The sequence below is a fragment of the Beta vulgaris genome, chromosome 1 (assembly GCF_026745355.1).
Source record: "Beta vulgaris subsp. vulgaris cultivar EL10 chromosome 1, EL10.2, whole genome shotgun sequence".
NCBI classification, from domain to species: Eukaryota; Viridiplantae; Streptophyta; class Magnoliopsida; order Caryophyllales; family Amaranthaceae; genus Beta; species Beta vulgaris.
The window spans coordinates 20,391,660-20,463,748 of NC_079202.1; the positions used below are offsets into that span (position 1 = coordinate 20,391,660).

Consider the following 72,089-nt stretch of genomic DNA (forward strand, 5'->3'; position numbering starts at 1 on the left):
TCAAGACTAGCTGGGTCCTCTTTCCTTGTAGTAAGGGGTTTTGAAGCAGACACCCTCTTAAATACTTCTCCAAATGCATCTAATTCATTGGACTTCGGGGGTGGGGCTTTGCAGCTTGGGATAAGGCAGCTGCTATTTCAGTCAACTTTTTCAAAGCAGAATTCAATTTGGCACTATTTCCACCCCTATGCCTTTGAGACATCTTCCTGAGTGGAAAACAATAGTCTTAACTAAACGAACATATAATGAACATATACAGGTAAACCATCTCATTAATAATAATCAAATTGCATACATGGTTTCTTTACTGAAAGCAACACAAAAATGATAATAGTAATAATAACCCCATAAAGTTACTACATTAACTTGTCAACTACTGACAATTATTTAAGCCTAACATGAAGATCCTATTCATAATAAATCATAGGTAAGACTCCCTCCCTCCAAATTCTCTTTCATAGGCGGCCGACGACATGGGTGAGTATTCAGGACTCGGTGGCACTTCTTTAAGAGGGTTGGATCGTGCCTTTGAAGTGTTATCTTTAGGAGTTGTAGGTGTATATTATGGACTTGTAGAGCAAACGATGATGGTATAATATGATGAGATGATGAGGCTTCAGACATAAGCGAATCAGCTATCAGAATTTTATGGTAGCATTAGATGTAGACTCTAAGTTCCTTTCCCATGTCTTCTCTGCATAGTATAAGTCTCCCACAAATGTCAACATATCAGCTATCCATACCCCTTCATGCACGTGTTCATGCTTATTCCACTCATTTTCATTCAATAGTACATCCTCATATTTCCTAAAAAGATTTTCATACTTTGGAATTCTAGGTAAGTGAATAAGAGTTAGAAGAATTTTCCAAGGGTCAGTCCTCATTTCTCTTCTTCCTTGTGAAACTAAGAACTTAGCATAAAGATGAATTCCTTGAATAAAGAATGCTATAGTGTGATAATGCCTCTTAAAATAGGCGGCATCATAGTAAGTATCCCTTACAAACTCAAGCATCTGAAATTTAAAATTTAACAAGTAAGCATTTAATTTGCAAATAGTTAACCAAATAAAGTTGCATAACGCAATTTCTTTCTCCTTTTTCCACAAAAGAATAGTCCTAAAAATAATAATGCAACTTGATAAAAATCGGCCTACTATTTAGGTACTCAAAAAAAAAATCAAAGTCTATCATCTTATTCTACTTATGCACATAAAATGCTAAAACTTTTCTTGCCAAAATTATTTTTACAACCTTTTGTTTTTCCAAATATATTTTATAATGAGTACTTGATTCATGACAAAGAATAGTCGGGCCAATGAATTTCCCAGGAAAGGGTTGGTTACACGCAACGTTGGTGAGAGCCCAAGCCTTTCCTTGCCAGAAGCATTGACAACCCAACTTATCCAAATCAATCGTTTTTCCTCAAATAATAAAATAGATTTTTATGCATAAATAATATAAATATGAAAAGAATGCGAAACTCTCTAACCTATATGCCATCCTTAAGTCTACCCATTAATTTTAGATTCCAGTTTCATATCCCAGCTTTTAAACTGATACCACTTTGTAACACCCCCAAATTTCTCCACTTTAAAAACTTATACTTTCGTAAAATACTTGGAGAAACTTAAGGGTATTACCACCAAATATAAATATATTTTGGCAATACTATAACTTGATACACAAAATATGCAGCGGAAACTTCTAACTTTATTTATAAAAATAATATTTATCCAAAAACCACAATACTAATATGAAAAGTCTAAAGACTACTAAAATAGTGATCTAATTCTAATGATCCCAAAAGGTTCCTCCCATGCATCATGAATCATCAATAACCTGCAAACTACTCTCATAAGGAAAGTAGGGCAAAGCCAAAACAAATAGGAAATACGAGTCAGTTGAAATACTGAGTACAATTACGTGCAAGACTTGTAAACTTGTAAATATATAATTCACATACTTTCATAAACATGCTTTATTTCACAATTCTAGTGATAACAAAAGATAAGATCAATCCATTATTAAATTCACGTTAACACCAAAGAATATATCTCCTTTAATAATTCCATTAAAAGTGGAAAATAATAATATAAGAACTTTCCTTGATCCGCGGATCCTAAGTGTGCACACCCCCAAGCTAGTATACCTTTATGAATACAAAGACATTGGAGTAACCTTAATGCCAACTAGTGGACTTGGAAGAACCCTTCTTGAACAAAGCCAAGGGTAATTGTAATAAGAATAATGTAGGGGTAAACCTTTCCTTTAATTCAAATAAAGAATTTGATAAACAAACTTAATTATAGGGAATTAAAAAAGATAATTTAAACTTTTAAAACTAAAACTCATGCTAATATTTTTGAGTTACTCAAAGCCACTGATTTGCAAAAGTGGATTCCTTCATAAAAAAAATGGATTATACATGCAAACTATTTTTTTTTTTTATTTACTTTTCTAAAACAAATAAAACAATATTTGGTTGGTTTAGCATATCTACGAGCCAGCAAAATAAGACAAAATACAAGCTTTAATTTTATCTAGCCTAAATATAAAAAGTTTGATTAAACCAATTGCATATACCAATTCATATAATTTATACTAAAACACACATAACTAATGTATACATAATAATTAAAGATCAAGCCACGTAAACGTACCTTGATAATTCACGAAATAAGAAAATCAACTAGTAAGGGAATGTTCACGAACGAAATCCTCCTATTAATTATAAACTAGTTCTAATCAAAACGATGAACAATATATGAACTCTAAAAGAAAATTATGCTAACTAACTAATTATAGACATGATTCATGCTCAAAGATTAAAACATGTTTTTATAAAACTCAAAAAGATCAATAACTAGGAATTAAAACAACTTTAAAAAATAGAGTACTTACAAAACCTCCCGCTAAAACTCCTCGGTGAAAACTAAAACTACTCAAAGAGACCACCACTTTAGGGAAAACTTTATAAGGAACTCTCAATATTTTTTTGTGAAGAGAAAGTGAAGGATTAGAGGGGTATTTATAGTGTAAACTAGGGTAGAAAAGTGGTAAAACTTTCCTAAATTATTAAAATTAGGGCAAAAGAACATTAAAATTTTGCAACATCCTACAAAGCTGCCGTGCAGCAGCTTTAGAATGCAGCAAAAATATTTTTTTTTTTTTTTTTATAAAAACTCTTCCCTTTAAAAATTCTTTCCTAAAATCAATTTTGTTTGATTTTAAATAGATTGTTAAATCTTACCAAATCAATTAAAATCCCATACTTTCTAACTCAATATAAATCTCATAAAAATCTGATTTTATAAGATTTAACAAAATATTTTAAATAATTAAAGTTTTCGATTTTATTTAAAAGAAATCTATTTTTTTCAAAGCAACACTTAAAAAAAATCCGAAAATTACATACTAAAATGTATAATCTAATTTTATTACCCAAAAATGAATTTTGGATTTTATAAAATTATTTATCAAATATTTGTTTAAATAACTAATTAAATAAATAAGATAATGACAAGAACAACTACTGTTAAAAATTACTAAAATAACCTTTCAAATTCAAACTATATTTCCCTCCAAATGATTCCCTCCAATGTGATTTTAAAATAGTTTGAAATGAGTTTTGAAGATAAATTTTTTTAAAAAAATAATCTCAATAAATGCCTAAAAATACGGGGTATTACAGTATGTCTCCATTTGGACTTCACTCTATGATTGAAAATATGAGTTCTGGACAAAGACAAGTTGTAAAATATATTAGGTTTGGTATTTTTCTTGATCTGGGCTTTGGGGCTCTAAACAACAATGTACGAGATGGAAAGATCACGATTGATCGGGAAGATGTCCAAGTGACTCTTGGCCTTCCTATGGGTCCTAAGGATGTAAAGGAAGCAATGAAGGATTATGACAATGAAGAATTTAGTATTTTTTTGGAACAATGGAGGTGTATATGGGGTTTGGAGAAAGGATACCCTAAAACTACAAAAATGCCGAAGAGAATTCTTACTTGTGGGCCGGAGACGATTTCAAGAGAAGTTTGTGGTTTATGTTGTTTCCTCGTGTTCGCATGGGCATAAGAATCAATTTTGCAACTACAAGATTTTGTTTTCACTAATGCACACAAGTGAAATAAGTCAGATGGATTGGTGTCAATATACAATTGATTGTTTAATAGATGCAATCCTGATTTGGAAGAAAAATCCATGTGGTTTTTTCACGGGATCTATATTATTTTTCACGGTAATGACACTTTGATATTACCCTATTGTATAATTTATAAAATACGCTTTTAGATCATGCTTTTCAAGGGATCATGTTAATATATGCTTGCTTCAATCTTTTTTCTAAGAAGGTGTATATAGAAGGTGCATATGTATTTGAAATAAGCGGTACTGGTGATGTATATGTAGTAGAAATATGATGTACATATTGAAGATTGATGTACATGATATGCATATATATTATTTCTCTATTTTTATCATTATTAATTCATATTTATTGTTCAGTAATTATTCTACTTGGATAGGGTGGAATTTAAAGTGAAAGGAAGGCTCCGATTCTATGTTGTTGGAAGGCTAAGGCTATAGAAGAAAGATGTAAGGCAGAGATAAAGGCCGGAAATTTTGGGTTTGGAAGGATTTTGCCTTCTATACAATCAAAAGTGATGCCGATACAATTATTAACGAGGTTGTATCAGTCCATTCTACAACAAATGATCAAGGAGATTCATCACAAAAATCTACAGAGGTATTTTTAACTAGTGCACCTATACTTAGCTTGAGATATCTTAGTCTAACATGTACTTATGAAAAAAGAACATCATGCTCCTTGGTCGTTGTTCGTAGCCTCTGCTGACAAGACATCCTAGCGACAAGAAAATTTTATGGTCCTCAACTTTTCATCTCGGTATGTATCAGATGGTGAGACTAGTTTTCTTAAGGATTGACTATTATTATTCACTGTCCACTCTATTATGCTGATATCCAGATTTGTGCATGCACTTAAGCTTAAAAATCTGAGTGTCTTACACGATTTCACTACCTCCTTTACCCCTGCTTAGGTCACATTTATGCAATTCTCCAGGTTCAAATGTACTAATCCAGTTATCCATCCAAGACACTTCTTCCCTATACATTACCAACATTTCGCCGTTTATCCCTGAATCATTTGCGATTAACATATCTAAGTTTGAGATTTGCCCTTGACACTGTTATATTTGTGACTGCAATTCAATTAACACTTCATACGAAAGTAAAGAATCTTAGAAAACTTCACTTTTTATATCTAAATAAAATTTATCATCTTATCATGGATCAAGTATAGAAAGAAAAATAAGTTTAAATAGGTTATTGATTGATCACAAATATGGACTTCTATTACCAGTTTGTTATGCTCCTGAGCAAGATGAGAACTTTGTTCAGTTTATTACATAAGTCATGAACTAAGATCCTTGTTGAATTGTCTTTATTACAGGATTTTATTGATACTCTTTCATGTGTTATAAAGAATTTAGCTATAAACTTTGTTTAATTCAGGCAAGTTCTCTCCATGATCCGGAAACAATACCCGGGTAGTGAATTTATAAAGAAAATACAAAAACACCGATGTTGACATGTTCACTAAATAATCAGAGAAGCAACAACCTCAACCGGAAGTAGAGCTTTTCGTTTCCAATCTTAATGGTAAGTCCAATTCAGAAGAGTTTGATGCTTTCTCTGGAAGCAATTGATGCCCTTGTGAATGCTTATCAAGAGACTTGTGGAGCACATAATCAACAAGAAACTAAGAAGGAAACGAACATTCCAAATGATATTTATGCTACTCCACCACAACCGAATGTTCCTAGTTTTGACCTTGGACTTGAACTTTTACCGTTCATTCGGGCTCCTCAAAGTAAAGATATTAATATAATTTCATCCCCTGATGCACTTGAGATTGATGCACCTGAGATCGAGACCGAGAGACCCATAATTGTTGCTTTACAAGGTCGATTAACCCAAAAAAAAAAGGGAAGAGCAAAGTTGTGCATTTTGATACTAAGTTAGAGGGAAAACTGGAAAATAAGAGATAACATCCTCTAAGAAAGCAAAAGAACCTGCCTTTGCAATATAGGTTTCCATACTAAGATCGATATGTTGACGTGTTGAATAAGTTGACTATAATTGAGAAGCAAATCTGCAAATATGTTATGACATTTGGAGATAGAAAGTAAGATGATTATGTTAGTTCTTTTGTCTAATTTATTGTTTGATCTATACATTACAAATTTCAATTCATTGTCATTCTTTATTTCTTTTTTTTAAATCATGTGTCTTCAGTGAAGTACTGTATCATTACAAAGGATTCCAAGGTGAACGCCATCTTTTCTCATCACTTTTGAAAGAGTATGTGGACACTAGTATCATTTATATATGGTCATTTCTTTTTAATCGGAAGGAATTAGGACGTGGGTTGGGGTCCCCAAGAGATTACTACAGCTTGTGTAAGTTTCTAATTGATGCAAAAATTGGAAATTTTGTTATGGTCTAAGCAGAGATCAATGTTGTAGAAATTGCTTCATTACTAGTTAATTATGCCTACTATGTAATCACAAAGCAGAAGAACATCAGCACCAATAGTAAGTAGATTAACTGCATCTGCCTTATTGTTATATGTTAGGTTTTAGGGGACTATTGGAATTCCAAAATTGAAAACTTAAAATTGGTTAACGTTCCCTCTCTTCTTAAAAGTGACGTTTATTGTCTAATACTTGGAGAAATTGTCAATGAAGCACTTTAGGGAGGCAGATCACAATGTAGAGCATATTATGGGCCTTAGAGGAGTGTTAGACAGATGTGGGCTACAACAATGCGATGTAAAGTTGTCGTGTGAGGGAGGGTGGTGCGGCTATTGACTTATTGAGTGATTGGTGGACTCTTTAAGGTTTCAAGGGGGTTTCTTGCTTGGTGATTTTGAGGCTTCTACGAAATGGGGTTTGTTGGATGTACACCCAAAAATAGTATAAGGTTCTTTGTGATAAACCCACATTTGACATGGGGAGAATGGTTATACATGAATTCAAGGTCATATAAATGATACTTGTAGTGTTATTGCCATAATATAAAGTTATGAACTAGTTTCATTTGTTAAAGCAATTGCATTTGTTGGTTGATGATTATGAAAAAGGATAAACTAGCAAGTCACATACTGTTAGGTGGTGAATTAGCACAATTCTTATGATTTATGAGGTGGTGAATGTTTATCTTGTTAAATAATTTAGGTGTTGAGTGCTAAATCACATATTGTCTTATTGCAGGTCTTCTGTCCTCTTCTTCAAGGTGGCTCTATGTAGTGTTATGTTTCAACTTCTAGCACTTCAAGATTGATATTATTGACCAAAGGATGCTTACTGGAATATTGACTGAAACTTATGGCAACTATGCAACAATATTGGTCCATTCATCTCAAATACTTTGTTCTTTTTATGAACATAGTTTATAATAGTATTAATAATGTGTGTTTGTAGTCTAGGGCATTTTTTAACTTTTTGGAGTCAAGTGGTGATCCAAGAGCTGCAAAGGTATTGAATTTCGATCTAAAGCTAATCAAGATTCAATGGAGATCAAATGAGCATGATGATGTTGATAGTGGTGTGTATGTATGTAATGAGGTGCTTAGAAATGTATACGGCGCAAGGAAGTTCTTCATGGGATACTTGCTTAAGAAACAATGTAAGAAATTTTCTTTTAAGTTCTTTTTCCTACTTATATTTGATGCTAAAGCTAATAAAATATATGTTCATTTTAGGCTCATTTTATGAGAACTTTGAGAGCCAAGTATTATTGTGAGATCTTGAAGGATGACTCCAACGTGGTCAAACAACTTATGTTGAAGAATGCTAAGGCGATGAAATGATGAGCAACTTGGAAGAATTTGTATTACGAGGAAATTTTCCATATCTTCTGTAAGGAAATAAAGAGATGCATACTTTTATAAGATTTATTCAGAATTTCATTTGTATAAGCCTTTTTTGAGAATTTTGGTTGTGCATAAATTGTCATAACACAGTTTGGTCTATCTAAGACATATTATGGTTTGCATGCTTATAGTGTGGAGTATGATTCTTGACTAAAACTTCCTTGTGTGCCGGTAGTTATGCTTTCAATCAATGATGTACATTCAAGTCATCAGTGATGTACATTCAAGCCATCAGTGATGCACATTCAAGCTATAAGTGATGTTCTTCCGGTCTTCGATTTTCCTTGTTTTATTTTGTTGTTGCTAATGATCATTTATTAAAAAACAATAGGTTAGCCGAGAAAAAAATAGTGAGAAAAAATTGAGATAGTCCAGTAATTAATATAGAGCATCAACTAAAAATTTTCGAGCCATTACTGATGTATATTGATAGTTGAATACAAGTTACCATTCCCAAGTGGCTTGGCAACTGTTGTCCTCATAAATGTGTTTCATTCAAGGGTCTCCCGTCCAGGTATTCGGCATCTTTATTATCTAAGAAGTAAAGACTTCTTAATAAGCCATCACTTCTTCTAACAAGGCTGCTTCTTCTTTGATAGCCATGTATTTCCTTTTCTTGCTTGGCAAGAGGCTGTACGGTTTGCTTGCTAGAGGAGCCTGCGCCTGAGGTCTTTCAACCAACGACCTCATAGCATCCACTTGGTCTTAACAAACTCGGCCGCCTTGCCTTCAGCAGTTACCTTCGGTTGTTCCGACTCTTCTCCTTTCCATGATGAGGGTCTCAAAGTGGTGAGATAACATCCTCTTGCCGCCTATTGGCCTCCATATAGAGATCCAAATTTTCCCCCATCACACTCAAACTTCATCAACATAAGGTGGGTAACAATTATCACCTTGATGTGGTCCCACGTTGGTCGTCCTAAAATGACATTGTAGGCCATCAAATATCTTACGTCCAGGAACTTAACAAACAATATTCTGGACGCCTCTTTGTCCCTTACCTGGACGGGCAAGGTAACTGTTCCCATTGGGTGGATGATTCCTCCCCCAAACCCAATTATGGGATGATGAATTGGGACTAAGTTGGCTTCGCGAATTTTAATCTTGACAAATAATCAGCGCTTATGATATCTGTAGAACTTTCGGTGTCGATTAGAATCCTTCTTACTCTCAAGTTTGCTATCTTCATCTCTACTACTAAGGGATCATCATGAGGAGTTCTCACTTTCCCCCAATCCAACTCACTAACGACTACTTTTGGGAATGGGTCAGTCTTTGCCTGATTGATGAGCAGGACCTGGCCGAGTTCCCTAAGGTAGTTCTTATGCCCCCGATTGGTCGGTCCTACTGCTGCAAATCCTCCTGATATGACCAGAACCACATCCGCATCGGGACTCTCACTTTCCTTCTTTCTGCTTTGACGATCATCTTTTTTCTGAAATTTTCTCCCTCCTTGGGGAAAGTACAAACTCATCTCCCTTTCCGAGCTAAATCCTCCAAAGCTCTCTTAAGGTGTTTACATTCATTTATTTCATGTCCACTGTCCTTGTGGAAGTGACAATACTTACTTTTATCCCTATTTCTACTGGGAGTTTTCATCTCGGCAGGAGCCTTCAATTCATGCTGATCTTTTATCTCCATAAGAATGGAGTATTGATCTTTGCTGAACTCCATGTGTTTCGCCGGAGTTTTGGATTCTCTTCTTTTACTTCGCCTAGACGAAGTTGTCATAGAAGTCAGTGCCCAAGTTTCTGCCTTCTTAGGATTGTTCTTCTTCGGCTGAATTATTTCTTGAACCTTTTTCACTTTCGGATGTTTTGCCTCCGCACATACTTCAGTTGCATGGATGAATGCTTCAGCCTCTCGGAGAGCTTCAGCTAGAGTAGTGATCTTCTTCTTTACGAGATCAAACTTAAAACTTCCTTGTTGTATAATATGAGCACTCTAAGAGGGGGGGGGTGAATTATAGTGAGAGAATAAGCTATACTTTTTGCGGAATTAAAAGTTAACTTGGGAACAAACAATGGGAACACGAGAGATTTTAGCGAGGAAAAACTTCCTAGGCCCAATAGGAAGAAACAACCTCGACCACAAGGAATTTTAACTCAAACTCTCCACCATAATAGGCCAAAACAACTCTATTTACAATCCTATTACTTTTCTCTTGAGCCACAACTTAAGTTACTAAACTCAAGTTCCCAACGACAGTTCCCACAACTGTCGTTCCTCTCAAACTTCACTTGGAGTTACTTTCTCTTTCTCTTGCTTCACTCAAAGCCTCTCACACTTACAAGAGTTCACTCAAACCCTTAACTCAAAAATACAATTTGTAAGACAATGGATGAGTAATAACTCGAATAAAGTAAGTATGAATTCTCTTAGGAACGACACTGACTCTCTTTAGCTAAGCCAGACACACATTTGGTGTGACTAATAAAAGTCAGACACAATTTGTTCTAAGGTTTAGGCGCCTATTTATAGACAAATTAGACAAGACATAAACTTATCCATTACTTAATCCATTATCCATGTCCATGACTCTAATTAATTAATTAGTTTATTTTAGATATTCCTTGAGAAGTAATTAATCCACTTCCTCCACTACTTAACTTAAAACTAAGACGCGGTAAGTGTTACGTGGTTTTAGATACTTGGGGAATAATTAAACTATTTAAATTAATTAAGACTTGGGAAATAATTATACTATTTAAATTAATTAAGACTTGGGAAATAATTAACTAAGCCCACTAACCACTAACTACAAACGTGTAGCAGTAGTTTTAGGCGTTACAACTGATTTCTTGGGGAGTAAATAAAATATTTACTTTAAATAGTTTTTATGAAAATATCTTCAAAAATAATTTGATTTAAAACGAAAATGATTTTTATATTTAAAAACAAAATCTTTTTAAAACCGGAAACTATATTTAAATTTGAAAACAAAATCTTTTAGTTTCATTAAAATATAAAAGATAAGATTAAAAACTGTTTGATATTTATCTTAAAAAAAATCAAAAAATCAATTTAAATATTTGCCTAACAAACTAATAACAAACTCCCTAAAATAGTGGATCAAGTCAAAACTAACCTAAAATTTCTAACTAACATGTTGGGCGCACAAGTAATGTTAGGCGCACTACTTAGAAGTTATTTAGGTGTTCCTAAGGCTGTCTATAAGTCTGTTCCTTAACCTTGTTCCTAACTGTGCCAGTGTCTGTTCCTTTCATGGGAACGAAACCAAGTTCCGTTTGAGAATTCACCACAAACTAAATTGAGCTTTCACTCAACCTTAACATGAAGATATGAAATACGCCCTAATGTATTCTAATCTTCACTGCAAGCTTGATACTTCATCATTCGAACATCTTCACTTCGATCTTTGATTAGTTCTCCATTTTAATCTTCAATCAAGTATTCTCTTTGCTCGAGAATGAATTACCTAGCAATAACATAAATAAAATACACTATGTCTTTTGTGGTTAAGTCATCTTCAAAACTCAAGGGTCAACATTCCTGAACTCAGGCCTCTGATGAAGGCTTCAAAGGCCACCCCAACATTCAGATCTTGAATCTGCAATGCCTCTAAATTGGATCTTTTGACAAAACTTCTTAAAGCTTCCGTTGTTCCTTGGATAATTTTTGTTTTCTGTTCTTGCCGATTTGCTACAAAATGACTAGTGAAAAGGTAGCTAAGCTCCGTAAATTTATTCATCGAGTTAGGAGGGAGATTATTGAAGCTTTTTTTAGCCACACCTTTTAAAGTGGCTGGGAAATTCTTACACCATTGCGTCATCTACCGCCTGAAAATACATTTGATGCTTGTATGCAGACAAGTGGTCGTCTAGATCAATAGTCCCATCAAAGAGTTTTATAGTAGGCAGCTTAACCTTTGGGAAAGGGGGTCCTTCCATGATTCTGGCCGAGAATGGTGTTGGCCAGTTAATCTTGAGTGCCCCCCCGACAGTCCCTTAATGAGTATGTGCTCCCGACGATATTCCCTCAATATGGGGTTAGAAGAGGTGTTTGCGAGGCCTGGTTGCCTATACACCATAGGTTGCAATATAGTCTTCTCTTGTCTTGGCTGAATAGCATAGGGTCCTAGACTTCTTCCCTCAGTCTTGGACGGCAGTCTCAACGGAGGATCCCTTAAATAAGAGGTAGATCTTGAGGCCGAACGTTGCAGAGCTGCAACCTTCTTTGCTTCCAAATACTCTCGAGCATCTGTTTCTATGACCACTTGGATGAATATTGTCCTGAGTTCGGACCACCAACTTCCAATCCATCTTCCTTCGATGCTCACTAACATACGGTTTCTTTCCTTTGGTGAGCCTCTTAGACGGTTCCTGGCGAGGAGGCCTACTTGATCGTGGAAGACCCTCCTGAGAATGTCTCTTTAGAGGATTGGCAGCAACGAGATTTGGACTTACTTGAAAAAAGAGCATATTACTCTTGATCTGCTTTTAAACAACAACAACGATCTTAGTATGAAAGTCGTTCAAGACGTTTTCCAGATGGGCAGATGTCACCGGGCTTTCAAGATTCTCCTGGATAACAGGCTCGAGGCTTCGTATAGAGAGATTGAAAACAGCCAGAGGCCTATCCCTTCCTCGCAGTGGCTTTTCATCATCTACCGTATCCTCTACTCGAATTTCAAAGCTTCTGTTTCTAGCTACATTAGATGAATGGCAATCAATCATTGTTGCGTCTCCCCAGATACTGCTATCCCCACAATATATTCTTCAATTAAATACTTGTGTAACAATGCCTTGATCAAAAGATCCGGAACCTGGGCTCTATTCCCGAACTTGCAAAAACGAACCCACCCTGGAGGTTTGGATGGTATTTTCCCCTCCGAAGCTTAAGTCGGGTATCAGGAGTAGTAAAGGAAACTTTTAGAGAGAGAGAGAGAATTCGAAAGAGTAACAGTACACTGCTCTGAAAAACGTACCTTTCTCCTGATTTCAAGGACTATTGATAGTGTTTAGGATAATTGATGTTCCCTAAGGTCACCCTAATTTAGGGGCAGCTGATTTACTAAGCAATGAAATCATGACATGTGGCAAGCATTTATTGGAGGGTACACCTCATCCAACCTTATGCAGGTGCCTTTTTGGGATTCTGGGCCCAAGTACAAGCCAGACCAGAAAGGTGGGCTAGTACTTCTCCGAATTGAGATTTGTACTTTAGTAACCTCCTTAGACAAGGGACATGTGGTCGACCAGATGAATCCACATGTCCTACTTAGAGGCGTCGATCTTTAGGCTACAACAGTTATTTTTATTACTCATGTTCTTATTTGTATTAATATTGTTATTGTTATTATTATTATTATTATTGTTACTATTATTATCGTTTTATGTTTATTGGTATTATTGTTCTCAATATCATCATAATTATTTACAAACTTATATATCAATCATAGTGCTTATAATAATAAAGTCATTTATATAAAACTTGTAATTGATCGACTCGTTAATTTTGTCATCGGTTATATTATATAATATTAGAACATATGAAGAATCGTTCTACTACTTTACTCATTAGAGTGGTTTTACGCAGTTTTTTTTTTTTGATCCATATGACCCACGAAGGCGGTACAAATTACAAAGAAGGGGAGGGGGATTTGATCCTGTGACCTATCGTTCACAGCACCTCAATCTTAACCACTAGGCCAAGACATCCTTGGTTTGGTTTTACGCAGTTGATTAGTCGAAATAAGAGGTTCTAAGAGAATACACTAAACATCACGGTAAACAATATATTGTTTTTATTAGTTTTTTGTTATCATCCATATATTTATCGCACACACATATGTATATATATATGTCGATCTTAATACTTTTATTAATATGATTTCCTTACAAAATCCATAAAAAATTCAAAATGACCCGACTAACAGCTAACTGAAGTTGAATTGACGTTCAATAGCGATGGACCTGCACTGAAGGTTTATAATGATCGAACTAAGGTCATTAGTGATGCAACCCAAGTACACTTGACTCTACCAAGTGTACACGAAACCCCAATAATACGACCTGCATAAACCCAGGTAAAAAAAGGTCCATGGGCAATCATACCCGGGAATGGATCGACTTGTAAATGAAACACTCAGACCTGTCCGACACCCGACAATCCCATGATTCAGATGTGATCGACCCAGTTAAACATAACCTGACCAATCACGACCTAGGACACTGACTATCACAATCCTAACCTGTTCGAGTCTGACCTATTTTCAACCATTAATATCTTTAGTTATCATTAAGTAAAAATTACAAAAAGTTTATTTTTAAAAAATTTACATCGAGATAAATCTAACAAGACCCCATGTTGAACCCTAGTTTTGATAATGACAAAGAAACAAAGGAACAAACTAAGTAGTGAACTAATGAATTATTTAAGTGTATGGTGTTTAAGGTATCAATGCAAGGAACTGGGAGAATACGAAGTCAAGGAAGAAGTCAAGAGAGGATTTCAAAGGCTAAGTAAAGAAGTTTCTTGTTGATACTGGAGCAAGCATTGGATCAAGAATAATAGAAGCTAGGCGTTTTATTTTCTAGTTCCAATGTAAAGGAACAAAGAAAGAATGGTAAGGAACTGTGGCAGTCTATTTGAGAATGAGAGTTTGTTCCTTTGTAAGGAACAAACTAAGTGGCACTTAGCGAATATGTTAAAGGAACTGAGTTAATAAAGGAACTAGACTTAGGCGTGTAAGGAACTAGACTTAGGCGTGTAATTATGTAACGGTTAAAAGATATTGAGTAAGTCATGCCTAAATTATAGGAAATTAGTTATATCTAATTTCAAATGATAAAATCAGTTTTAAAAAGAAAATCTGTTTGAGAAAAAGATTTTATTTTTCGGAAAAATAAGAAAATAAATATCCGGTTGTTAGAAAGATTTTATTTAAAAGATATTATTTTCTTAAAGATTAAAAATTCAGTTTTAAAGATAAAAAGAGTTTTATAAAAACTGATTTTCGGATAAAGCTCAAGGAACTCCTATTACTTAGGAGTAATGGCTGCAATTTATCCACGTTCATTTATAGTTCATGGGATCATGGGACATGATGTAAAACGTGTTCCTTAGGGGAAGGAACATCATGGTTAGTGGACTAAACATGTACTCTAACATTAATCCCACGTTCTTCATGATTAACACTATAAATATAGAAGTCTAGATAAGTTCCAAATTGTGTCTGACTAAGTAATTAAGTGAGTTTAACTTATTAAGTGTCAGTGCCTTCATTCTCTCATAATAGCCATTTGTTCTTTGCCTTCTTACTCTAATTCCACTAAGCTTATTTCGATCAATTGTATTTTGGTTTTTGGGGTAAGGGAACTTTGAGTGAAGTTCTGTAAGAGAGAGGCTTTGAGTGAAGCTTGTATGTGTGAGAAAACTTCGAGTGAAGTTGAGAGGAACTGCTGTTAAGGGAACAGTGGCTCAGGAACTTGAGTTTAGGAACTCAAGTGTGGCTCGAGTTAGAATTAGGTTGTAACAAGTTGTTTGGCCTAATTAGTGAAAGTGTTGAGTTTAAAATCCCTAGTGGTCGAGGTTGTTTCTTCTTGTTGGGCCCAAGAAGTTTTTCCTCGTAAAAATCCCTTGTGTTCCTTTAGCTTGTTTATTCGTTTAAGTTTTAATTTCCGCAAAAAGTTACGTTTATTTCTACACCTACAATTCACCCCCCTCTTGTAGTGTTCCTAGGGAAATAACAATTGGTATCAGAGCTAGAACTCACGTAAGATAGGAAACCCTATTGAGAAAAAGATCCAAGGAACAATGAATACCACCGAGAAACTTGAAGAAGGTTATTCCACTCAAAGGCCTCCTATGTTCAATGGGAAGTACTACAACTATTGGAAGAACCGCATGGAGATATTCATCAAGGCTGAAAACTATCAGGTATGGAGAGTCATTGAAGTTGGTGATTTCGAAGTCACAACTACAAATGACAAAAATGAGGTAACTCTTAAACCCCTCTCTGATTATGACAAATCTGATTTTGAAAAAATGGAAGTAAATGCCATGGCTATTAAATTATTGCATTGTGGACTTGGACCCCATGAACATAATAGGATCATGGGATGCAAATCCGCAAAAAATATGGGATTTACTAGAAGTAACCCACGAAGGAACTAATGAAGTTAAAAGATCGAAAATTGATTTACTTATGAATCAATATGAACTGTTCTGCATGAAATCCAAAGAAAGCATCCGAGACATGTTTACTCGTTTTACTAACATTATAAATGAGTTGGCTTCTCTTGGAAAGTTTATTTCATCTGAGGAACAGGTTCGAAAGGTTCTTAGGAGTCTTCCTAAGGACAGATGGATGGCTAAAGTCACTCTCTTCAAGAAACAAAAGACTTCACTAAGTTCAACTTAGAACAGCTGGCAGGGTCACTTATGACTCATGAGCTTCACCTTGATACTGAATATGGTGAAAGCTCCAAATCAAAATCAATTGCTCTCAAAGCAGATGATGAAGATGATTCGGACTCTGAAGAAGAAGAAGCAGCCCTCATGGTTCGAAAATTTCGAAAGATGTACAGGAACATGAAGAATGGAAACTTCAAAGGTAAAACTAAGAAATTTTCTAACAAAGCTGCTTGTCATAAATGTGGAAGTACAGATCACTTCATCAAGGAATGTCCTCTTTGGGAAAATGACAAAACCAAAGAAAGGAACAAGGAACGCTTTGCTGAAAGGAACAAAGAATCAAAAGCACCTTTCTCTAAGGCAAATGTGCGCAAAGCTATGATAGCTGCTTGGGGAGATTCAGAGACGGAAGAAAAGAGGAACAACCAACTGAAGAAACAGCAAACCTTTGCCTCATGGCAAACACTGACGAAAAAGAAGATGAAGAAAAAATTGAGGTAAGTCAACATGGACTTGAGTCAGAACTAGATGGTAAAACTAGGACTGAAATATATGATCTTCTTTATGATGCAATTCTTGAATGTAGAGATGAACGTGAAAAACGTGAACAAACGGAACAAGCCTTAAAGGTTTGCAAGGAACACATAGAATGGCTTAAGAAAATGAGAACAGATGTCGAAACAGATTTTTATTTTTTGATAAAAACTTAAAAATCAAAGAATGTTATAGAAGTTTGAAAAATGAAAATTATCTAATTAATTTAGAGATTTCACACTTGAAGGAATTTGTCCCTGTTCTGAGTTCCTTTGATATAAGATCAACCCCTTTGAAAGGATACAGATCTGAGATTGAAAAAATAATAAAGAGAAAAATTATTTTAAAGGAACAGATCTGTAATCTTAAAAAGGAACTGGTCGGTGCAAGGAACAGAGGCAAAATCATGAAAGTTCCTAAGTGGATTGAGAAACCACAGACCAAAAGGAAGGAAGGTCTTGGTTTTGAAAACTACAAGAAAAGGAACAAGACAAAGAAATATGTTGATCTACCTAGTGATAAGTTTGTATGTATTGTGGCAAGGTAGGTCATTACATAAATCAATGTCAATAAAATCTGAATGATTGGGAAAAAGTGACAATAAGTAAGAAAAAATGGGTTGTCAAAACAAATCCTAGTCAAGAACAGGAACCCACGAAAGATGGGGTTCCAACTAACACACTAGTTGATTTTTGCAGGTTGGAGTGAGGGGGAACAACACTTGGTATCTCGATAGTGGTTGTTCCAAGCACATGACAGGAGACAAAAGAAGTTTCTCTCACTCACAACCTATGAAGGTGGCAGTGTAACATTTGGTGATAATAAGAAAGGTAACATGTTGCTATGGGTAAGGTCGGTAAGTCACCATTACACTCCATTGAAAATGTATTTTTAGTTGAAGGTCTAAAACATAATCTATTAAGCATTTCTCAATTCTGTGACAAAGGAAATACTGTAAAATTTGATAAGGAAAAATGCTTAATCATCAACATTAAAACTAAGAAGGTTATCTTGGAAGGAACAAGGAAAGGGAACACATACATTGTGGATCTAGACCTTGTTCCTCAAATCAATTTAACTTGTCTTAGTGTTATTGAAGATGATTCACTTCTATGGCACAAGCGTCTAGGACATGCTAGCTTTTCATTACTTGAGAAACTTAGATCAAAAGACCTTGTTTTAGGATTACCATCCATAAAATTTCATATTGATCAAGTTTGTGATGCATGTGCACGAGGTAAACAAGTAAGATCCTCTTTCAAATCTAAAACGATTGTAAGTACCACTAAACCATTAGAGTTGATCCATATGGACTTATGTGGACGTATGAGAAATGGTGTTGTAGAAAGGAAAAATAGAACTTTGGAGGAAAGGTCTAGAACCATGTTAATTATTGCTAGTGAACTTCCAAGAAACTTTTGGGCTGAAGCTGTTAATACTGCTTGTCACATAATTAATCGTGCCATGATGAGACCTATCATTAATAAAACTCCTTATGAACTTTACTTTGGAAAGAAACCAAACATCACCTATTTAGAACATTTGGCTGCAAATGTTATGTGCATAATAATGGAAAAGATAATCTTGGAAAATTTGATGCAAGGAGTGATGAAGCAACATTTTTAGGATACTCCTCACATAGTAAAGCTTATAGAGATATAACAAGAGAACTATGTGTGTTGAAGAAAGCATTCATGTAATCTTTGGATGAATCTGACAAACATAATCCAAGCATACAGGTTGATGACTATGAGATAGGGTTAGCACAACCTAGTACAAGGAACACGGATTTACAAGAAGAAGAAGAAGTGAAAGAGGAAAGGAACGAGGAATTTGAAAATAATGATATCAATGATGTTACTTTTCCTCAAGGAGGAGAAGATGCTCCTGTTCCTCTAAATAAAGGAATTGAGTCCACCGAGGCTAACAGAGGAACAATTGAGCAGAGTTCCTCATCTACTCAAGGAACTCATGAGGAACAACATGTTCCTATAAGAGAGTTTCAACCAAAACCTTGGAGATTACAAAAGTCACATCCTGTGGAACTCGTAATCAGCGACATATCCAAAGGTACGCAAACTAGATCTCAGTTAAGGAACTTTTGTGCATTTCATGCATTCCTATCAATGATGGAACCAAGAAATCATGAAGAAGCCTTAACTGACTCTGATTGGATTACTGCTATGCAAGCTGAATTAAATGGGTTTGAAAGAAACAAGGTATGGCATCTAGTTCCTTCATCTAAACAACAAAAAGTAATTGGCTTAAAATGGGTGTAAGAAACACACTAGATGAATATGGAACCATTGTAAGAAACAAAGCTAGACTTGTAGTAAAAGGTTATAACCAACAAGAAGGAATTGATTATGAAGAAACCTTTGCTCCTGTAGCTAGATTAGAAGCCATTAGAATTTTAATTGCATTTGCTGCTTACATGGGATTCAAATTATATCAAATGGATGTTAAGTGTGCATTTTTAAATGGCTATCCAAACGAAGATGTATATGTTGAACAACCCCCTGGGTTTGAAAATAATAATCTCCCAAATCATGTCTACAAGCTTGATATAGCTCTTTATGGGTTAAAACAAGCACCTAGATCATGGTATGAGAGATTATCAAAGTTCCTTTTAGAAAACAACTTTAAAAGAGGAAAGGTTGATAAAACCTTGTTCCTAAAATCTAAAGGAACTGATATTTTGCTTGTTCAAATATATGTTGATGACATCATATTCGGAGCTACTAATGAAACATTGTGCAAAGAATTCTCAAGTCTCATGAGCAATGAATTTGAAATGAGTATGATGGGTGAGTTAAATTTCTTTCTTGGACTGCAAATCAAACAAACTGAAAAAGGTATAATTGTTCACCAACAAAAATACATAAAGGAACTGTTAAAGAAATATGGCCTCGAAAATTCAAAGATAAATCACACTCCTATGGGAACTTCAACTAGATTAGATGAAGACTCCATAGGAACAAGTGTTGATCAAACAAAATATAGAGGAATGATTGGTTCACTTTTGTATCTAACTGCTAGTCGTCCAGACATAGCTTTCAGTGTTGGTTTGTGTGTTAGATTTCAAGCAAATCCAAAGGAGTCTCACCTCACTGCTGTGAAGAGAATTCTTAGATATCTTAAAGGAACGGATGATCTTGGACTCTACTATCCAAGAAGTGATACATTCGAACTAAAAGGATATGCAGATGCAGATTATGCTGGAGATCTTGTAAATAGGAAAAGCACCTCAGGTATGGCACAATTCCTTGGTCATAGTTAGTTTCTTGGAGTACCAAGAAACAAAACACAGTTGCTTTATCCACTGCTGAAGCAGAATATGTAGCAGCTGCATGTTGCTCTCAAATGCTTTGGATAAAACAACAACTTAGTGACTATGGAATAAATTTTGAATGTGTTCCTATTTATTGTGACAATACAAGTGCTATTAGTATATCTAAAGATCCAGTGCATCACTCAGAGTAAAGCATATACATATAGACATCACTTTTTAAGAGAAAATGTTGAAAAAGGTTTGATTAAACTTGAGTTTTGTCAAACTGATTATCAGATTGCTGATATCTAACTAAGCCTTTCAAAGAGTAGATATGAAAAATTAAGGCTTGAGTTAGGTTAATAAAAATTAAGTGATTGTTCCTATGTCATTCCCCCATGTTTGAATCAATTTGAGTGACTTTGTGTGCTAAAAATAATTGTGTTTAATTGCCTAAGACCATTGCAAATTGGAATGTTGCAAACATAAACATGAATTCAAAGAAATTAAACAACTCACAAATGTCACATAATACTCCCCTTACTGTTCCTAAGGTCAAGAAACATGCATATATGAAGGACATTGATATGTAGCATTAGTTGTTCCTATAGCACAAGTTCCTTAGCATTTATTTTCTTTCAAAAATTAAAATTCATAAAAATCCGAAAAATCCGAAAAAATCCCAAAAATAAGGGAACCAGTTTTAATTAAATCTTGGTTCTTATTATCTTTTCTTTTCTTTTTATTTTTTTTATTTTTTTTGCTTATTCTTTCCCGCGTGTCATAATTACTATTACATGCAAAACTTCCTTCTTAATTCATCAAGAAACCGTGTTCCTTCAAACTCTTCATCTTCACCATAACCGAAACCTCATCACACCCTTTGATACTCCATAAAAACCTCCAAACCTTCAAAATCATGGCAAAAACTTCAAGAAACTCTCCTTTTCCACATCAAAAAACCGACACTTCAAAAATGGAAATTTCTTCATCTCCAACAAAACCCTTGAAACCGACATAATTCAAGAAAACCCCATAGAGGAACAGCAATTAGAATCTCCTAGAAGGAGTATGCGTGAAGAAAGATTGGGGAAGACGATGAAGAAGAAACCCCGGAACAATCTCAGGGGGAAGAAGAAGAAACTGCACCTGTTCCTTCCAAAGGAACTGTTTCTTCGTCTTCCAAGAAAAGGGTCGAACGAAGTGAATCTAGGTATGTTTGGGTTTTTCGTCGATTTAGAATGGGCAATAAAATAGAATTTCTAGAATTAACCTCCATTCTAAAGGAACAAGGCATGGAATTCTTGTTTGAATTCGCCTTTAATAATGCTCTTGTTCCTCTAGCTATGGATGAGTTTGTGCAAATTTGTTAATACAATGGAACTTGCACAACTGAGGTTAGAGGAAAGAAAATAAGGTTTAATCAAGCCACTTTAGCAAAGTATGGGAAGTTCCTTGCAAAGGAACTGATTTGTACTTTAAACGGAAAGGAACTGTTTCCTTTCCGAATTTTCCTCAAGACAAAATCTTAGAATATTTTGGAGGAACAGCTGGCCAAAACAAACTTAACCATAACCTACTCTCTCCCCTTCACAAAGTGCTGTTTAATTTGGTTTGGAGAGCACTCATTCCTCGAACTGAAAAGAGGAATGAAGTGGGTCTCTTGGATATGTGTTACATGTTTTGCTTGGACCACCACATACAAATCAATTTCCCTTCCCTCTTCATTCAACACTTAACCACTGTATTGAGAATATTGTGTATTGGGTACGGTGCCTTGATAACTTCCTTACTTCATCATTTGAAGTAAGACTTACTGGTTGGACCACAATGGGTCAAAAGGGAACATCTTGAATGAGAAACCCAAATGGACTTGGCTTGTCTGTCCAAGAAGGTGTTCTCATTCAAGGAAGAATGGTTCCAGTTCCTCAGGAAAAAAGAAACTGCCAAACTGGACTTAGAAGAAGATAATGATGTAATCTTGGATAACCTGTTCCAAACCGGAGGAACCGAAACCTAAGAGGCGCAAACACATTGCCACTAAGCCTAAACCCTCTGTTCCTCTGAGAGTGAGGAAGAGCACTCGTAGAAAAATTGCTCCAGTTCCTGTTCCTTCCAACGAGGACTCTCCTTAGTCCTTTCGGATAATGAGGAACAGGTACCCTCACTCTCAAGGAACCTACTCCACCACCATCTCCCAAACTCTCTGTTCCTTTCACAAAATTACCCTCCATTTCACCTTCATCCTTCTCTGTTCCTTCCAGTTTTGAGCAGTTGAAGGATGAAATAAAAGGCCAAATCCTTTTGCTTCCACCTCCACAACTCTTCCACCCACACCACCATTCCTTCCATTTATCACCCTTCACCTTCTGTTTCCATTCCTGGAACAGATGAGCCTTCCACTCAAACCCCTCCAGTTCCTTCACAAAATCCCCATCTGCCTCATGTTCCAAAGGTAAGGAACAGGACACTTCGGATGATACTAACTGGGTTAATGAAGTCTGCCTTCCTGCACAACATATGATAAAATTTTACAATCATCTTCATTGGACTTTGGATGCCAAAACTGATACTAATAAGTCTTATGAAGAAATTGAGTGATTACGTGGTTGCGCAGCAAACGAAGATGGATTCTATGGCTCGTGCCTTGGAGGAGCTGAAGGAACAGGTTGGACTCAATCATGGGGTGGTGATGAAAAATTGGAGGATGTGGTTGAAGAAGAAGTTGTAGAGGAACACCATTCCCCTTCCTTCTTAGTTTTTTTTTTTTTGTTTGTTGTTCCTGTTTCTTTCATCAAGGAACACCACTTTGTTTCTTCCTTTTTCTTTTCTTTCTTTGTTTTGTTATGGAACAAGTGCTATATAATCAATGACTTTTGCTATATTGTCTATGTTTCTAAATGATTTGCATAATTTCTTCCTTGGAATGGCTAGTATTATGTGATTGATGTTTGAGCAAGTTTACTCTTTGATTTTCTAACTTAACCACAATGGTGCTTGTATATTGGTCTTAAGGTGTTAAATCAATTCATCAATTCATGCAGAGTCTATTCTTTTTAGGATGACAAAGGGGGAAAAGATTTAAGGAACAAACTGTACATAAAAAAAAATGACAAAATTGAAAAAAATTATTAAAGAATGGATAAGGTAAATGAAAAATCAAAAATAGGTTAAGGTAAATGAAAAATCAAAATTCAGTTACTTACATAATTGTGTTTTATTTTTCATTTTCTTCTTTATGTTTTTATCATTATCATTCACTTATATTATTTGTTATTTTCCTTAGTTTGTACCTTTGTTGTCATCATCAAAAAGGGGGAAATTGTTAACCCTAGTTTTGATAATGACAAAGAAACAAAGGAACAAACTAAGTAGTGAACTAATGAATTATTTAAGTGTATGGTGTTTAAGGTATCAATGACAAGGAACTGGGAGAATACGAAGTCAAGAAGAAGTCAAGAGAGGATTTCAAAGGCTAAGTAAAGAAGTTTCTATGTTGATACTGGAGCAAGCATTGGATCAAGAATAATAGAAGCTAGGCGTTTTATTTTTTAGTTCCAATGTAAAGGAACAAAGAAAGAATGGTAAGGAACTATGGCAGTCTATTTGAGAATGAGAGTTTGTTCCTTTATAAGGAACAAATTAAGTGGCACTTAGAATATGTTAAAGGAACTGAGTTATAAAAGGAACTAGACTTAGGCGTGTAATTATGTAACGGTTAAAATGATATGAGTAAGTCATGCCTAAATTATAGGAAATTAGTTATATCTAATTTCAAATGATAAAATCAGTTTTAAAAAGAAAATCTGTTTGAGAAAAGATTTATTTTTCGGAAAATAAGAAAATAATATCCGGTTGTTAGAAAGATTTATTTAAAAGATATTATTTTCTTAAAGATTATAAATTCAGTTTTAAAGATTAAAAGAGTTTTATAAAACTGATTTTCGGATAAAGCTCAAGGAACTCCTATTACTTAGGAGTAATGGCTGCAATTTACACGTTCATTTATAGTTCATGGGATCATGGGACATGATGTAAAACGTGTTCCTTAGGGGAAGGAACATCATGGGTTAATGGACTTAAACATGTACTCTAACATTAATCCCAGTTCTTCATGATTACACTATAAATATAGAAGTCTAGATAAGTTCCAAATTGTGTCTGACTAAGTAATTAAGTGAGTTTAACTTATTAAGTGTCAGTGCCTTCATTCTCTCATAATAGCCATTTGTTCTTTGCCTTCTTACTCTAATTCCACTAAGCTTATTTCGATCAATTGTATTTTGGTTTTTGGGGTAAGGGAACTTTGAGTGAAGTTCTGTAAGAGAAAGGCTTTGAGTGAAGCTTGTATGTGTGAGAAAACTTCGAGTGAAGTTGAGAGGAACTGCTGTTAAGGGAACAGTGGCTCAGGAACTTGAGTTTAGGAACTCAAGGTGTGGCTCGAGTTAGAATTAGGTTGTAACAAAGTTGTTTGGCCTAATTAGTGAAAGTGTTGAGTTTAAAATCCCTAGTGGTCGAGGTTGTTTCTTCTTGTTGGGCCCAAGAAGTTTTTCCTCGTAAAAATCCCTTGTGTTCCTTTAGCTTGTTTATTCGTTTAAGTTTTAATTTCCGCAAAAAGTTACGTTTATTTCTACACCTACAATTCACCCCCCCTCTTGTAGTGTTCCTAGGGAAATAACACCCCACATTATGTTTTTCCTAAAATATAAATCATCAAAGATAATCTAAATAAAAGATGTGAATAGTGCACAAGATAAAAATGGTGCAACTAATTCTAAACAGAGAAAGTATATAATTATTACTAGTTTTGAAGCCCGTGCGTTTCACGGGTTCTTGTTTATATTTTTATTTGCAAATTTTTTGTTAGCATTGTTGATTTTGTGTTGCTGTAAAATGAGATTTTTCAACATTATTTTATTTACATACTTCCTCTGTTCTTTTTCTATTGTAATAATCACCACTTTGGGTAATTTTATCTATTTGGACCACTCCACTTTTAGTAAAAAAACAACTATAATTGACAATATTGCATTTATTTTATGTTAATAAAATCATCATTAATTACTCATCAAATTGCCTCATAAAGTTGCGTTTACTTTATTAAGGAATTATTTATCCCCTATAGTTGTTACTTGTTAATTAAAGGGGTACCTCTATGCTAATCTACCATTTTTTCATTTCCTTAAAAACCATGCACATAAACTCATTGTTGTAGTAGAAAAAGAACGGATAAAGTATTTGTCATTATACTCTTATTTCTAGATTTTTTATAGCGATATATAAATTTTATATTTTTTAATATTAAACTAAATATTGTAGCTAAGGCTATTATTAAATAGTATCTCGGTAATTGGTATGACTAACATAGTTAACACAATTTTAACATGAAGAACACCCCAATGATACTTGAAGAAAGTAGAGGTATTACTTATTAATAGATGCATGACATAAAAATTATAGAAAACATGCGTGTCAGCCACAACTTCAACTTTTAATGACACATAAATACTAACGCATACAGAATGGAAGATGGAAAAGTAAAAAAAAAAACCTTAATGACAGTATCATAAATATAATTAATTAAATATAAAACTAACCTCTACTAATAATCAGAAATACCGTTTAAGAGAAAAATATACCTCTTCATCCATCATGACCATATCAAGACTTATCAAACTTTCTCCTTCTTTTATGATCTGTGACCTCAAATAGTCTAGAAATGCGAACCTTGATTTTCCAATTAGTTTAGTAGAATCAAATTCTGGAGAAAAGAACAAGATCTGACATATAGATATATGTGGAAAAAAAACATGAATAATTATGTATATAATAAATATTCTATGAATAAAATAATTAGTGAATTGCATAATACATTTGCAATGTTGTTGACAAACATTTGATTCATGTAATGCTACCATGGTGTGCTATAGGTTCAAAATTATAAATATGTATTTTTATCTTTATATAACTCAAATTTAAAAGTATGATTTTCAAAGATATAATTATTATTGTCCCAATATAATACACTTTTTTATAGTTATTTTTACATGTAATTAAAATAATTAATAAATAATACGTTATTTTTCATCCAAATAAATAAATTTTCACAAGCTGTAAAACTACATTGTATATGAAACTTATTTCGAAACATATTTCGAGCACTCTCCAATCGTAAAAAAAAATTATAATATTTCGAATTTGTAACAAAAGTTATATTCAATTTTCATATTATAACAATTTAGATTGTTTATCTAAAATCAGAATGTAATATTCACTTATCCAAAACACCTTATATGTATTTATATTTATAATGAATACGATTTTTTTAAATAATTAATGATTAAAAAAAAACATGACATGCTTAGATGAAGCTCTCTATAATATTATAAGTTTGTTTTTTAAAATAAAACTCTAATTTTTTCATCATCTCAAATTTTAATATATATGTAACTTTATCGCTATAGATTTTAGTTTTTGTTGTAACAATAAATTTTACTTAATAAAATGTATTACACTAAATTGTGTTGGTTCAGTGGAGCAATTAAGGCGAGGTTGTGAAAGATAATATGTCTAATTTATGTAAATTAGACCTATTATAAAATGCTATAATCACATGTTGTACACTATACTTATAGCTTAATTATTATATTTATCTAAAAGAAAGACTAAAAAATGTCTTACCATTCATCTAATTAAATATATTTTCAAGAGTTGTAAAACTATATTGCAGATGATTCTCATTTTGAAGCATATTTCAAGCACTCTCCAATTGTAGAAAATGATAATGTTTTGAATTAGGTAGCAAAAGTTATATTCAATTTACATAATATAATAATTAGGTTATTTATTCAAAACTAAACGTAAATTCTGCCTATTCAAACTCCTTTATATATTTAAAAGATTGTAGAACTCTATTTTTTATTATATTTAAAATAAAAATTAATGACATAACAATCCTACGTGGTACTCTCTATTCATAAGTTGGAGTATATTATAATAGATCTTGTTTCGAAGCATATTTCGAGCACTATCCAATGGTCCAAAATTATAATATATTACGTAGCAAAAGTTATATACAAATTATATAATATAATAATTAAAGTTGTTCATTCAACAAGAAACTCTATTTCGCTTATCCAAAGCTCCTTATATGTATTTAAATCTACGTAAAACTCTATTTTTGTAAAAAACAAAATTAAAAAAAATTGATAACATGACAATCCTACGTAGCGTGCTCTATTTATAAGTTGTAGAACTATATTGTATATGGATCTCAAATTATTTCGAAGCATATTTCGAGCACTATTCAATGGTAAAAAAATTATAACATTCCGAATTACGTAGCCAAAGTTATACACAAATTACATAATATAATAATTTAAATTGTTCATTCAATACGAAACTCTAATATTTGCTTATCCAAAGCTCGTTTTATATATTTAAATCTATGAAGAACTCTATTTTTATAAAAAAATAATTAATTACATGATAATCTTATATGACACGCTCTATATTCCCAGAAATTTCTCCTTTAAATATATATATTAATTTTGTCAAAAAAATAAAATAAAATATATATATTAATTGTTGGCTCTACAACTCTTTTTAAACACTGGTACAAAATCGGCATAAACAATCATTACATATAATTTTCCTTTCTTCCTCCGTTTCCGGGCAAAGTCGCACACCCATTTATATTCCTTTCCTTTTCAAACTCTCATACTTTCCTTGAGAAGTCCCTCTTCAATGGCGATCATGTTATAACCCTTCAACATCTAGAGATTCCATCAAAAATTAAACGGGAGCATAAATAGAAAGTGCACTAAACCAAAAAATAAAACCAAGCAAAAAAATGGATACAGAGCTCAAATCTCTCAACCAAAACCAAAACCAAAACCAAAACGAAAACCAAAACCATCCCAATCAATATCAACAAGAATCAATCGACAATGGTGATCTGCCGCTCCTGAAATCCGACTCATCACCATCTGGTTATCTACGCACCAATCAAATCCTGGAAGAAAAACACTTTACTGCCGACGAATTTGAGGATATCGAGAAAAAGTTCGCTGCCTACGTTCGGCACGACATTTATGGCCCAATGGGTCGCGGGCAGCTGCCGATGGCGGAAAAAATTTTGTTGTTTCTCGCAATGTTTACGCTCCTGCCAGTCCAGAGAGGCTTGGAAAAAACGCTCGACCGAGATGGAGGCCGACAGCAAGCGGTACCTGATACGGTTGACAGAGTTGCTGGACGAGAAAGGTGCCCTCGAGCTGACTCTAAAAGACGAGAGAAATGCAGCCCTTCTGGCGGTCGCGGAGCTCCGAAGAGAAAATCGTTATCTTCGAGCTAAGAACCACGAGCTAAAGGAAGAGGCCACTGCAAGTTTTGAGTCGGCCAAGGAGGCTCTGAACGAAGTTATTGATACTTCGAAGTCTTGGGCCGTGAAGGCCTTCGAAATGCTAGCCGAAGAGGACGACATTCCACGATATTGTCGCCGGCTTGACTTTCAGGAGAGCCTTCATAAAGCCAATGTGGCCGGGGAAGAACCTCCAGTGTTTCAAGAATACTCGGATGACGAGGAAGAAGAAGAGGTCGACCCCGAATCCCATGCCGACGATACCAATGCTACTCTAGAGGCTTAGCTTCTCTTCTAGTTTTCTTTTCTCAATCTTGGCCGCGGGCCATTTGTACTTTATAGCTTTTTTACTTTTTTGTATTTTTAGACTAGGTTGTAATTTCCTCTTTTGATCTTCTATAAAAGAGTTTCTCTTTTCTCACATCTTTGCCTCAGAATTCTATACATATGACGTTTATAATACAATTATTTTGAATAATGATGCTAAGTATAAAAATTGTTCGGCCTTTATGATCAGCTTACTTAGGCCGAAGACACATTATTTTTAACTTGGTCCATTTATCAGTTATGCCAAGTTTAAAAATTGTTCGGCCTGAAACTCGAATATTGTTCGTCAGAACCTATCGTCAGAACTTATTATACCAAACTTCTTTGTACAAGGACTTTGTTATTTGCAGTAGTATATTTAGCCCATATGCCCCCCCTTCTTGGACGAAGAGGTTTCAGCAACCTTTCTTTGATCCAAGAAGGAGAATGACCATGATATACTTATGAAAGATATGACTTAATGCATTATGAAGGTTGTGGCAATTCGTCCATCCTTGTTTAAATTTGAAATAACTTTTTCCTTTACTAAGGTTGTTATCTCATTGAATGGCCTTTGGACGGAAAGTATGAAACTTTTACTAAAGCGTCCTAATTTCAGTCGCCTTCGTTTAGGAGATGTTAAACTCTTTAAGTCAACCAATTGTAGGCATTTGTCAGGTGCTATCCTTTATAGGATTTTAACATGTTGGCCGATATCCTAGTAGAAGGTGTTTTTATTTGCCGTTCTGCTTTGAATGTCGGCTTGGCCGATGGTATGTACCTTTGAACAAATAAATAAGGCATACATATCACACAAAGAGACAGTCATAGGAGGGAAGTAGATTTATATTATATGAATTTTGCTTGGTCGAGAGCCAAGATACATGTATACATCTCTACTTTTTCATTAATGTGTACTTAAGCTAGCAAAAGATTACACTTCTTCAGCTATCTTAGACAAAATATTTCTTCAAAATGTCTGAGTTCCACGTCCTGGGAACAGAACGACCATCCATATGCTCCAGACGAAAGGTGCCACTCCGAACTTCTTGGACTATCTTGTAAAGTCCTTCCCAGTTTGGAGTGAGCTTACCCATTTCTTTGGCCCGGCCGACCGCTTCCATTTTTCTGAAGACGAGATCTCCCTCCTTCAGTGGCCGTCTAACAACTCGTTTGTTAAATTCTCAAGCCATTCTTAATTTATAGAGTTGCATCCTCAACAAAGCATTGCCCCTTACTTCAGGAACCTAATCCAAGTCCGTCCGGAGAGCAGCCCAATTGGCATCTTTTGAATAAAGCATGACTCGCAGAGTTGGTTCTTCAATTTCAATAGGGAGGACGGCCTCTGAGCTATAGACGAGCATAAATGAATTTTCCCCAGTTGAGTTCTTGGCTGTTGTTCTGATTGACCAAAGAACCAACTGTAACTCTTCTACCCACAACCCCTTAGCATTGTCTAACTTCTTTTTTATTCCAGTTAATAAAAATTTGTTGAAGGCTTCAACTTGCCCATTTGCCTGGGGATGGGCAATAGCAGCAAAGTCGGCTTTAATGCCCTGATCGCAGCCATTCACGAAGCTTGGGCGTTTCAAACTGCGGTCCATTGTCAAAAACAATAGACTGAGGCATCCCATACCTTGTAATGAGGTTCTTCCAGACGAACCCCTTCACATCATTGGTGGTGATTCCTCTCATCACTTCAGCCTCAACCCATTTTGTGAAGTAGTCTACTGCTACTATCACAAATTTTTTCTGACCGGCTGCTATAGGAAATGGCCCAAGGATATCCATTCCCCATTTGGCGAAGGGAAGGGGCAAAAGAGCTGGAGCAAAATAATTGGACGACTTCTGATATATGTTGACATGCCTTTGACAACTATCACATTTTTTGGCATAGAGTAGAGCGTCCTCCTTTAAGGTGGGCCAGTAATACCCTGTCCTTAATGCCTTTTCTCCTAATGCTCTTCCCCAATGTGAGAAGCACAAGCCCCTTCATGCAACTCTTTCAAGACATCCAAGCCGTCTTCTCGAGAAGTGCATTTGAGTAGTGGTCGATTAAAGGCCTTTTTGTAGAGAGTTCCATCCCAAAGCTCAAACCATTTTTCCCTTGCCTTTACATACTTAGCTTCCAAGGGATCAGTGGGAAGGCGTCCTGTTTCCTTGTATTCGATGATGGGGCTCATCCAGACGTTTCTTCGACTGAGGAATAGAACTTCCTTTTGATCAATGCTCTTGGCTGGCTTTACCTCCTAAAACACAGTCCTCGACACATCCCCTTCGGCCGAACTTGCTAATTTTGAGAGAGCATCGGCTTGATGATTCTCCGACCTTGGAACTTGGTCGAGCACAAATCGTTTCAATGTTTTTATTTCCTCCTGAATCGGCTTCATGTACTTACTCATAGATGCCTCCATGAATTCAAAGTCCCCATTGACTTGACTAACCACCAACAGAGAGTCCGTCTTTGCTTCAATTTCCAGGGCTCCGGCCGCCTTGCACATTTTGATGCCGGTTAAAAGAGCTTCATACTCTGCTTCATTGTTTGAAGCTTGGAATTAAAATCTGATTGCATATTCAAACTTGTCTCCTTCAAGTGATTGAAAGATGATCCCAGCTCCACAACCATTGGCAGTGGACGACCCATCCACCATAAGGGTCCAATGCCGCTTTCCTTCTGCTGGGTCCTGGATGAATTCTATTGTATGCCGAGTAAGCTCCACAATGAATTCCGCTAGGGCTTGCCCCTTAATCGCCTTTCTGGGCTCAAATGCTAAGTCAAACATATTGAGCTCCACATCCCACTTTAACATTCGTCCAGAGGCATCCATCTTATGCAGGACTTGCCTCAAAGGCTAGTCAGTATAGACACGGATACTATGGGCAAGAAAATATGGTCTCAGATTTCGGTTGGCCATTAGCAGTGACAGGCCGAACTTCTCTACCAACGAATACCTGCCCTCCACATCTTTTAGTACATGGCTAACAAAGTACACTGGTATTTGCACTGAATCCCTTTCAGCTAGGAGAACAACACTAACCGCGTGTGGTGATACGGCCAGGTATACATATAGCTTCTCTCCTTCGGTCGGGCTGATTAATCTGGGCAATTGCCGAAGGTGCTCTTTTACCTGCTGAAGAGCCTTTTATGCCTCCTCCATCCACTCAAATTTCGCATTCTTCTTTATTGTTGCGAAAAAATGATGACACTTATCTCCATATTTAGAAAGAAAACGTCCAAGGGCAGCCAGACACCCTGTCAAACGTTGGACTTCCTTAATCTTGGACGGAGAGGTCATGTCCAAGATCGCCTGAATCTTGCCAGGATTCGCCTCAATTTTACGATGGTCGACCAGGAATCCCAAAAACTTCACGGCCACCACTCCAAATACAAACTTCTACGGGTTGAGTTTTAACTTGTATTTTCTGAGATTTAAGAATGTTTCTCGTAGATCCTCCATATGATCCACCTCTTTACGGCTTTTGACGATCATGTCGTCAATGGAAGCCTCCATATTCCTTCCCAACTGCGGCTGAAAATTGTGTTTATAAGCCTCTGAAAGGTAACTGGCGCATTCCGGAGGCCGAAAGGCATCCTTAGCCAGCCATATAGACCTTTCTCAGTAATAAATGAGGTCTTGTCGTGGTCCTCTGGCCACATAGGGATCTGGTGAGATCTTGAATAGGCATCCATAAATCTGAGTAGCGCATGCCTTGCCGTGGAATCAACTAATCGATCTATTTTCGGTAGAGGAAAACTGTCCTTTGGACATGCCTTGTTTAGATCAGTGTAATCCACACACATTCTCCAAGTTCCGTTTGGCTTGGGGACCATGACCACGTTGGCGATCCAATCCGGATAATAAGTCTCCCGTATGAACTTTGATTTTAACAGCTTCTGGACTTCCTGATCAACGACTTGATTTCTGGCCGGACCCAAGTGCCTCTTTTCCTGCCGGATTGGCTTTTGTCCTGGATCTATGTTTAGCTTATAAACAGCAACCTCGGGATCAATTCTCGGCATCTCCTCTACTGTATATGCAAAGACATCCTCGAATTCCTTCAACAGCGCGATCAATTCGTCCTTGGTCTGAGAACCTAGAACTGATCCAATTTTTAGCGTCCTTTCTGGACGTTCTTCGTTCAGACAAATCTCAACCGGTCTCTCTACCGGTTCTGGACGTTCTAGTCCCATGCCCATGATGGCCATCACTTTTTCAGACGAAGCCTTCTCTTCCTTGATGGCCAAGCATTTCCTTTTCTTGCTCGGCAAGAGTATGGATGGCCTGCTTTCTTGAGGGGATTTAATCTGAGCTTTTTCTACTTCATTCTTCAACTCACTTATCTGGCCTTTCAATTTCTCAGTCGGTTCTTCTTCCATGGCTTTTGGCCGCTCTGACTTTTCTCCTCTCCATGATGAAGATTTTAGAGTGGTGAGGTAGCATTCCCTTGCTGCTTGCTGATCTCCATATAGGGACCCAATTTTCCACCATGCACCATCAAACTTCATTAGCATTAGATGAGTTACTATAACAGCCTTGATATGGTTCAAGGTGGGTCGTCCGAGAATGACATTATAAGCTGTCAAGTCTCGTACCACCAAGAACTTAACAAAAAGCATCCTGGAGGCTTCCTTGTCCTCTACCCTGACGGGTAAGGTGACAGTTCCCAATGGATGAATGACTCCTCCTCCGAATCCAATGATGGGATGATTGACTGGAACCAGATTATTCTCGTCAAACTTCAATCTTGCTAGACAATCCGCACTGATGATATCGGTAGAACAACCTGTATCAAACAAGATCCGTCTTACCCTGAGATTTGCTATTTTCATCTCTACCACCAATGGGTCATCATGGGGAGTTCTTATCTTCCCGCGATCTATTTAGCTAACCACAAATTTAGGGAAAGGGTCAGATTCCGCCTGATTGGTAAGCATTACCTAACTGAGTTCCCGTAAATAGTTTTTGTGGCCGCAATTGGTAGGACCCCCTGCTGCGAATCCCCCGGATATCACTAGCACTGCATCTTCGTCGGTGCTTTCATCATCCTTTCTTCTCTCTTGATGATTATCCTTCTTCTAGAATTTTCTACTTGCTTGAGGTAGATAAGAATTCATCTTACCCTTGCGAGCTAAGTCTTCTAAATCTCTTTTCAGATGCTTACACTCGTTCGTCTCGTGACCACAATCTTTGTGGAAATGACAGTACTTGCTTTTATCTTTGTTTCTGTAAGGCGTCTTCATTTCTGTTGGCGCCTTTAGTTCGTATTGATCTTTGATCTCCATGAGAATGGAGTATTGATCCTTACTGAACTCTATAGGCTCAGCTGATGTTGTTGGCTCAGTTCTTTTGCTTCGTTTGGATGAAGTTGTCATTGAAGTCACCGCCCAAGTTTCAGCTTTCTTGGGGATGTTCTTCTTCGGCTGAATGGTTTCTTCAATTTTCTTTGTCTCCGGATGTTTTGCTTCCGCACAAACTTCCGTAGCATGGATAAATGCCTTGGCCTCCTGAACGGCCTCAGTTAAGGTGGATATCTTCTTCTTTACCAAATCGAACTTAAAGCTTCCTGGTCTTAGACCTCTGATGAAGGCGTCAAAAGCCACTCCCGCATCCAGATCCTGGATCTGCAATGCTTCCAGATTAAATCTCTTTACATAGCTTCTTAGGGCTTCTTTAGGCCCTTGGACAACCTTTCCTAGATGCATGTTGGTCTTCTGCTCTTGCCGATTTGTGACAAAATGGCTAGTAAACAAAATACTCAGCTCAGTGAAATTATTCACCGAGTTAGGTGGAAGATTGTTAAACCATTTTTGAGCTACCCCTTTCAGCGTAGCTGGAAAGTTCTTGCACCATGTAGCATCATCAACTCCCTGAACATACATCTGATGTTTGTATGCTGATAAGTGATCATTCGGATCTGTAGTGCCGTCGAAAGGCTCTATCGTCGGAAGCTTAACCTTTGGGAATGGGGGAGACTCCATGATTTTGGCCGAAAAGGGAGTCGGCCAGTTAATCTTGAGGGCCCCAGTATGTCCCTCAGTGGGTATGTGATCCCGGCGGTATTCCTTCAGCACTGGGTTTGAAGAAGTGTTAGCTAAGGCTTGACGCCTATACACCATAGGCTGTAGAACCGTTTTTTCTTGCCTTGGCTGAACGGCCGAAGGTCTTTGACTTCTTCCTTCTGTTTTGGACGGAACCCTTAACGGGGGATCCTTCATGTAGGGAGTAGACCCGGAGGCCGAACGCTGAAGAGCAACTGCTCTCTTGGCTTCCAAGTACTCCCTAGCATCCGTCTCCATCTTGTGATCACTAGGAGGTATGTTATCTCCTGGACGGACCACCAACTTCCAGTCCATCTTCCTCCTTGGTTCACTGACAGCTGGCTGCTTTCCTTTAGACAGTTGCTTTGTCATTTCCTGATGAGGAGGTCGGCTTGTCCCCGGACGACCTTCTTGGGACTGCCCCCTAGGCGGCACCACAGCAGCCTGGCCTGGATTAACCTGAAGAAACAGCAAATTGGTTTTGATTTGCTCCTCTGTGACAGCAGCCATCCTAGCCTGGAAATCATTTAAGACAGTTTCCAGATGACCAACTGTCACTGGACGATCAAGATTCTCTTGGATGACAGGGCCCCTACTCTCCTCAGAGAGACGAATGGCAGCAGAGGGCCTGTCTCGTCCTCTGGGTGGCCTCTCATCGCCCACCGTATCTTCCACTTGTATCTCAAAGCTCCTATTCCTGGCAACATTGGATGAGTGGCAATCACTCATTGTTACGTCTCCCCACAGACGGCTCCCAATTTTACATAGCGTTCAACTCGTAAATCAATACTACAATCTCCAATAGTAGGTTCCAAACTAGGAGACTTGTGCAACAACGCCTGGACGAATCCCGGACCTGAGCTCTGCCTTGAAACCTGCAAAAAGGGACCCACCCGGGAGGTTTGGGTGGTATTTTCCCCTCTGAAGCTTAATTCAGGTATCAGTGATATGAAGGAACTTTTAGAGAGAGAAAGTAGAGAGATAGAGAGAGTTTATGGCAGAATAACAGTCCTATGCCCTGAAAAACGTACCACTCCCCTGATTTCAAGGACTATTTATAGTATCTGAAAATACTGATGCACCTTGATGTCACCCTAATTTAGGAGCATCTGATTGGCTAAGCAATAATGTTGTGACACGTGGCAATTGCTGATTGGAGAGTACACCTCACCCTTTTACACAAAAATATGTTTTACCTTTACTGGGCCGAAGTACAATTTTGGGCCACAAGAAGGGTTTTAGTACACCTTTTTCTAAGAAAGGTGTACTTTAGTCCATACAAGCTTATGACCCATGTACTTTACCAGAATAGGAGAGTACCACTTGTAGGACTGTGATGGAGCCACGTGTCATATTTATAACCGTTGATTTTTAGGCTACAACACTTATATTCTTATAAACGATAAGGTTATAACTCCGCTCATGCGAATAGTCTCCTAACCTTCTTTTTTTTTTCTTACCTTTAATACATATATATATATATATATATGTATATATATATATGTATGTATATATATATATATATATATATTAATATAATATATATATATTATATATATATATATTATATATTATTATATATAATAATATATTAATATATGTGTATGTATATACACCCTTATGGTGAGAACCATGAGAACCACTGATTTTTCCTCATTTTACGAAGATTTTGATCATATCATAATATTTTTGCTCATTTTTTGTTTCACTTATTTTATGATTTTGCTCATTTAACAACTTTATGCTCATTTATCAACGTTTTTGCTCATTTTACGTTTTGCTCATTTTACTTTTTTTCTCATTGAAATTTTTTATGCTCATTTTATGTTTTTCTTCTTTTACATTTTTGTTCATTTTACTTTTATGATAACTTAATGTTTTCTACTAATTTTATGTTTATGCTCATTTGTTACTTTTTTTTTTTTTTTGCTCATTTTAGGAAGTTTTTGCTCATTTTAAATGGTTCTCACGATTTTCACCATAAGAGAGTTTTCATTAGAACCCAACCCTATATATATATATATATATATATATATATATATGTATATACTTCAAACTCTAAACAGAATACATAAAGGGCTGCGAACTGAAGTTCGTTTCATGCTGTTCGTGATGTTTGGCAAAGCGCTGAATGCACAAACGATGAGTCCTAACATACTTCTTTGACTTGCATTAGGAGTCTTAGGTTGTCTAAATTAGTGGGATACTGACTACTGAATTTGATTAACTTTGAGGTGGGTTTGTAAGTTGTACATCACTGTGTTTCTATACCATGAAGCAGTTATTTAAATGTCCAATCTTCCCTTTATTACGCATCAATTGCTAGAACAACTTAATTCATAGGTTGGCTTTGATAAATTTTGTCCATAACCCAAAATCAACCCAAAAGCAAACCTTAACCCGATCCATTAACCCAAATGATCAGGTCTACTAATTATGGGTGAGCAAGTGTCATCTGAACATAGTTAAGAGCGTGTAACAAATCCCTTTACTTATATGTTATGAGTGTAGGGGAGGGTTCATTTAGCCCTCCGATCTGAAATTCTTGCAGTGCTCTGTTGGCTTCAGATGGTGAATGACAAATGAATTACTAAGCTCAGTCAGAATCTTACTAACCATAGTACTCGAAGCTCGAATGAGAATTATGAAGTTGGACAGACCTAGAGGAAAGCAAACTGAACTTTGCTAAATAGACTTTACTACTGAGCTTCATAATTTTCTGTACAGCACCTTCAAGAGACTTGCATAAAGGTAGATAGCAACTGAACTCTGTTAATACACTCAGAATTTCTGTACACTGCCATATGAACTATATAAGATGATCAACTCTGACATTCAAAACTTTACCACAGATTGAAACATATGATGCTGACATCGAAAACTTCACCACGGATCAAAATATGCGATGCTGGCAGATAAAGCTGCTTGCAGCGCATGTCAGTTTCAGATTTCATCTTCGGCCAAAGCTGAATTGCTGTCTACTGTCTCAGTGGGCACAGGATCTGTTTTGGGAGGTTTAGAATCATTCAGTTGGCCGTTATAAGGTTTTGACATTGTCCTGAAAGCCCTTTCAAAATCTTTTGCATTTACCGGATCAATACCTAACTTGTTGAATTTTTGCTCCTGCAAGAGAGAAATGTCGCACATCATTGACTGAATTATGAACAAACAGAAAACACATGTTTTGGGCCTTCTGATAACCCATAGAAAAATTAATCACTATAACTGACAATCTCTTATTTCAGTGGGGCATATTTTCTCAGTAACTATGACTCTTACCTGAATAAAGGCTGATCAGTACCCTTACTCCCCTCTAAATAGGATATGATTTGTCCTGAACCAAAGTACGATATTCCAGAGGACCAACAAAAAAATGTTCACGATAAAAAATTATACAGGCAAATTATTTATAATAAAGTGAGCATCAACTAACTTGTTTTCAATTGTCTACTGACATAAGTTCCAATCAGTTCAAGTGCAACAGCAGATTTTGAAAGACCTAAGTCAAATAGACTAGAATGGGAGACAACTAAGTGAAGATGGAAGTAACCAGAAGTTTCCCTCTCTACCATGAGCCCTCCACAGAATGGCAAGTCGTTTCTTATATAAAAAAAGCTACGAGCAAGTCAATAGATTCAAAACGAAATAGCCCAGTAAACACAAAGTGTACTTTGTAGCCTTATACAATAGACACTAACTTCGAAAAAATGACTGATCACTTTCAGATGCCAATCTTGAGATCAATAGTTGATGTGGATCAACTTAAGCTCCATTGTTTTCATTTTATTTGATCAGGGTCCTGTCAGGCTCAGAAGTCTCAAGCTCTAAAAATTTATTTTTTTTTAGACAGGAACGTCCCAGGATCTAAATTGCTAGGCATATCCTAGAATATAATATCTGTCGATTTTTCTCAAAATAAACATCTTAAAAGCAAAGATTCCTTGAACTGTGCAGATTTAGGCAGTGTATCAATCCGCCAGAGCTTTTGACAAGGTAATTTCACATATAAATCTTTACAACCAGCTATGCTAATCGGATTTTCATCCACATCTTAAAAGCAAAGATTCCTTGAACTGTGCAGATTTAGGCAGTGTATCAATCCGCCAGAGCTTTTGACAAGGTAATTTCACATATAAATCTTTACAACCAGCTATGCTAATCGGATTTTCATCCACATCAAAACACATGTATCCAACTGATGGGTAAAACCTTATACGTCAAGGTAAAAGACACCTGCTTAGGCACACCAACTTGCAGAATCCAGTAAAAATAGCCAAATCTAACACATGGATACATATGGCATAATTGTTAGATGAGTAACAATTATAATAGACAAAGTACTTTATATGGAACAAAAAGATAACTTGTATCTACAGCTGGAAATGCTAATTTTCTACTTCGAAGGAAAAGTGTGACCAGATAACTTACACCCTGCAAGGACTCCAACTTCTTTTGCAATGCCTCGTGCTCAGCCTGAATGCGGAACGGAACACCATGCTTTTGGTAAACATTATTTTGAGCAAGATCTTCATCTATATCACTAACAGTAGTTGCAAAAGGATGATTTGCTGGAATCCATCTGACTGTATCAGGGTCAACATCAGGTGGCAATGTATCCCCTTCCTTGAGAAAAACCTTAGGTCGCTTCCACTGATATGCTCTAGATCTCCTCTTCTGATGAATTGCTCGCTGTTCTTCTGTTAAAGTTACAGGTTCCAGCCGATAAACCTTTCCACACATCTCTACTGTAGAATTACTGTTGCTTATTTTGACCAGAGGATTATTAAATGGGTCTTCATATTTGAGAGGCTTGGAGCTGTTACAGTACAATAGCAGGAAACACCCAAGTCAATCTCATTCATCCCTCATCCAAAGAATATTAAAAATAACCTTCTCTTTTGAAATAGTAGGTCAAACGACTTATGTTTCCAAATTTTGACCATGATATTCTATTGACGTACTGTGAAATGATATTCTTGTGAAATAATTTCCATAGGTTGAATGATTTCATCTAACACGGGTTTTTCTATGAAATGAAGGGATAAAAAAACATAGACCAGTACAGTGTACTCGATCTATATATGTAGATGCAACTTCTAGATATATAGTCATAAAATCCTCACTCAAGAAAGAGCTTTACAAAGACATGGCAAAAAACATGAAGACACAATCACTGCTAGGTTATGGAGAGGTAAGACAGCATGTTTGGAACTGGATAGCAGAGAATAGAGTCGTACATGCCTCTTCTATCAGATCTGAGCTGGCCACGTCTAACAAGATCAGCCACAGAGCCAGGACGTGTATCCCTCAGCCTTCTAGCCACATAAATTCTCACAGCAATAGCCAAGCATGTAATTGCAATACCAAATCCAAGTGCTAAATTAGCTCCCGGATGTCTTCTAATCTGAATAAGTACCAAACCATCGTAACGATCAGGCCAACAGCTGAAGGATCAAATTTTGATGCAACCACGCAAAAGATTGTGCCACATAATAATGAAAAGTGAATCTTTATAATGATAATTCTAGTTAACAAGAGGAATATGCGATCACGGGATATATATGGTTCTCGTCAACCATCATCGTGATTCCACCCCACCCCCAAAAAGTAACTCGCTTATGAGGGGCTCAAAAGTTCAATAATAAGTTCTCCTATGATAGTATTAAACAGTTGATATTGGAACACTATAAGAGGCAAGCATCAAATAATTTAATATGGAGATAATACATAATAACACAATCTTCACATCACAATCTAAGGTGATCACCATTAAAATCAAGACCACAAGGGCAATCTACTTCTAAAATTTGATACATCAATATCGGCCCATTCGCTGGAATGCTAATAACTGATGGTCGGAGTTGGAGACAATTTGGAATTAAGCTCATGCAGGAATAAAGTAATTTAAATTAAATAAGGCGTGACCCATCCAAAAATAAACTCCTAAAAAACTAACACAGGCATTTGGAAAAGCACTCCTAAGTCCGACCCTTTCTCTTTCAAACCAACTTATATTAATGCTCCCACTCACCTCACTCCATGACCCGTAGTCCATACATTTAATTCCTAAAATCCAAACATAGTTATGCCTCAATACCTTTTCTATAAGGGACTCTTTCTCGTACAATGAATGCACTAACATAAGCAAAAGAACAAAGCCCACACACATCGTTTCCTTCATTTGCTCTGTTACCCCTTTAAGAACAAAGATCACATTTTTCCGCCTTTCTCCTTACAAGAGTAAGCCATCTATAAAATTCTGTGAGCAATTTCTAGATTGCGAATTGCTACTACTAACTCAATCCATGCATCTCCAATGCTCCTTTTGGATAGCTATTGACCCTTAGCCTTGCTTTTGTACTTGCACCAGTTACAAACACGCAAATATTAATTGCACTTGTATTTATATTTGGCTTTAACACCAATACCTGCAGAACTTGTTTTTCCTTATTTTTCGGCACTATATCATTGTTTCTTTATTTATTGATTCTATGATTATATCTATATTCATTGGGTATCCCCTTAATCTAGTTGTCAGTGTCCCAAATGGATTTGTGTTAATACTTCTTTTACATTTTTATTTAGTAGGAAGGATTCTACAAAAGGACAAAATAAGTGCTTGTTTGTTTACATGGGAAGTAAAGTTATATTTCATGAAAAGCTACTTTCCTTGTGAAATTCCTAGGAATTTTCTTGACTTGTGTGGTTGACATCAAGGGAGTTAGATATCCCCATGAATTTTGATTGACCAATGGGGAGCTTGATAATTCATTTCCCATGTTTTCTGGAAAGTTACATTTCCCATAAATTTCCACTTCCTCATTAACTTATTTGTACCAATCAAATGACCACACATCCTATCAATTCTAATGAATTTCCATTTTCCCCACCCTTGGTTGTCAACCAAACCATCACTAATAGTAGGGGTAGAGGGAAAAAGAAATCAAACAGTGTATATCACGCAATGGTTTTACCCAACTCCAACCAAAATTATGGCCAAACGTCCCCATGTCTATTAAAAGTTACCCAAATGTCCATGGCGTTTCTTTTACCAAGATGTAATTGGCTCCATCCACATACTAAGTGCAAGGTTATTACCTTTAATTAATGGACATCCAAAATCCTTTACTTTTTTCCGTACGATTCTTATAGTTCTAACACTCAATCAATACATACCTCATAACATGCAATGTGTCTAGTACTGTATTATGTAAGATACACTCCCTCATATATACTAACACAAAATCCTAATTTTGGTTCACGAAAAACCTACATCCCATATTATGATTCAATCTAGTAATCCAAATCACTTCTATCTAATTTCTGGTATCACGCATAACAATTCCTACATCTAGGTATAAGTAGACAGCGAGAAGTCCAGAGTCCAATCTAGTCCAATCCAAACTTATTGGATTGGACTAGACCGAAAAAATTATGGACTGAACTTGGACACGAATTTTGGAGTCCACATATTTGGATTGGATTTGGACACACCCTTTCAGAGTCCAAAAGTCCAATCCAGTCCAAAAATATCTTAGCATATAATATGTATGTTTGTATGTGTAGATATATTATTTTTGATGTTTTGAAATTTTCAACATTGTCGCTTTAAATTTCGTTAGCACGCTTGATATTTCAATTGCCCTCTGACGTGAAAAGTATAAAGTTACCTTATCCTTTGTCTTTTTGTTAAAGAAGATCACAAATGATAAATATCTAACCTTAGTCCCTAGTCCCTAGTCCCTAGTAGCCGACTTCGTCGTCTTCCTCACTAGTCCTTCACTTCCTCTCACTCTCTCAATCTCTCTCTATCTTGCATTCTCTCTCAACGCCTCCTAGACTAATTCATAGCTCATTTCACTATATAAATTTCCTCTGCTCTGTTACCTCTCAACTTCGATCGAGGTTATTGCTATCTTGTTGATTGTTACGAATTTAAGATTCTAAGAAGGCTTTATAATTATTAATTTAGGTGGGGTCTTTTATTTTTAAATTTGCATTTTATCATAGACTTTAAAGATGGATCTAACTTACTCTATGAAAGGGATGTAATGAGTTTAATTTTTCAAATTTCAATCATGAGAAAACATTATAAACCTAAATTAGAAAAAAATTATATATAATATTCGGATGGGATTTCATTCAGACTCAAGAAAAAGGTTTTGGAATGGATTGAAGTGGACTGAAAGAAAGTTTTGATAGAATTTTGACTCAATTTCTCGAGTCCAAAAAACATTGGGCTTAATTTGGATTTGGCAAAGTTCAATCTAGTCGAACCAATTTACACCCTACATCAATTTCCTTGTAAAACCTCAAGTCTTTCTCAAAAATGATAACTGATATCATTGCTTCCATTAAAATGACACAGCCCCATATTTGAACATTGCTGACAAGTCCGAGTAGCTCTATTGAAATAAAATGCAATACAAGAACAATAAACCTCGGCACAAATATAAACTTTTCAAGGAAGACCGTTGTTCAAAATTCGTCGAAACAATCTCATCAACAATACTGAAAACTGATATGCAAAATGGACAGAAATTAACTGAATAAAAAAAGAGAATTGCAACAGAAACTGACCGCGAGAATAACAGGAGGAAGAGAAGCAACGATTTCTTGAAATTTCTGGAAAGATTTCTCCAAATTCAACGCATTTTGTTCACTGCGACCAGTTGAAACGCTAGAATCGGTACTACAAGCAGTCAACACCAGTTTTCCACGATAATTTCTTGGACGATTAAACTTCAAATTACTAAAATCGGTTCCGAATTCGGTTCTGAGCTCAATTCTGACGCCATTTGTGGAAATTAGATGCTGATTGAAGCCATATAACAACGAAAAACGTTCGATTTTAGCACAAAGTTGTCATATCTTACCATGTCAAAAATAATCAGAGACAAGGAGAGAGATGTTACCTGAAAAGATAGAGAGCGGAATCGGAGGGAGCATAGAGATGCCATTTTTTTGGCACTTGGTAGAAGCCAAAATAATCACGTTCATGAATATGAAAGAAAATTGGAGGAGATTCTTAGGGTTTAGTGCTGGGGTATCAACCAGAGAATATCAAGTAATTATTTTCAAGAGAATTGTATGAATCATTCTTTCTAGATTTGTTATTGCAGTGATTTTTATTTTTTTTTATAGAACTTATGAACTGAACAACCCCTACAATTTTGTTCAGTTTTAAGTTTCTCACAGAACTTTTATCAAATTCAAGCAGTGCAAATATGTTCTAGAGAACAATTTAATCAGTTCTAGAATACACACCTGTTAAAACTGAACAAAATTGTAGGGGTTGTTCAGGTCATAAGTAAAAAAACTTGTTATAAGCTAATTCATGTAAAAGCTTTAGTTGTTACTGGAATAAATGAAGGTTGACTTGTTAAAAGCGGTCAACGCAAAGGTTGACTTATTCTTGACAATTTTTCCTTAATTTTATTATTTTTTTTACAAAAGAGGGTTTTTTTTTCTATTTCTTTTTTTAAAAACTAGTTGGATCACTAAGTGCGCCAACCTAAATTTTTTAGTTTTACCTCTTTCTTTTTCCATCGTGTTTGTATTGCTTGTAAAAGTTGAGAAATCGAATTATTGATTTCAAATTTTCAACATTTTAGAATTTACCGATTCTATGGTAGATAATAATAATATGGTAGTGGTTTGAAATTATATGTAATGTCTTTAGAAAAGTTCCATATCAGTGTTCATGACAATGGTTTTTCACTACCAAATCTCTTTCTCATCAGAAATTCCATTATCTTACGTCACCATTCCAGTGTAATAAACGTGATATTGAGTAATAATATACTTATTTTAGTGGAAAGCACGTATTTATGATGAAATTGCTTTAGAGTTTCCTTAAGAAAATTGTATATAACCTCTTTACCATATTTTCATTTATTACCATCTATCAAAAGTTTCATTAATAGACTTGTAAATAAACTTTTCCGAATTCGATCAAATCGAGCATTCCAATATCCTCTACGCCTAGGATGTTGTCTTGGCCAAGGACAAAATGCCAAAAAGAAATACAAAGTAAGAAATAGTCCTTAAAGATCTAGGCCCGGTCCTGAGGGATGTTTGAAGGGACAAAGGCCAAGGGCCCAAGGCTAAAAGGGGCCCAATCCTAAAAATTTTAAAATAAAACTAGGTAAAAAAAAACTAAGTAATGACCTAAATAATACGTGTAACGTTTCATCAGCATTCACCAAACTAAAACAAACTTTTCGACTTCTCTTCCGTTTTACTTGTTCACTCCTTCTCTCTCTCTCTCTCTCTCTCTCTCTCTCTCTCTCTCTCTCTCTCTCTCTCTCTCTCTCTCTCTTCAAGATCCATTAAATTCTTCTTTTAATTTCCAAAATTTTTTCTAATCTCCATTCGACTCATTCAAAATTTTCATTTTCCTCAAAAAAATTAGCTGTTAAATTTCCTTTAAATATGGCAACGGAAATTTTTTTCTACAATTTAAATAGGGAAGAATTGGATTTCTATAACGCAATACTCATATGATTTAGTCTTAATCAAGTGAAATTATTAAGATATTATGAAATTAAGAATATGAATAAGGTTTTGGGGAACTTTCGATTCTAATTTGACTGAGTTTAAATTCTGATTTTTGATGCGATACTGACCCCTCGTCGGTGGTTGCTGCGTTGCCGGCTTGCCGCCTGTCGGAGCTCGGATCCCATCGCAGTCGTCTGTTGTTTCTGCCGCAGTGCCTTGCGGCCTACTGTCCTGGCACCTACTTGCTGTCCTGCAACTGCTCTGTTCGTGCTGCCCCGCTGCCGGCCTGCCGTGCCGCCTTCCGGTGTTTTCAAGGTGTTGTTGTTCATTTCTCTTGTTTGTAATATGGTTTTAGTATTCTCAATTCTGTCAAACTCATTGTTAATTTCTGTGTTTTATTTATTTTATTTGCAAATTACAATGTTGCCTAAAGAACGTTTTATCTGGAAGTGAAAAAAGGAAAAAAAAAGAAAAATTGATAAAGAGTTAATAAAATCACAGCAAGGTGCTATTGACAGATTTGTTCTTAGAAATGTAGTTCATGAAATTTTAAATTAACCAAATGATAGTTTACATGATGAAGTAAATAACAATAATGAAAATGTTCCTAATGAGCCTATAGATGTTCTAAATGAGCATAATTTGCCAAATGTTGATATTGACATTGATGAAGAACAACCAATTCCTACTAATAATCATATTGATGAAGAACAAGAAATTCTTTATGTTGATATTTATGATCCTAGGAATTGGAATAACCTTGATAATAAAGACATTACAGTTGAAAAGGGGCCTATAAGAGAATTAAATCTTTAATTTCCTCTTGATGATAGTAATAGGCATTTTTCATATGTTTATTTTTCTTGAAAGTTGAACAATAGTGAGATTAGTGATAGAAAATGGTTGGTTTATTCTAAACATGTTGACAAAGTATTTTGTTTTTGTTGCAAGTTGTTCAAGTCTATTACTAACAAATGTTTGTTAGCAAATGAGGGTTTATGTGATTGGAAGCGTATTAGTGAGAGACTCAAACAACATGAAAATAGTATCGAGCATATGAATAATATGTTTACTTGGAATGAAATGAGAGTAAAGCTAGATAAGAATGAAACAATTGATAAAAACTTACAAGAAGCGATTATCAAAGAGAAAGATCGATGGAGGCAAGTTTTACATAGAATATTTTCGGTTGTGTCTTGCTACTCATAAGTTGGCTTTTAGAGGAACCAATGAAAAACTATATCAAGATAGTAATGGTAATTTCTTAGGATTGATTGAAATGATTGCGGAATTTGATGTGATGATGCAAGATCATATTAGACGCATTCAAAATCGTGAAATTCATTATCATTATCTTGGGCATAAGATTCAAAATGAATTGATCCTCCTTTTAGCCAATAGTGTGAAGAGTTCTATAATCAAGACTATCAAAGAGGCAAAATATTTTTCCATAATTCTTGATTGTACTCCGGATATTGCTCATCAAGAACAAATGACTTTGATAATACGATGTGTGAATATGACAACAAAAAAGATAAAAATTGAGGATACTTTTTAGAGTTCTTAGAGGTAAATGATACATCGGGATTGGGACTTTTTATTGAATTACAAAATGTTTTAAAGTCTCTTGATCTTAATGTTGATAATATAAGGGGTCAAGGTTATGATAATGGTTCCAATATGAAAGGGAAGCACCAAGGTGTACAAAAACGTTTACTTGAAATAAACCCGAGAGCATTATATATGCCTTGTGCTTGTCATAGTTTGAATCTTGCTCTTAGCAACATGACACATTCTTGCAGTAGAGCTATTTCATTTTTTGGAATTGTTCAACGCATATATAATCTGTTTTCTAGTTCTACAAAAAGATTGAAATTTTTGTTGGATAATGTTTTCGATCTTACTTTGAAATGTTCATCTAACACTTGTTGGGGGAGTCGAATAAAAAGTGTTAAAGCTATTAGATATCAAGCTCCCCAATTAAGATTGGCTTTGTCAATTTTATATGATTCTTGTGGTAATGATGCAAAGTCAAAGAGTGAAGCGGAGTCTCTATATAACGCACTTGGAAGTTTTGAGTTTTTGCTTGGTATGGTTATTTGGTATGAGATTCTATTTGTTATAAATAATATGAGCAAAAAATTACAATCTAAGTCCATGTGTATCGACACCACCATAGAACAAGTTGAAGGTATGGTGTCCTATTTCGAAAAGTTTAGAGAGGAAGGCTTCACTTCTAGTATGAATATTGCTAGAAGTATTGCACTTGATATAGATGTAGAGCCTACGCTTCCTACAAAACATCGTATTATTAAAAAAAAAAATTGATGAAAATGACCAAGAGGATGAACAATACCAGTCTCCTAAAGAATTATTTAGACTTGGGTATTTTTTGATTGTTGTTGATATGGCAACTACTTCTTTAAAAAGCAGATTTGAGCAACTAAAAACTTTTGAAAGTATTTTTGGATTTTTGTTTGATTCAAACAAGTTAAGGTCATTGGAGGAAAAAGAATTGAGAGAATGTTGTGTTATTTTTCGCTCTACTTTTTCTCATGATGATTCATTTGATGTGGATTTGAATGATTTTTACTCAAAATTGATAGTGTTACAATCTACTTTGCCAAATAAATTAATGTCAGCCACTGAAATTCTTGATTTTGTTAAATCTGCAATTGCTATCCAAATACTTCAATCGCTTATAGAATTTTTTTTAACAGTTCCAATGACCGTGGCATCGGCTCAAAGAAGTTTTTCAAAGTTGAAGTTGATCAAAACCTATTTGAGGTCGTCTATGTCACAAGAGCGGCTGAATGGTCTTGTGGTCTTATTAATAGAAAAAGAACTTTTGGAAAACATCGATGTTGATATTATCATTAATGATTTTGCATCTCGGAATGCTCGTAGAACCAGTTTTTATGATATTTTATTATCATGTATTAGATGATGGCATATGAGTTGCTTGAACAATTTTTTTTTTTTTATAAATTAATTTGCAAATTTGCATTCGCTTGAACAACAGATTTATTTCATAGAATTACTATCAAATGTTTTATTTTGTTTTATTATAAATTATATTTTCTAAAGGGGCCCCAATCTATCATTTTGCCTAGGGCCCCAAAAAGATCAGGACCGGACCGGGCCTGGCCGAGGCAAAGCACCCTGATTCCTAGAAGCATGAAGAGGCAGCTCAGCCAAAGAAGAACAATCATACAAACGCTGGGACTTGGGAAACAACCTCCATAACCACTTCGTCCAGGCGAGGAAAGAGGAAATAATTTGAATCTTCAACTGATCCCATTAAATTTAGCAACAGTCAATACTCCATTCTTATGGAGATGAAGGATCAATATGAGCTAAGGGGTCCAGCTGAAATGAAGACTCCTTAAAGAAATAGAGACAAGAGCAAGTACTGCAATTTTCACAAGGATTGTGGTCATGAACCAACGAATGTAAACATCTTAAGAGGGTTTGAAGGATTTAGCCCGGAAAGGGAAATATATATTCATACTTGCCCCAAGGGGGAAGGAAGTTTCAGAAGAAGGATGATCTTCAGAGCAAGAAGAAAGAAAGTGCAAGCACTGTCGAAGATGTCGTACTTGTCATCTTAGGAGGATTCGCAGCTGGAGGACCAACCAATAGAAGACACAAGACCTACCTCAAGGAGCTCGACCAAGTCTTAAGACAAAGGCATAACCCTTCCCTAAGGTGGTGGTTAGTGAGCGAGATTGGGGGAGGATGAAAATCCCTCATGATGATCCCTTGGTTGTAGAGATGAAGATAGCAAACTTGAGAGTAATAAGAATTCTGATTGACATTGGAAGTTCCACTGACATCATTAGTGCAGATTGCTTGTCCAAACTGAAGTTTGATGAGAAGAATTTGGTTCCCATCCACCATCCAATCATTGGATTTGGGGAAAGAGTTATTCACCCTATTGGGACAATTACTTTGCCCATTCGAGTTAGAGAGAAGGAGGCCTCCCGGACGTTGTTCATCAAGTTACTGGTCGTTCGAGATTTGACGACTTACAATGTCATTCTTGGACGGCCAACTCTAAATCATGTTAAGGTAGTGATAGTCACTCACCTAATATTCATGAAGTTTGAATGTGATAGTGGCCAAATTGGTTCCTTGTATGGGGACCAACAGGCGGCCTGAAAATGTTACCTGAGTACTTTGAAACCATCATCTCGGAAAGCAGAAAAGCAAGATCAAATGAAGCTTGCTGACGAAGGGAAAACAATTGAGATTGTGAAAGACCAAGTGGCCTCTCTAAGGATGACCATTGAAAGTCCTCAGACGCAGGTTGCTCCCTCAAGGAAAACGTCCGAAAACCTTCCCAGCAAGAAAAGAAAGTATGTGGCTGTAAAAGAAGAACTACCATCGTCTGAAGAAGTGATTGCCATCATGGGCGTGACACTTGAACATTCAAAGCCTGTGGAGGTCCCAGTGGACCTTCGTCTAGATGATGCTCATCTAGAAAGGACCTTGAAGATTGAATCTTCTCTCACTCATGAGTTGAAGGGCATTTTGATAAATTTTCTCAAAGAATTTCAAGATGTGTTTGCATGTAGTGTTGAGATGCCAGAAATTGATCCAGATATGGCCGTCCACAGACTAAATGTTGACCCCTGTTGGAATCCCACTTCATAAGAGAAAATTACTATCCCGAGTGGATAGCTAATGTTGTAATGGTACGAAAGCCCAATAACACCTGGACAATGTGTGTGGACCATAGTGAGCTCAACAAGGTCTGTCCTAAGGACAATTTTACTTTGCCTAAGTTCGATCAGTTGGTGGATTCCATGGTTGGCCATGCTTTGTTGAGCTTCATGGATGCTTATTTTGGATTTCATCAAATTCCCATGTGGCGAGAGGATTAGGATAAGACATCCTTTATTACGAGAAAGGGCTATATGGTTAGTTGAGGATACCTCTTGGCCTCAGGAATGCACCAGCCACCTTCCAAAGACTGATCAACACGGTCTTCTAGCAACATTTGGGAAGAAACATGAAAGCATATATAGATGATGTGATCGTAAAGAGTCAGCAAGAAGAAGACCATGTTGGTGATATGATAGAAACCTTTGAAACTCTCAGATTATATAAGTTGAAATTCAGCCCTAAAAATGTGTTTTTGGCATCTTGCCTGGGAAGTTCTTAGGATTCTTAATAGATTAGAGGGGAATAGAAGCCAATTCTGAAATGATCCAAGCTATTCTAGACATGAAGTCCCCATACAAGATCAATGAAGTCCAGCGTCTAATGGGCCGTCTAGCTGCCCTTGGACGTTTCTTGTCCAAGTCGAGAGACAAGTTTCATTATTTTTTCGCTAAAATTAAGAAGAAAGCTAAGTTTGAATGGACAGCCGAAGCTCAGAAAGCACTCCAGCAAGTTAAGGACCATCTTCGTCAGTTGCCCAAGTTGGTCAGTCCAACCGAGGGAGAAAAATTGTTTGTATACTTAGTTGTGTCTCCTCAGGCTGTGAGTGTTGTTTTACTGGCCGACAGAGAGTCAGTGCAAATTCCGATTTACTTTGTAAGTCATGTACTTAAGGATGCGGAATGTAGATACACACTAGTTGAAGAGTTTGGGTTGGCATTTTTCATGACCAACTGAAAGTTGAGACCTTATTTCTTAGCCCATAGTATACTAGCCTATACAGACCAACCTCTGAAGCAAGTCTTACAAAAGATGGAAGCTGGAGGACGGCTGTTGAAGTGAGCTGTTGAGCTAAACATGTTTGACATAACTTTTGAGTCAAGGAAAGCCATAAAGGGACAAGCCTTGGCCGATTTTATAGTTGACCTTACTCAAGCAACAATGGAGCCCATATCTGATCCGGCCGAGGGTAGAAAGCACTAGACACTCATGGTGGATGGATCGCCCACCATAAATGGGTGTGGGCCAAGAATCATTTGTCAATCTCCAGAGGGAGATAAAATTAAATATACACTAAGGTTCCAGTTCTATACGTCCAAAAAAGAAGTTGAGTATGAGGCTCTTTTGGCCGGCATCAAGATGTGTAAGGCGGCTGGGGGTTATAGAGATTAAGGCCAGATCAGACTTTCTCTTAAACGAGGGTTATGAATGCAAAGAGGCATCAATGAGCAAATACATGCGTTTAATCAAGGATGAGATTAAGCCATTAAAACGATTTGTTCTCGACCAACACTAGAGGAAAAAGGCTAAGTGCTGCGATCAAAAGTGGCAAAAGGGTTGCGTTTTTTGATGGCAATCGTTGGCCTAACAACCCCGACGAAGGAGTCGAGCGACAATCGAAGGACTTTTCGTGTTTGGATGAGTTTTGGTCGACGAATCAGGGGAGTTCATGTTTGGAGACGAAGAGCCGACGAATCAGAGGAGTTTTGGCAGCTAATCAGGAGTGTTTGGAAAATCAGAGGAGTTAGGATGAGAGAGGAAGAGGAACAAGACGGCTTACCCTGTTTTGAAAAAGAAAAGGATGAAACGACTGTTATGAACCCTAAGTGGGTCGCGTGTACATTTATATAAACAAGACGCATGTTGCTGCGGGTGTTCAAAGGAACCACAATAATATTATTTTAATATATTGCTGCGGTTGGTCAAAAAGTCAACTTTTTTCAAAAATTTTCCGTTGAAACCATATTGCTGTGGTTTTTGGCCGAAACCGCAGCAATATCTTTATTTTATATTTTATCTTTTATTTTAACGTGATATATTACTGCGCATGGGTAAAACCGCAGCAATATCACCGTAATAATAAGAAATTATTCTACTAGTGCGGCAAGGGCAATATACCTCAGTTGCAAGTTGACATATGTAGCCTACATATCCAGATTATGGGCCCCTCAAGTCTTTTATGTAAGACTCAGGGTAGCATTTGAAAAGCTCCTGCATGAGCTTTTCTCGTTCAGCCTTTGATATTTTGGTAAAGGCGGCAGGAGACTCATCATCTGAGTCCACTGCCAAAGCAGCTGAAGTTGAAGCAAATCCTTTGTTCTTATCTGAAAAGAGGGGGGGTCAGTTTGCTTGATGGGAAAGACTACTATAAGTTTGGTGGACGGACTCATTGAACGTCCACTAACCCGCAGCGTCTGAACTTTGTTAGACTAGTATGACTCACCCGAAGATAAAGATGCGGATCTAATAGATAGTGGCATCTGTGACACTAGTTGACCGACAATCCTGCTAAAGGTTGATCCTTCTTTGGCCGCTGCGTCTGGCTGATCTACCATTACCATAACCGTGTCTGGCTCTATCTGATCTGTTACGTTGAACTTAATAGTAGGTATAGGAGGGGAAACATACCCTTTATCTCCTAAGGCAGGAACATTGGTGGACGGCCCCTTCACCTCCATCTATTTCTCTCTGGTCCCCTTATTAGCCGGAGTAGTCTTCGGAATGGCGGACAATTCTTTTTTGGCCACAAAGCCCTTGGACTTTGGCCGAAGGCTGGTCATCATGCTATGGGAGGTCTCTTCTTTGACGAAGAAGACTTCCTAGGTAGTTTCTGATTCTTTGAGGTATTCTTCTACGCAAACAAAAACACTATTAGGATGTATGTTCGTCTAATGACAAGGGGAAAATTTAAAAATCTCAAACACTGGTTGCTTGCTCAAGGAAGCCAGCCAAACTTAGCCGCCCTCTTTCTACTAAGGACCCTCATCCAAGATTTGGTATCAAACCAAATCTTGGACGAAGGTCACACGCTGAAGGAAGCCGACCAAAGCTGATTGTTTTCCTTCTGCAATGAACCCTCGTCCATGATTTGGTATCCAATCTTGGACGAAGGTCACACACTGAGTAAAATCGTTCTCCTTTTGTGAAGGACCCTCCTCCAAAATTTGGTATTAGACCTTGGACGAAGATCACTCGTCGAAGGAAATTGGCCAAAGATAGTCACTTTGCTTCTGCGACAGATCCCCGTCCAAAACCCAATATAAATTGGATGGCCTATATCCAACACCGGACATTTTCCTTCCGTGACCAACCTTCGTCCGAGCAAATGAAATCATCTATGGTAAAAAAAAGAGACAAGGAATATTTACCAAGGCGTCATCCCTCTTCTCAGCTCCAGTCTTGAAAAATTCTATCCAAAGATTGTTAGTAAACTTGGACATATTAATGTCGCCAGTCCAAGAATTTCGTAATTGAGCTCTGGCCGTCTGTGTAAAAATAACCAAAGAGTTAGTAAGATATATGTGTGTTGGAAAACATGGTTTACTTGAGAGTCTTTGAAGCTATACCTCTATGCTCGGCCAACCGCAAGCCAGCAGCGACCAAGAAGTTATTATTAAAAAACATAAAGGAATCCAGTTAGATGGTCCTTTAAACGTTATCTGGTTAGGATGGAAATACTCATTTACTCTAAAGTATTCCACCACCTCCTCGTCATACTTGTCCTTAAGCTCTAAGAAAGATGATCATTATCTAGTATCCGTAGCTACACGGCTATGGACACGGTAGTCCTCGGCCATAAGATCATTGGCGGTTCGCAGGAAGATAAAGTCAGCCTTCCAGTCGTGCATATTTGAAGGCTTATCCCGCGTAGTGAGAAAGCCAGTACGGTTACAAATGTTGAACCAGGTGCCATCCAACGTCTTTGGAATAGGGATGGCAATAGGCAGGGTTTGGGTAATGTAAGGCTAGACCCATACCCATACCCTAATTTTTGGATATAGATGCATACCCTACCTATACCCATAGGGTAAATTTTTTTAGAACCCGTACCCATACCCGTAGGGTCTGGGTAGGGTCTAGGGTCTAAAATGGGTCCAACACACACAAAAAAAAATCCACGTACATTATCACATGTATATATAATCGTTAAGCACAATTTTATATATTAATTTTGCAATTACCTTCTACTAGTTCTACACTTCTACTTCATTTCTAAAAAAAACATCACATGCAATTGCGTACTCTATGCGAGAGAAGGATTGTGAGTCTGATAGAAGTGAGATTTGCGGCTAGTAAGTGAGGGAGGGTTAGGGTTTTAATTTATAGAAAGTCTGCTAGAAGTTGGAACGTAGAAGGTTATGTTTATATCTATATTTATTGTAATTTTAAAAAGTAAATAATATATATTTTATTTAGATGGGTCGATGGGTAGGGTTTGGGTTGAAGAGTGGACCCATATTGAAGAGTGGACCCATACCCTACCCTTACCCGATAGGACAAAGACCCATACCCTACCCTTATCCATAGGGTCCAAAAAATTAAGACCCATACCCTAATTTTAGGATAGGGTCTGGGTGAATCTGGGTAGGGTCCTGGACCCATTGCCATCCCTACTTTGGAACCTTAGATACATAGTGTATGTGGGTAAAGGCTGGAAGAGAGAGGGTCAGGTTGCGCAGTTCACAGATGACTATAAAGGTAAGGATGTTGTGCCAGACATTTTGGTACCAATTGGTTGTTGCCAATGCTAAAAAAATCTTAGCACTTGTTCTATGAAAAGATAGAGGGAAAATCTCAACCCCGCGTCCAGTGCTAGCTTATAGACAGCAAAATTATTCTTGCGATGACTTAAGATGGTAGCCTTCTCGTTGATAATAACAAAGGAACATCCTGGCATGTGCATTGTAGAAGATAAGAAACTAGGGTCAAGACCAATTTTTCTAACCACCTACGGTTAGCCAAAATAAACCCTGGGTTAGATAGGGGACCGAGATGTCTTTGAATTTCATACGAGGTAGTTGAGGAGTCATCCGATTCCTCAATAGTGCTGGAATCACCCTCATGATCGCTTTTGACGTTGTCCTCCATTTCCACCTCCTTGCTAGACGGACTGGGCTCAGGACTTGCGTCGAAGTTCCTTTCTCTAACATGGCCAGGGGAAGAAGGCCCGGCCAACGGTGAGCACTTTGAGTTTCTTTTGTCTCCTCTGGAACTCGTCCAGTAGACTCCTCTATTTTAGAGTTATAAGAGGGGAGAATTATTCTTCATCTGAGAGGGTCCGTTTGCTTGACACGCACCAGATTACCCTCCATAGGTAAAGATTAGGTCGTCTGACTTTGTCAGCGAAAACAATAAAATATACATAACCGACTAGAATAGGCCCAACCCTAGAATGTGCCGAAGAAGAAATAATATTGGTTCTAGTGTCAAGACAAACTCTTGGACGACCAAAATCATTCGACGAGAAGAGGAATCCATTTTCTTGATTTTATATAGAAAAAATATAGAATAAAGGAGAGAAAAATAAGAATGAGGGATACCGGACAAGCGACTCGGATGCTCGGTGGAGAAAACGAAAGCTGGACGAACTCACTCTCTCTCAAAGAATTCAAAAAATGGAGTAGAGTCTGTCTCTCTAGAAAAATTCTCTCCAGGTGTGAAAATGATTTCATAAAGGACAAAAGAGCATATATAGGTAGGGAGAGGGGGGGGGGGGGGGCGATGTGAAATACCTTCTAGACTGGTTAAAAGTGACCGGTCATTTCTAAAGTGTTTAACGATGACCGGGAAAAATAATAAAAAGGGGGCGTCTTTACTTTAATTCAAATCGAGGTAGCTTCCTCATGTAAAAGGGCATTTAACCATCTCGGGGCCAACAGTAAAATCCTCTTTAGGGGAAAATATTGTAGCCAAAATAATGAACGACTCTTCTTGAGACACGTGGAGTAATCAGGACCGTCCACGTGTCCCCTCCAAAGGATTAAAAGGAGGTTAAAAACTCAAAGTTTTATTAAGAAAAGGGTAAAAGCCGGCCTTTTGGCTTGATAGAATATTCAGGCCCAAATCCCAGAAATTGGAGTTGGTGTTTATCACCGAAACACTATCTGCCACGTGTCGAAGTCTGGTTGCCTGAATAATTAGATACCCCCATTTCAGGGTGACCTCAAATGGTAGCATTCAAGATCCCAACACTATATACCCTCAAAATCAAAAGAAAAGGTAACTTTTTGAACAGTGTGCCCATACTCTATGGAAATTCTCTCTACTTTTTCTTTACACTCCTGATACCCGACTTAAGCTTCGAAGGGGGAATCACCACCCAAACCTCTCGGGTGGGTCCCTTCTTTTGCAGGTTTGGAAACAGAGGTCAGGTTCGGGTAGCGAGATTCGAACATCGTTGAACAAGTCTCCGTTTGAGAACATTATGAAGTGATAAGTAGGTTTTTTGTTGCATATAAGTAACTCTTAAGTCTCATTTTAATGTAGTTTTTATTGCATCTCAGGTCTAATTGCATAATTTCGAGCATTCTTTTGAACCGTTGTGCTATTTCGAGATACTTTTGACTATGCTTTGTGATTTTCAGGTTCTTGTGGCCTGTTGTGACTAAGGAAAGTTAAGATGGTTCGTAGATGGTCTAATTGGCAGTTCCGGTAAGCGAGCAAATTAGTTTGAGTGTTTTGGGATTGAAAGAATGATGATATTGAAAAATATTCTCTTTGCGAGACCACGCAAGATTTTGCTTGCCCATGCACCAAGGCGCACGCCCAAGCGGATAGCTGCTTGCTCGTGTAGATCTTTGAATGAAAGGAGCAAAACATTCCGTCTCGCGTGCACGCCCAAGCAAGATTCTGCTTGCCCGTGCACCATGGTTTACGCCCGTGCCGTTTTCTGCTTGCCCGTGCGAGCTGTTGGCAAGCAGAATTCCGCTTGTTTCTTTATTCCCTTTTTAGTTTTTTGTAAACATTAATTACGTTTATTAAACATACTTTTGGGCATTTTTTCATTATTAGAAAATAGAGTATTACTTTTTAGAGAGCTCTTTAAGAGAAAACTCCATTATTGAACCTTGATTTCTGCAAGTTAGCTACTTTGGATTGACTCATTCAAGTAAAGACTAAGTTTTACTAGTTTCCTATCTTCCTTTATTGTTATGTCTTTTAATTTATTTCTCAATTGCTTTTTTATTTCAATTATGAGTGAATAGTTCTATAATCTAGGGCTAAGTTGAACCCTTGTAATGATTAATGCATGAATTCCCCCATAATCCCAATTTAATGTGATTAATTGTCCTTGCTTGATTGAATTGTGCTTATTTTCATTATCATACTAGGGATACGTTATCTTGAATTGATTCGTTATGTCTTATTTTCATTGGCAATTGAATCTAGATGGATTTTTTGATTTAATCAAGAGTATGAATATCTCAATAGGAATAAGTAGATAGGATTACTAGGAATTTATTTGTGATGCCATGTTTAATGTCTCTTTCTTGCATGATTCCATGAGAATATGTATGATTGCTTGTTTAGAGTAGCCATAGGTACTCGGGAAAGGTCTTTGGTATTTATAGGATGCATTATTCCTTTTGGATCCTTGATTATGTTTATTGGTATGGGAATTATTCATGTATTATTCGTGCTAGTAGGGATACGTAATTCTAGGTGCTTTTTTTGATTGATTTTACCTCGTGTGTTTTTACTAGCTGTCATAGTTTAGCACTATTATTAGTTCAACATCTCTTTCACCTGTTGTTTGTCACTTGTTTAGTTAATTTGAGTCGAGATTTCTAGAGTTTGATACCGTTTGTCTCTATGGATTCGACCTTGACTTGCCCTGCTACATAGTTAGGAGGTTAGTTAGTAGTTATCTTTGTTAGGTGCGCGACACACATATCAAATTTTGGCGCCGTTGTCGGGGACTAACGATATTAGATTAGTTTATCTTTGATTTATTTAGCTAAACTTATTTGTGTTCGATCTTTGTTACTATGTTTGTTGTTTGATCTCTTTTCTTTCAGTGTTTTTGTTGCCTGCGCACTCGTAGCAAGAGATCACAAGATCTAGTTACTCTTGATCGCGAGATCAAAGCCACATCAAGGAGATTAGGAGGTCAAAGAAGAAAAACAACAACAAGAATCAATAATGGGAGACGAAACACCACCGAAATCTCTACAGGTGTATGCTATGCCAGATGAGACCACCACCATCATTAACAGGCCAACTACAACTGTTGCACGTTCCTAGCTCAAGCCACAGTTTATTCAGTTCATCTCATATGACTCTTATGTGGGAACACCAAAAGAGAGCCAAATTGATCATTTGGCTAACTTCATAGAGAAGTGTAATACTTTGAAACTAACAAATGTTTCCGTTGATTTGATTCGATATTGTGCTTTTCCTTTTTCTCTCAGGGCCGAAGCAAAATAATGGTTGAAAGAAGAAGAAGTGAGAAAGATCGCCACGTGGTCAGAACTGAAAAAGGCCTTTCTCTACAAGTTCTTCCCTCCTATGAGAACTTCAAAGTTCAGAAATGAGATATTCCATTTTCAGCAACATGAATTGGAGTCTCTCTATAAGGCATGGCAGAGATACAAGGCTTTGCAAAGATAATTCGCACACCATGGCATTCTTGACTGGCTATTGATTCGGAAATTTTATAATGGTCTGAAGCATGATGTTCGAAGTTCTATTGATGCCGCATCCGTCGATACTTTCATGGCCAAAACTCCAGAAGCTCTAAAGACATTGTTGGATGATATGGCTGCCAACAATTATTTGAATAATTGGAGTGTATCTCGTGGAGCCCCTAAAATGGGAGGTAAGTATGAGGTTGATGCTATTGCTACTTTATCTAATATTATGCAGGTTTTGGCAGCCAAGGTTGACCAATTGAGTAACACATCAATATCACCTGCTTGATTTGTGAAGTGCAAGGTCACTCATTGAATGAGTGTCAATACAACACCATGTGAGCGATAACTGAGAAAGCTAATGCCCTCCTAAACACAAATACAAGAACATAAAATAACTCATACTCAAACACATATAACCCAGGTTAGAAGAATCATCAAAATTTCTCTAATAAAAATAACCAACCTCAACCTCCACGTACAAACTACTCCCAACCACCTGGTTTCCAACAAAGGCCAACATTCAATTCTTCCTCCTCATCCTCTAGATCCAACCTTGAGACTATCATGAAAAATTTAGCTTCTTATCAAGTAAAGCAATTTTGAAAACCAAGCAAAGAATAATGAATTCTTCAACATCTCTCTGAAACAAATCAATGCTCATAATAAATTATTGGAGAATCAGATGATCCAACTTGCCCAACAAATTAGTCATGTCTCTAAACCTTTAGGCCAACTTCCCGGGCAAACTGAGCCAAATCCTGAGGAGCATATCCATGCCATCTCATTAAGGAGTGGTAAAGAATTACAAGAGCCTACAAGGAAGGTAATTGAGCAAAAGAAAAGTGCATAAGAGGTTATAGTGTTCAGTGAAGAAGATCAAGGCGAGACGATTTTGGAAGATGAAGCTAAGAAGACTGAGAAAAAGGAACCCACGGTCATTCGTATTGAACCATACAAGCCACCTGTTCCATTCTCTCAAAGATTGGTGCATGTAGAACTTGAAAAGAAGTATGAAAAGTTCCTTGATATCTTGAAGAAGCTGCACGTCAACATCCCTTTCTTGGATGCTATTTATGAGATGTTTTCTTATAGTAAATTTTTGAAAGGCATGCTCTTTAACAAAAGAAAAGTTGAAGAGTCACTGTTTCACTAACCGTTGAGTGTAGTGCTATTTTGCAGAATAAGCTCCCAGAAAAGCTAGGGGATCCAGTCAGCTATTCTAATACTGTCAAACTTGGTGATATTGCTATCAAGAATGCTTTGTGTGATCTTGGGTTAGTGTTAGTCTCATGCCTTTATCACTTGTAAGAAACTCAACATGGGTGAATTAAAACCCACACGCATCTCTCTCTAACTAGCTAAGAAGACAGTAAAGTTTTCACTTGGTATCCTTGAAAATGTTCCTCTTAGAGTGGGTAAATTCTTTATTCCATGCAACTTTATTGTTATTATATGAAGATGAAAGAAGATGAACAAGTTTTCATCATCCTTGGGGACCTTTTTTGGTCACTGTTGGAGCCATTATTGACATGAAAAAGGCTAAGATCACCTTTATAGTAGGTGATGAGAAGATGGAGTACACACTCACAAACTCCATGAATTATCCTTCAATGGGAGAAACTATTTATAGAGTGGATGCTCTTGATAAGGTGATAGAAGCCAAGGCCTTCAATTTGCAACTTGATGAGTCATTACAAACGGTCTTGATGGGTAGCGCCGATGAGGGAGATTGGCAGACCAAGAACTACAAGAGACTTTTAGAGGAGACACGAGCCATGGAATCTGAAAAGCTTATTAAGGAGATTTTGAGCTCGTGAGAAACTAAGGAGAGTACTATGCCTCCTAATAAGGTAGAACTGAAACCTCTTCCCTCTAATTTGAAATATATATTCATGGGTCCAAATGACACTTACCCTATTATTGTTAATGTAGAGCTTGATGACATTCATATTGAAAAACTACCTGTTGTTTTGAGAAAATATAGGAATGTCATTGGGTACACCATTGATGATATTTAGGGCATTACTCCATCATTTTGCATGTATAAAATCATTCTTGAGGATGAACATGCTTCTTCTATAGAATCTCAACGACGATTAATCGAAATATGATGAAAGTAGTCAAGAAAGAGGTTCTTAAATTGCTTGATGCATGTTTAATGTACACTATATCTGATAGTAAGTGGGTTAATCCTGTACAAGTAGTTCCAAAGAAAGGAGGCATGACCGTTGTCAAGAATGACAAGGGTGAGCAAATTCCAACTAGAATTGTGACAACGTGGCACATGTGTATTGATTATAGGAGATTGAATAAGGCCACCCGAAAAGATAATTTCCCCCTCCCTTTCATTGTTCAGATGTTGGAAAGGTTGGCATAACAATCTTTTTTCTGTTGGTTGGATGGATATTCAGGTTTTTTTTTTTTTTACAATCCCTATTCATCCAAGTGACTAGGAAAAGATTACTTTTACATGTCCTTATGACACCTTTGCATATAGAATTATGTAATGTGTTATTTCCCTAGGAACACTACAAGAGGGGGGTGAATTGTAGGTGTAGAAATAAACGTTACTTTTTGCGGAAATTTAAACTTAAACGAATAAACAAGCTAGAGGAACACAAGGGATTTTTACGAGGAAAAACTTCTTGGGACCAACAAGAAGAAACAACCTCGACCACTAGGGATTTTAAACTCAACTCTTTCACTAATTAGGCCAAACAACTTTGTTACAACCTAATTCTAACTCGAGCCACACCTTGAGTTCTTAAACTCAAGTTCCTGAGCCACTGTTCCCTTAACAGTAGTTCCTCTCAACTTCACTCAAAGTTTTCTACTCTACAACTTAACTCAAAGCTCTCTCTTACAGAATTCACTCAAAGTTCCCTTACCCAAAACAAAATACAATTGATCGAAATAAGCTTAGTGGAATTAGAGTAAGAAAGCAAAGAACAAATGGCTATTATGAGAGAATGAAGGCACTGACACTTAATTAGTTAAACTCACTTAATTACTTAGTCAGACACATTTTGGAACTCATTTAGACTTCAATATTTATAGTGACAATACAAAGAACGTGGGAGTAAAAATCGATTTCACGTTAAGTCCATTAACCCATGATGTTCCTTCCCTAAGGAACACGTTTCTCATCATGTCCCATGATCCCATGATCTCATTTTGAACGTGGATATATTTTAGCCACAACTCCTAAAGATTAGGAGTTTCTTGAGTTTTATCCGAAAATCAGTTAGAATAAAACAGATTTATTATAAAACTGAATTTTTAATCTTTAAGAAAATATTATCTTTTAAACAAACTCTTTATAAAACCGGATAATTATTTTCTTATTTTTCCGAAAACAAAAATCTTTTCTTTTAAAAAGATTTTCTATTAAAACTGATTTTAAATTAGATAAAAACTAATTTCCTATTATTTAGGCATGACTTACTAACATAATTGTACCGTATACTTTCACGCCTAAGTCTAGTTCCTTTATACAAAAGTTCCTTTAACAGATTCGTTTAGTGCCACTTAGTTTTTCCTTAGAAAGGAACAAACTCTCATTCTCAAATAAAATGCCACTGTTCCTTACCATCCTTACTTTGTTCCTTTACAATGGAACTAGAAAATAAAACGCCTAGCTTTTATTCTTCTTGATCCAATGCTTGCTCCAGTATCAACTTATAGAAACTTCTTTACTTAGCCTTTGAAATCCTCTCTTGACTTCTTCCTTGACTTCGTATTCTCCCAGTTCCTTTCATTGATACCTTAAAAATCATACACTTAAATAACTCATTAGTTCACTACTTAGTTTGCATCTTTGTTTCTTTGTCATCATCAAAACTAGGGTTCAACAATTTCCCCCTTTTTGATGATGACAACAAAGGTACAAACTAAGGCAATAACAAATAATATAAGTGAATGAAGACAATAAAACAATAAAGAAGAAAATGAAAAATAAAACACAATTAATATGTTACTTAATGTTTGAATTTTGATTTTTCATTTACCTTAACCTATTTTTGATTTCTCATTTACCTTATCCTAATTTTTAATTTTTCAGATTTTTCAGTATTATGTACAGTTTGTTCCTTAAATCCTTTCCCCCTTTGTCATCCTCAAAAAAAAATAGACTCTGCATGTATTGATGAATTGATTTAACACCTTAAGACCATATGCAAGCACCATTGGTGGTTAAGTTAGAATTTCAAAGAGTAAACTTGCTCAAACATCAATCACATAATACTAGCCATTCCAAGGAAGAAATTATGCATAAACATTCATAAACACAACATAATAGCAAAAGTCATTGTTTATATATATAACACTTGTTCCATAACAAAAAAAAGAAAGGAAAAGAAAAAGGATTAAACAAAAGTCGTGTTCCTTGAAAAGGAAACAGGCAACAACAACAAAAAAACTAAGAAAGGGAAGGGGAATGGTGTTCCTCTACAACCTCTTCTTCAACCACATCTTCAGCTTCTTCATTACCTCCCATGATGTACCAACTTGTTCCTTCAACTCCTCCAAAGCTAGGGCCATAGTATCCATCTTCTTTTGTTGCGCAATCACCGTATCACTTAGAATCTTCATAAGACTCATCATTTTGTCAGTTTTAGCATCCAAAGTCCAGTGAAGGTGATTATAAAATTTTATCATGTGTTGAGCAGGAAGACAAACATCATTAACCCAGCTACAGTTCATCCGGAGATTCTTGTTCCTTACCCTTGGAACCTGAGGCAGAAGGATGATTTTGTGGGGGAACTGGGGGAGGTTGAGTGGAAGGCTCATCAGTTCCGGGAGTGGAAACAGATGGAGAAGGGTTGTAAAGGGGAGGAAGAAATGGTGGTGTTGGTGGAAGAGTTGTGGAGGTGGAAGCAAAAGGGTAGGTCCTTTTATTCATCCTTATCTGCTCAAAGCTGGAAGGAACAGAAAAGGATGAGGGAGAAATGGAGGTCAGTTTTTGAAAGGAACAGAAGTTTGGTGATGTGGTGGAGTGGGTTCCTTGAGAGTGGAGGGTTCCTGTTCCTCTGCATCCGAAAGGACTAAAGGGGAGTCCTTGTTGGAAGGAACAGAAACAGTAGGAGCAATTTTCAAACGATTGCTCTTCCTCACTCTCTGAGGAACAGGAGGGGTAGGCTTTTTGGCTATGTGTTTGCGCCTCTTTGGTTTCGGTTCCTCCAGCTTAGGAACATGTTCCTCCAAGATAACATCATCATCTTGTTCCTCTATGTCAACCTTAGGCATTTTCCTTTTGCTTGAGGAACTAGGAGCTATTCTCCCTTGAATGAGTACTCCTTCTTGGACAGAAAGACAAGTCCATTAAGAGTCTTCTCATTCAAGATGTTCCCTTGTTTTACTCCTAATGTCCAGTGAGTCTCACTTCAAAGTGATGAAGGAGAGAAGTTATCAATGCGCTATACCCAATAACACAATTATTTTCAATACAGTGGGTAAGATGTTGGATAAAGAGAGAAGGGAAGTTGATTTGAATGTGGTGGTCTAAACAAAATATATAACACATATCTAAGAGACCCACTTCATTCCTCTTTTCAGTGCGAGGAATGAGTGCTCTCCATACAAGTTGAATAGATTTGTGAAGGGAGAGAGTAGGTTATGGTTTATTTATTTGACCAGCAGTTCCTCCAAAATATTCCACAATTTTGTCCTGAGGAAAATTCGGAAAAGAACCAGTTCCTTTCCGTTTAAAATATAAATCGGTTCCTTTGCAAGGAACTTCCCAAACTTTGCCCAATGTGGCTTGATTAAACTTAATTTTCTTTCCTCTAACCTCAGTTGTGCATAGTCCATTTTCATTTGTAAAATTCGCACAAAATTCGTCCATCTAAAGGAACAAGTGCGTTGTTAAAGGCGAATTCAAAAAGAATTCCTGCTTTTTTGAATGGTAGTTAATTCATGAAATTCTACTCTATTTGCCCATTCTAATCTACACAAAAACCCAATACATACCTAGATTGCTTCTTTCGACCCGTTTCTTGGAAGATAAGAAACAGTTCCTTTGGAAGGAACAGGTCTTTTCTTCTTCCCCCTGAGTTTGTTCCGGGGTTTCTTCTTCATCATCTTCCCCAATTAATTTTCTTCTCGCTAGCTCTTCTTGGAGATTCTAATTGTTGTTCATTCATGGGGTTTCTTGATTTGGTCGATTTCAAGGGTTTTATGGAGTAGGAGAATTTTCCATTTTTGAGGTGGTTGTGTTTTTGATGTTGGAAAAGGAGAGTTCTGAGGTTTGATTATATTTGAGGAAGAGTTGAGGTTTTTATGGAGTATGAAGAGGTGTGATGAATTTTCGGCTATGGTGAAGATGAAAGGTTGGAGGAACACGGTTTCTATTAATGGAGAATTAAGGAGGGAGTTTGCATGTAATAGTGTCTTTGACACGCGGGAAAAAAAATAAAACAAATAAAAATAAAAAGAAAACGAAAAACTGATAAATAAGAATCAAGATTTAATTAAATCTGATTCCTTTATTTTGGGATTTTTCGGATTTTTCGGATTTTTATGAGTTTTAATTTTTGAAGAAAATAAATGCTAAGGAACTTGTGCTATAGGAACAACTAATGCTACATATCAATGTCCTTCATATCATGCATGTTTCTTACCTTAGGAACAGTAAGGGAGTATTATGTGACATTTGTGAGTTGTTTAATTCTTTGAATTCATGTTTATGTTGTTTAACATTCCAATTTGCAATGGTCTTAGGCAATTAAACACAATTATTTTTAGCACACAAAGTCACTCAAATTGATTCAAGCATGGGGGAATGACATAGGAACAATCACTTAATTTTTATTAACCCTAACTCAAGCCTTAATTTTTCATATCTATCTCTTTGCAAAGGCTTAGTTAGTATATCAGCAATCTGATTCGTATTTGACAAAACTCAAGTTTAATCAAACCTTTTTCAACATTTTCTCTTAAAAAGTGATGTCTGATATGTATATGTTTAACTCTAGAATGATGCACTGGATCTTTAGAAATACTGATTGCACTTGTATTGTCACAATAAATAGGAACACAATCAAAGTTTATTCCATAGTCACTAAGTTGTTGTTTTATCCAAAGCATTTGAGAGCAACATGCAGCAGCTGCTACATATTCTGCTTCAGCAGTGGATAAAGCAACTGTGTTTTGTTTCTTGGTACTCCAAGAAACTAAACTATGACTAAGGAATTGTGCCATACCTGAGGTGCTTTTCCTATTTACAAGATCTCCAGCATAATCTGCATCTGCATATCCTTTTAGCTCAATGTATCACTTCTTGGATAGTAGAGTCCAAGATCATCTGTTCCTTTAAGATATCTAAGAATTCTCTTCACAGCTGTAAGGTGAGACTCTTTTTGGATTTGCTTGAAATCTAGCACACAAACCAACACTGAAAGCTATGTCTGGACGACTAGCAGTTAGATACAAAAGTGAACCAATCATTCCTCTATATTTTGTTTGATCAACACTTGTTCCTATGGAGTCTTCATCTAATCTAGTTGAAGTTCCCATAGGAGTGTGATTTATCTTTGAGTTTTCGAGGCCATATTTCTTTAATAGTTCCTTTATGTATTTTTGTTGGTGAACAATTATTCCCTTTTCAGTTTGTTTGATTTGTAGTCCAAGAAAGAAATTTAACTCACCCATCATACTCATTTCAAATTCATTACTCATGAGACTTGAGAATTCTTTGCACAATGTTTCATTAGTAGCTCCGAATATGATGTCATCAACATATATTTGAACAAGCAAAATGTCAGTTCCTTTAGATTTTAGGAACAAGGTTTTATCAACCTTTCCTCTTTTAAAATTGTTTTCTAAAAGGAACTTTGATAATCTCTCATACCATGATCTAGGTGCTTGTTTTAACCCATAAAGAGCTTTATCAAGCTTGTAGACATGATTTGGGAGATTATTATTTTCAAAGCCTGGGGGTTGTTCAACATATACATCTTCATTTAGATAGCCATTTAGAAATGCACACTTAACATCCATTTGATATAGTTTAAATCCCATGTAAGCAGCAAATGCAATTAAAATTCTAATGGCTTCTAATCTAGCTACAGGAGCAAAGGTTTCTTCATAATCTATTCCTTCTTGTTGATTATAACCTTTTACTACAAGTCTAGCTTTGTTCTGACAATGGTTCCATATTCATCTAGTTTGTTTCTAAACACCCACTTTAAGCCAATTACTTTTTGTTGTTTAGATGAGGGAACTAGATGCCATACCTTGTTTCTTTCAAACTCATTTAATTCAGCTTGCATAGCAGTAATCCAATCAGAGTCAGTTAAGGCTTCTTCATGATTTCTTGGTTCCATCATTGATAGGAACGCATGAAATGCACAAAAGTTCCTTAACTGAGATCTAGTTTACCTTTGGATATGTCGCTGATTATGAGTTCCATTGGATGTGACTTTTGTTGTCTCCAAGGTTTTGGTTGAAACTCTCTTATAGGAACATGTTGTTCCTCATGAGTTCCTTGAGTAGATGAGGAACTCTGATCAGTTGTTCCTCTATTAGCCTCGGTGGACTCAGTTCCTTCATTTTGAGGAACAGGAACATCTTCTCCTCCTTGAGGAACAGGAACATCATTGATGTTATTATTTTCAAATTCCTCGTTCCTTTCCTCTTTCACTTCTTCTTCTTGTGAATCTGCATTCTTGTCACTTGGTTGTACTAACCCAATCTCATAGTCATCAACCTGTATGCTTGGATTATATTTGTCAGATTCATCAAAGATTACGTGAATGCTTTCTTCAACACACATAGTTCTCTTGTTATATACTCTATAAGCTTTACTATGTGAAGAGTATCCTAAATATTGCTTCATCACTCCTTGCATCAAATTTTCCAAGATTATCTTTTCCATTATTATGCACATAACACTTGCAGCCAAATGTTCTAAAATAGTGATATTTGGTTTCTTTCCGAAATAAAGTTCATAAGGAGTTTATTAATGATAGGTCTCATCATGGCACGATTAATTATGTGACAAGCAGTATTAACAGCTTCAGCCCAAAAGTTCCTTGGAAGCTCACTAGCAATTAACATGGTTCTAGACATTTCCTCCAAAGTTCTATTTTTCTTTTCTACAACACCATTTTGTTGTGGTGTTCTAGGGGCAGAAAAATTATGATCTAGGCCATTATCTCTGCTTAAGTCATCAAATTTATAATTCTGAATTCTTTCCATGATCTGATCTAATGTGCATTATTTTATGACCACTTAAGTTTTGAACTCTTTTAGCAAAGACAAGGAACTCATCATAAGTTTCATCTTTACTAGTGAGAAAAATAACCCAAGTATACCTAGAGTAGTCATCTACAATAACAAGTACATACCTCTTTCCACTTCTGCTTTGAATTCTCATGGGTCCACATAAGTCCATATGAATTAATTCTAATGGTTTAGTGGTACTTACAATCGTTTTAGATTTGAAAGAGGATCTTACTTGCTTACCTCGTGCACATGCATCACAAACTTGATCAATATGAAATTTTATGGATGTAATCCTAAAACAAGATCTTTTGATCTAAGTTTCTCAAGTAATGAAAAGCTAGCATGTCCTAGACGCTTGTGCCAAAGAAGTGAATCATCTTCAATAACACTAAGACAAGTTAAATTGATTTGAGGAACAAGGTCAAGATCCACAATGTATGTGTTCCCTTTCCTTGTTCCTTCCAAGATAACCTTCTTAGTTTTAATGTTGATGATCAAGCATTTTTCTTTATCAAATTTTACAGTATTTCCCTTGTCACAGAATTGAGAAATACTTAATAAGTTATGTTTTAGACCTTCAACTAAAAATACATTTTCAATGGAGTGTGAGGTGACTTACCAACCTTACCCATGGCAACTATGTTACCTTTCTTATTGTATCAAATGTTACACTTCCACCTTCATAGGTTGTGAGTGAGAGAAACTTAGTTTTGTCTCCTGTCATGTGCTTGGAACAACCACTATCGAGATACCAGTGTTGTTCCCCCTCACTCCAACCTGCAAAAATCAACTAGGTGTTAGTTGTAGGAACCCCATCTTTCGTGGGTTCCTGTTCTTGACTAGGATTTGTTTTGACAACCCATTTTTTCTTACTTATTTTCACATTTTGCCAATCATTTCAGATTTTAGTTGACATTGATTTATGTAATGACCTACCTTCCACAATACATACAGAATTTATCACTAGGTAGATCAACATATTTCTTTGTCTTGTTCCTTTTCTTGTAGTTTTCAAAACCAAGACCTTCTTTCCTCTTGGTCTGTGGTTCTTCAATCCACTTAGGAACTGCCATGATTTTGCCTCTGTTCCTTGCGACAACCAGTTCCTTTTTAAGACTACAGATCTGTTCCTTTAAAACATTTTTCTCTTTATTCAAATTTTAATCTCAGATCTGTATCCTTTCAAAGGAGTTGATCTTATATCAAAGGAACTCAGAACAGGGACAAACTCCTTCAAGTGTGAAATCTCTAAATTAATTAGATAATTTTCATTTTTCAAACTTTCGTAATATTCTTTGATTTTTAAGTTTTTATCAAATAAATCAAAGAATCTTGTTTCAACATCTGTTCTCATTTTCTTTAGCCATTCTATGTGTTCCTTGCAGACTTTTAGGTTGTTCCGTTTGTTTATTTTCACGTTCATCTCTACATTCAAGAATTGCATCATAAAGAAGATCATATATTTCAGCCTAGTTTTACAATCTAAGTCTGACTCAAGACCATGTTGACTTACCTCAACTTTTTCTTCATCTTCTTTTTCGTCAGTGTTTGCCATGAGGCAAAGGTTTGCTGTTTCTTCAGTTGGTTTTTCCTCTTCTTCTTCCGTCTCTGAATCTCCCCAAGCAGCTATCATAGCTTTGCGCACATTTGCCTTAGAGAAAGGTGCTTTGATTCTTTGTTCCTTTCAGCAAAGCGTTCCTTGTTCCTTTCTTTGGTTTTGTCATTTTCCCAAAGAGGACATTCCTTGATGAAGTGATCTGTACTACCACATTTATGACAAGCAGCTTTGTTAGAAAATTTCTTAGTTTTACCTTTGAAGTTTCCATTCTTCATGTTCCTATACATCTTTCGAAATTTTCGAACCGAGGGCTGCTTCTTCTTCTTCTGAATCCGATCACTTCATCATCTGCTTTGAGAGCAATTGATTTTGATTTGGAGCTTTCACCATACTAGTATCAAGGTGAAGCTCATGAGTCATAAGTGACCCTGCCAGCTGTTCTAAGTTGAACTTAGTGAAGTCTTTTGTTTCTTGTAAGCAGTGACCTTGCCATCCATCTGTCCTTAGGAAGACTCCTAAGAACCTTTCGAACCTGTTCCTCAGATGAAATAAACTTTCCAAGAGAAGCCAACTCATTAATAATGTTAGTAAAACGAGTAAAATGTCTCGAATGCTTTCCTTAGATTTCATGCAGAACAGTTCATATTGATTCATAAGTAAATCAATTTTGGATCTTTTGACTTCATTAGTTCCTTCATGGGTTACTTCTAGTAAATCCCATATTTGCTTTGCGGATTTGCATCCCATGATCCTATTATGTTCATGGGGTCCAAGTCCACAATGCAACAGTTTAATAGCCATGGCATTTACTTCCATTTTTTCAAAATCAGATTTGTCATAATCAGAGAGGGGTTTTAGAGTTACCTCATTTTTGTCATTTGTAGTTGTGACTTCGAAATCACCAACTTCAATGACTCTCCATACCTGATATTTTCAGCTTTGATGAATATCTCCATGGGTTCTTCTATTAGTTGTAGTACTTCCCATTGAACATAGGAGGCCTTTGAGTGGAATAACCTTCTTCAAGTTTCTCGGTGGTATTCATTGTTCCTTGGATCTTTTTCTCAATAGGGTTTCCTATCTTACGTGAGTTCTAGCTCTGATACCAATTGTTATTTCCTAGGAACACTACAAGAGGGGGGGAATTGTATGTGTAGAAATAAATGTAACATTTTTAGGAAATTTAAACTTAAACGAATAAACAAGCTAGAGGAACACAAGGGATTTTTACGAGGAAAAACTTCTTGGGCCCAACAAGAAGAAACAACCTCGACCACTAGGGATTTTAAACTCAACTCTTTCACTAATTAGGCCAAACAACTTTGTTACAACCTAATTCTAACTCGAGCCACACCTTGAGTTCCTAAACTCAAGTTCCTGAGCCACTGTTCCCTTAACAGTAGTTCCTCTCAACTTCACTCGAAGTTTTCTCACTCATACAAGCTTACTCAAAGCTCTCTCTTACAGAACTTCACTCAAAGTTCCCTTACCCCAAAAACCAAAATACAATTGATCGAAATAAGCTTAGTGGAATTAGAGTAAGAAAGCAAAGAACAAATGGCTATTATGAGAGAATGAAGGCACTGACACTTAATTAGTTAAACTCACTTAATTACTTAGTCAGACACATTTGGAACTCATTTAGACTTCAATATTTATAGTGACAATCACAAAGAACGTGGGAGTAAAACTCGATTTCATGTTAAGTCCATTAACCCATGATGTTCCTTCCCCTAAGGAACACGTTCTCATCATGTCCCATGATCCCATGATCTCATTTGAACGTGGATATATTTTAGCCACAACTCCTAAAGATTAGGAGTTTCTTGAGTTTATCCGAAAATAGTTAATCATAAAACATATTTATTATTAAAAACTGAATTTTTAATCTTTAAGAAAATATTATCTTTTTAACAAATCTTTATAAAACCGGATAATTATTTTCTTATTTTTCCGAAAAACAAAATCTTTTCTTAAAAAGTTTTCTATTAAAACTGATTTTCATTAGATAAAAACTAATTTCCTATTATTTAGGCATGACTTACTCAATTGCATAATTGTACCGTTATACTTTTGCAGCCTAAGTCTAGTTCCTTTTATAAACCAAGTTCCTTTAACAGATTCGTTTAGTGCCATTAGTTTGTTCCTTAGAAAAGAACAAACTCTCATTCTCAAATAAAACTGCCACTGTTCCTTACCATCCTTACTTTGTTCCTTTATAATGGAACTAGAAAATAAAACGCCTAGCTTTTATTCTTCTTGATCCAATGCTTGCTCCAGTATCAACTTATAGAAACTTCTTTACTTAGCCTTTGAAATCCTCTCTTGACTTCTTCCTTGACTTCGTATTCTCCCGGTTCCTTTCATTGATCCCTTAAAAATCATACACTTAAATAACTCATTAGTTCACTACTTAGTTTGCATCTTTGTTTCTTTGTCATCATCAAAACTAGGGTTCAACATAATGCTCCTGTCACTTTTCAACGTTACATGATGGCAATTTTATCAAGTCTTATTGAGAATTCTATGGAAGTGTTTATGGATGACTTCTCCATCTAGGGAACATTGATTTTTGCCTTGCTAATTTACAAAAGGTGCTCCATATATGCCAAGAAGTTCATTTAATTCTCAATTGGGAAAAATATCATTTCATGGTGCAA

At 36.4% G+C, this 72,089-nt stretch overlaps 1 protein-coding gene and 1 non-coding gene across 2 annotated transcripts; both read right to left on the reverse strand.

Annotated features, from left to right (window-relative positions):
• Positions 1-37,512: 37,512 nt before the first annotated feature.
• On the reverse strand, positions 37,513-43,965 carry LOC104885299 (hypothetical protein). The gene is made up of 5 exons (XM_010669993.4): positions 43,767-43,965; positions 43,432-43,665; positions 40,089-40,255; positions 39,280-39,667; positions 37,513-37,974 (listed from the first exon to the last, which is right to left on the reverse strand). The coding sequence occupies exons 1-5, from the start codon at positions 43,809-43,811 to the stop codon at positions 37,795-37,797; spliced, it is 1,014 nt and encodes a 337-aa protein (XP_010668295.1). The 5' UTR covers positions 43,812-43,965; the 3' UTR covers positions 37,513-37,794.
• A 14,571-nt stretch (positions 43,966-58,536) lies between these two features.
• LOC125494501 (small nucleolar RNA R71) lies at positions 58,537-58,643 on the reverse strand. Its single transcript, XR_007270748.1, has one exon. It is a non-coding gene; the product is annotated as a small nucleolar RNA R71 (small nucleolar RNA).
• Positions 58,644-72,089: the final 13,446 nt, after the last annotated feature.

Excerpts from the sequence above, each read along its gene's own strand:
- LOC104885299 (XM_010669993.4), bottom strand. The coding sequence starts at position 43,811 with ATGGCATCTCTATGCTCCCTCCGATTCCGCTCTCTATCTTTTCAG. Across the intron at positions 43,666-43,766 it reads TCCGCTCTCTATCTTTTCAG|CATCTAATTTCCACAAATGG; the intron begins GTAACATCTCTC and ends GGCTTCAATCAG. Across the intron at positions 40,256-43,431 it reads TTCCTCCTGTTATTCTCGCG|ATTAGAAGACATCCGGGAGC; the intron begins GTCAGTTTCTGT and ends GTACTTATTCAG.